Source organism: Setaria viridis, chromosome 1 (genome assembly GCF_005286985.2).
Source record: "Setaria viridis chromosome 1, Setaria_viridis_v4.0, whole genome shotgun sequence".
Taxonomy (NCBI): Eukaryota; Viridiplantae; Streptophyta; class Magnoliopsida; order Poales; family Poaceae; genus Setaria; species Setaria viridis.
Window position 1 is genome coordinate 22,130,039 of NC_048263.2, and position 70,974 is coordinate 22,201,012.

The 70,974-nt window shown below is 45.1% G+C and overlaps 4 protein-coding genes across 6 annotated transcripts; 1 reads left to right on the forward strand and 3 right to left on the reverse strand.

Annotated features, from left to right (window-relative positions):
* Positions 1-8,271: 8,271 nt before the first annotated feature.
* LOC117851274 (cysteine-rich receptor-like protein kinase 44) lies at positions 8,272-20,024 on the forward strand. 2 transcript variants are annotated; one of them, XM_034733074.2, is made up of 8 exons: positions 8,272-8,342; positions 8,415-8,944; positions 15,345-15,539; positions 17,605-17,735; positions 17,903-18,113; positions 18,791-19,028; positions 19,142-19,295; positions 19,369-20,024. In XM_034733074.2, the coding sequence occupies exons 2-8, from the start codon at positions 8,428-8,430 to the stop codon at positions 19,729-19,731; spliced, it is 1,809 nt and encodes a 602-aa protein (XP_034588965.1). In that variant the 5' UTR covers positions 8,272-8,342; positions 8,415-8,427; the 3' UTR covers positions 19,732-20,024. The 2 variants fall into 2 exon arrangements, with proteins under 2 accessions (XP_034588965.1, XP_034588956.1); XM_034733065.1 differs by lacking the exon at positions 8,272-8,342 and having other exon boundaries at positions 8,350-8,944.
* Positions 20,025-21,161: 1,137 nt separating this feature from the next.
* Positions 21,162-26,551, reverse strand: LOC117851260 (riboflavin biosynthesis protein PYRR, chloroplastic). 2 transcript variants are annotated; one of them, XM_034733053.2, is made up of 10 exons: positions 25,770-26,551; positions 25,198-25,332; positions 24,562-24,661; positions 24,326-24,451; positions 23,926-24,239; positions 23,178-23,297; positions 22,596-22,841; positions 22,270-22,395; positions 21,864-21,927; positions 21,533-21,700 (listed from the first exon to the last, which is right to left on the reverse strand). In XM_034733053.2, exons 1-10 carry the CDS (start codon positions 26,217-26,219, stop codon positions 21,678-21,680), a joined length of 1,704 nt encoding a protein of 567 aa, XP_034588944.1. In that variant the 5' UTR covers positions 26,220-26,551; the 3' UTR covers positions 21,533-21,677. The 2 variants fall into 2 exon arrangements, with proteins under 2 accessions (XP_034588938.1, XP_034588944.1); XM_034733047.2 differs by lacking the exon at positions 21,864-21,927 and having other exon boundaries at positions 21,162-21,700; positions 25,770-26,550.
* Positions 26,552-30,566: 4,015 nt separating this feature from the next.
* On the reverse strand, positions 30,567-35,413 carry LOC117833011 (aspartic proteinase 36). Its single transcript, XM_034724229.2, has 10 exons — positions 34,967-35,413; positions 34,697-34,826; positions 34,354-34,595; positions 34,023-34,247; positions 32,587-32,749; positions 32,436-32,506; positions 32,161-32,251; positions 31,354-31,429; positions 31,206-31,277; positions 30,567-31,006 (listed from the first exon to the last, which is right to left on the reverse strand). Exons 1-10 carry the CDS (start codon positions 35,227-35,229, stop codon positions 30,858-30,860), a joined length of 1,482 nt encoding a protein of 493 aa, XP_034580120.1. The 5' UTR covers positions 35,230-35,413; the 3' UTR covers positions 30,567-30,857.
* Positions 35,414-41,323: 5,910 nt separating this feature from the next.
* Positions 41,324-42,538, reverse strand: LOC117854926 (putative cyclin-dependent kinase F-2). Its single transcript, XM_034737189.1, has 2 exons — positions 41,999-42,538; positions 41,324-41,860 (listed from the first exon to the last, which is right to left on the reverse strand). The coding sequence occupies exons 1-2, from the start codon at positions 42,536-42,538 to the stop codon at positions 41,324-41,326; spliced, it is 1,077 nt and encodes a 358-aa protein (XP_034593080.1).
* Positions 42,539-70,974: the final 28,436 nt, after the last annotated feature.

Below are 70,974 nucleotides of genomic sequence, written 5' to 3' on the forward strand. Positions count from 1 at the left end.
ATGGTCGGGTGATGGATCAAAAGGTGCGGTGGATTTTGCGGCAACGTGGCCGACTGAGCGGTTGACAGTTGGTGGCATAGCGAATCTGCCATCTCATCGTACAGCATCATCGGCGCTGCACTTCTGAGTGTTTCTGCAGCATCTGCCCCCCTGCCAATTTCTGACGTGGCCGGTTGATACTGTGGGACCGTCGGCCGGATAGCCTATTGGAACGGTGCTTGGATCGGAGAGTTTCCGTAACCGGTTGATTGGTCCAAACCAGCTGTCGTTGCTGGTGCCCCCCAAGGCACTGAGTTTGAGGGCAGCGACTACACGGAGGGAAGCTGAGCAGGCTGAGACAGCGCTTGCGTTTGAAAGCATGGCGCGCCGTTGTATCCTGGAGGCATTGAGGTGTTGTATCCTCCATGTTGTGTTGGTATCGGCTGAGGAGCTGAGTGAGATGTGCCTGGTAAGCTTCTGACTAGAGTTACAATAGGCGGGGCGTACACTGGCCCCTGATATCCTTGAGCTACTCCGCTGAGCAGGGAACTGATGACGGTATTGTATACCGTGTTGGTCATCACTGAGGATTGGTCGATGAAGGCCTGGTAAACGAACTGTTGAATCATATCGGACATCTTGCCCGAGTCGTCAGCGACGGTGATGTGGCGGGGAGTTGGAAGAGAAGCTTTCTTGACGGTCTCCCCGCTTCTGATACGACTGAAAGATTGCAAGCATGTCTTCCTATATTCTTCCATGTGCCTTGCCAAATCTTCTTTCTAGTCGTCCTTGAGATCTGCTTCCGTAACCTCGATGACGTTGTCTTCGGAGATTTCGGTGGCTTTTGACATGTTGGGCGTTGAAGTGGTCCCACTGGGTGTGCCAAAAGTGTGTTGGTGCTAAAAGTCAGCCGATGACCCTCAACGTCGGACACACAACCCGGGAGAATCTGCTTAGCTCCTGTTCGGGTGATCGCCCTGGTGCGGTTCGCGCGACGTGCCAGTCAATCTGACCTGTTGATTGACAAGGAAAGAAACGTATTAAATCTCAGGGGTTTCAATCGGCTAAAGTTCCGATCTATCTCGAAAAGCGTATCAGCGAATCGGCCGATTTGCTATGAAGATAACCGGCTATGGAACAGCCAACAATCACACAGCGATTGTAAAGAATCTTCTAGAGCAGACTAGACAACGCTACGAAACAACACTTGAAATAGATCTAATCGGCTGTATAATGATAAATAAAAATAACAATGATAAAGCCGACAGTTCAAATCTCAAGCTGGATAACTGGTGATAAAACTAAAACCATAGATAAAACATATCGTTCTAGTTAATATCGATAACTTGTGAATAAATCTAAACGAAACGACAGCGATGCGCCCGAAGTTAAAGCTTAGATATTACTCGATAAACGGAACTTACAGAATCGGCCAGAGATTGTGTCGATGCAGCCCTGCCAACCCGTACGAACTCGTGAAAGAAAAAGATGTATTGGCGAAGTCGCCGACTTGAAAGTAAAGTACGATGAAAAAGTAGATTGTTTGTATTGATTGATGTGTTGTTTACAAATCTCTAAAGATAGCTATTTATAGCTTGTTACAACTGATTTCCTAACCAACTAGGATCTATCTCTAATTTTAAACGAAAACGAATATTTACAAACACAACTCGTATCGGAGTTGGTTATCATACTCCTACGGGCCAATCTTTCTCTATCTTCTTTTTCTGGCCCACCTTAAGCCCATATCGGCCCAATCGCTCCAGCCTTCCAATCGGCCAACCTCCACCAACTCTGTCTGCCAATCGCTTGAAACACTATAGCACCAATCAGCCAATTCCCAACTGTAGCACCAATCGGCTGATTCCCAATCGTAACCTTTAAATCCGCCGCATCGGCCAATCCTTCCCTCTCTTGACGCCGATCAAAACGTGTCAAAATCTGGCATCAACAAAATCATTATATTAACTTTGTCATAGCTTCCATGAAACAGAACTATTTGAATCTTTATGTTAACTTTGTCATAGCTTTGTACATGTTGGCTGATCAAAATTCTTATGTTTGCATAGGATTCTGATTCTGATGATGAGTACCTGATGAGAATTCAAAAGAGGAGACAAATTGCTGATGTTGGTGCCATGCTCGGTATGTACTATTATGACACATACTTAAACAAAGCAGATTATAGGGTTCCTTCAGAATCTGGTTATGAATGGATGATTAAAACACTAAGAAATAGGACATCTTGTTACAACATGTGTAGGATGAATAGGGATGTGTTTAATAGGCTTCATAATGTCCATGTTGAGTCTTATGGATTGAAGTCAATGAGGAGAATGTCATCAGTAGAGTCTTTAGCAATATTTTTATGAATTTGTGGTGCCCCTCAAAGCATGAGACAAGCTGAAGATCAATTTGTTAGGTCAACCGAGACATGCAGTAGGAAGTTTGACAAAGTACTGCGCAGTGTTAGCAAGCTTGCAGCTGATAATCATTAGACCTGTAGACCCTACATTTAGTACTGTGCATTAGAGGTTACAGTCTCCTCAGTTTTCTCCGTACTTTGATAATTGCATTGGAGCAATAGATCGGACATATGTGCCTGTTGTAGTGCCAACTGACAAGGTTGTCCAATATACAGGACGACATGAATACACCAGTCAGAATGTGTTAGCCATATGTGACTTCAATATAAGATTTACTTTTCTTGTTGCGGGATGGCCTGGGTCGGTCCATGACATGAGAGTCTTCAAAGATGCATTGAACAAGTATGGCGACAAGTTTCCACATCCACCTCAAGGTACTTCCCTATTCTATGCTCCACTCCTTCACATAGTTGCAATCCTTTGCATATAAGTAACACGAGTAATATGGATGTGTAGAAAAGTTTTATCTTGTGGACTCTGAGTACCCAAACCGATCGGGTTATCTTTCACCATACAAGGGTACAAAATATCATCTCCCGAAGTTTCGACAAGGACCAGTTCAAAGAGGTAAAAAGGAGCTCTTCAATTATGCACATTCGTCACTAAGAAATATCATCGAGCGGTCTTTTGGAGTTTTGAAGGGGAAATGGCGGATTTTGCGTGATTTATCGGCTTATCCAATGGCAAAGCAAAGCCAAATAATTATCGCTTACATGGCAATTCATAATTTTATTAGAGAGAGTGCTATTTGGGATGTGAACTTCAAGATGGCGGATGATGATGAGAACTATGTTGCACCGTCGGAAGAATCATTGTCTCAAGGAAATGCAGCTACTACCCAACACGAGGACGAAGATCAAAATATGAATCAGTTTCGGGATTAGATAGCTGATGGATTGTTAAATAGGTCATAGCTCCTTTGTTTTGTAACAATGACATTTGTGTTTCCCTGAACATTATTCGGTTTGGATGAAAAAAAATAGCAACACCGGCCAACACTATGGCAGGCAAGGGGCGCGCGCCAGGAAGTTCTTCGTGCTAGGAAGAAATGGCGGGAAGGAAGCAGCCTGGGAGGAGGGAAAAAAAGGAGGGGTAGCAATGATTAGAGGTAATGTGATCATTGTTCAAGTCATTAATTGTTGTTTAGTTTCTACATCTAAATAGGAGAGGACTAAACTTTAGTCCCTAACTAAAGGGAAGTTTAATCCTTAAAAATAAAAATAAGTAAGTGGAAACTAAACACAACCTTACGCAGGAGCCCCTCCATTCCTACTGCCTCGCCCGCGGACACCGGTCCGTAGGATCAGTCCGCTGCCCAGATCGTGTAAAAGTTGACATGGATTTAAACATTTTCCATGCTGACGAAGTTAAATACCGCTTGGCCCACTCAAACATGTGGGTTCTTTTTTTTTGCCAAGAACCCACTCAGATATGTCTTGGGCAAAAGCATTGACGCAAAAGAATGTGCCATTCTTCCATGGAAATGTCTATAATAATGGTGAAGCGATGGCTAGTGCCCAGATTGGAGTATCCTTAAATCTTTTTTTTTCAAATCACAACAGTACAAACGCAGAGTATCCTCAAGCCTCAAAATCCCTTCACAGTAACGAGGCTATTGCTCTTCTAGTTGTCTTTCCAGGGGAGGATCAGAAATGCTATTGTAGTGCTGCAGATGCACCATATCCCTATCTCTGATCCTGTTCAACATTCATTACCTACTCCAATGTTGTATCTTCAGCAAGGACGAGGATCCTCTCATTACCTACAGCGCAAAGAGATGTCTGTGGGCCCTTGTTACTGCTGATTCCTAGGGGTGTGTTTGGTTTAGGGGTCGAACTAGGTTGGAACGGGTTCGACCCCGTCAACCCGCATTTGGTTGAAAATGCATCTAGGTTGGGTCGGACCCAGGAAGGAATATTCCTCCTAGATGCAGGTCGAATGCATCCACCCAAAACGAATGGATGCACTCGACCCACATCAACGTCGTCCCTCTCTGTTCGTGCGTGCAGGCGAGTTGGCGCAGTGGAGGGAGGGAGGGGGCGACGGCCGACGCAGGAAGGGAGAGAGGGGGCGGTGGCCGGCGCGGGGAGAGGGAAGAGTGGCGGCCGGTGCGGCGAAGAGGTAGGGGCGGCGAGCGGACGGTGCCAGCGGCGCTGACGGCATGGAGGAGTGAGCCGGCGCGGGAAGAGGGAAGAGCAGCGGCCGACGCGGGGAGGGAGGAAGAGGGCAGCCGACGGCTGTAACATCCGTAAAATTTACTAACTCAAATCATTCGCTAAAATTCATTTTCAAAATCTTTTGACCGTTGAGCTCCCAGAAAACCTTTTATTCCCGGCGACTTCGCCATCCCGGCACCCAACATTGGCAACCATCCTTTTCTTCCTCTGCAAATTTCACCGCGTGCTCGTCAAAAATCTGTCACGCGTGCCCGACCATTTTCCGCATTTTTCGCCAACTCTCCCTTTCTTCTCTCTCTTTCTTTTTCCCTTTTTCTTTTTTTCTTTTCCTTCTCTCTCTTCCTTCTTCTTCCTTCCTCCTTCTTCTTCCTTCCTCTTTCTCCTTTCTTCCTGGCCGAGCGCATGCCAGCCCCTCCCCTAGCACCTGCTTCTCCCCTGGCCGGCCCCAGCGCCACTCCCCCCACGCTGGCCCCTCTCTCCCTGGCCACCCGACACCCGGCCCCACATGCCTCGCCCTCCGCGCTGCAGCTCCCCTCCTGCACGCTACGCCGACCCCCGACCGCACACCGGCTACCGCTCGCCGCCCCTTCCCACACCGGCCACCGCCCTGTGCACCCTGTGCTCCTCGCCGCCCGAGCCCGGCCCCACCACGCCCTCCACGCGGAGCTCCACTTCGCCACGCCACCGGCCGAGAATCCCGGCCGCCATTAAAACACCTCACCGGCCACCGGCCCCTATCACCCTATGCGCCGCTCGCCCCGCTCCCTCACGCTGCCTATAAAAGGGGGCCAAGGCTCGGCCTCCTCCCACACCACTAACACCGCCTCCCTGTGCGCCCCAAGCACCATCCTTCCCTGCGCGCCGCCCGCCCACGCCAAAGCTCCGACCGCCCCTGCCCACGCTGGCCCCCTCGCTTCCCGTCACCGATTCGCCAAGGTGAGAGCCAAAATTGAGTCCCCACGACCTCCTCTACCTTCCCCTGCCGCCAATCCTCGCCGCCGGCGAGCCTAGGCTAGCTGCCCGCCACTAGGGCGCCCTCCCCAACCTCCCTATGTCTCTACCGAACCAAGGAAGAAGAAAGCCCCCAATTTCGATCTAACCCCCTCCTTTTCCATATTCACAAACCATCCCTCCCATCTCTCACAAAGTTCTCTCGCGAATATACCCTTCCATCTTCCAAAAATATTCGTGAATAGGTCTCTTGGTTCTCGCAGTTTAGTCCTAAAACTTGTTTTAAGCCCCTAATACACGGTTATCTCGTCATTTTATGCGCCAAACTTCCTCCAATTAATCCCAAATTCAACCACGGCATCCTCCAATATACTTCTGCCAAGTCATCTTCAAATTTCATGAAAATACTCATTCCTTCTATTTTCCGTTCTCGTTCTCTGTTCGAGCTCAACGGGTAAAGCTTTAATTTTCTTTTTTTTATTGTGTGCCCGATTGTGTGTGCCGTAGATCGCGGAGTACCCGAGGAGGAGCATGAGAAGGAGTTTGACCGCGAGCCCGAGCCCGAGGACCAGCACCGCGAGCAAGAACTCCCGGAAGGCTTTGAGGACGGCAAGTCCAATCTCACCCTTTTATGCATATTTATCCTAATTTTTCAAACACAACCTATTGGCTTGTTTATAAATTGCATATTGTTTTACTGCTGAAACATGATTGGATAGCCACCCCTTGATTGTTATGATTATTCCTTGGTTGTCCTATATTTATCTGTAAATATGACTTGCTCTGTTTGGATGATAATTACTGCTAGAATGCTTAGGACCTTGTTACTCAATTCAATCATGTCTACAATGTGTTTTGTTAAAGAATAAATGTGTGAGTGTTTTTAAAAGGGGAAATGGGTTTTTGAAAATAAGGGAAAGAAATGCTTAGATGAGATGGATGGATGTTTCTTATGTGAAATGCCAATAAGTTGGGCTCGTACCTTTGTGATTGCGCAAGGTTGGGAGATATCCATCTTGTCACAAATTAAGGAGCGAGTTGATGTGTCATCTTGCCTAACCCAACTATCGTGCAACCACTCGACCGTTGTATGTGGCAACGGCTTAGCATAAATCCCACTAGCTAGTCTATTAGCCATCAGGAGAGCTGGTGAGCAACGGGAGACCATGGAAAAGGAATAAGAACTATGTGAACTTAGGTCCCGGTTAAGACCTCGTTGGTAAGTCGTTAACCCATTGGTTGCTTCCGTGTTGGCTAGTCAGGTTTAGCTAAGGTGAGTAATGGCTTTGTTAGGATCTGCACCGACACTAAGGTGATCGTGCTGCGGTACCCTACTTGTGGGAAAAGTGTACAACCTCTGCAGAGTTAAAACCTATCCGGGTAGCCGTGTCCACGGCAATGGACGAGTTACGGCTTGGTCACATAACTAGTGCTTGGAGATGGATGGTTTTCTTAGCGTGTGTTGGATTTTGGAAGTGTCCGGCAGTTCTGCCGCGAGCTACTGCGGACGGGGAGTTCGGTAGCATTAAAAACTTGGATCCTTTGTGTAGGATCAACCCCCACTTATTGATTCGGTTACTAAACAAATGCTTTGTGAAAACCTTTTGAAAATAAACCCTTGCATGTGTTGAAAATCTAGCTTTATTGCAAATAAACCTCAGCCTTATCCTTGATTTATCCCGTGCATATTCTTGATTGTATCCCCCTCCGTGGATGGGGTTAGACTTGTTGAGAACTTTTGTACTCACCCTTATTTTGTTGCTTCAGAAGAAGATCTGGACTTCGTCACCGAGGATTTCGAGTAGGAGGTCGCTTCCGCACCTAACGCTGCTTGTGGTGTTGCCCTTTGCAGAATGCTTCCGATGTCGCTTAGTTCCGATTGCAGCCCAGAGTCTGAGTAGACGGCAATTTGGATCTGTATCGTTGTTGGTTTGTTTCTCCTTTGGGTGTGGCTTGCCCGCCTGCTCCTTCGGGAGTTGTACGATTTTTGAACCGTCTGTTGAATAAATGTGTTATCAGCCTCCTGAGACTGATATTTGTATCACATTTAATCTCTACTTATGTGGGGATGCTTCAGCGGCGTGGGGAGAGGGAGGGAGAGGGTGGCCGGCGGCGCAGGGGAGGCTGACGCTGGGGAAGAGGAAGGGAGGCCGGCGTGGGGAAGAGGCAGGACCAGCCGATGTGGAGCAAAGGGAGAAGGAGAGGAGAGGAGGGAGAAGGGTGGTGGGGCCCATAGGGGCACAATCATCTTTTCACCGGGTATTTAACGGTTCACAGATGGAAAATCCAACAGAGTGTCATATAACGAATGAACGTTGAACTCGGTGTCAAATAGGGAACGAAAATTTTCTAAGGATCAAGAAAGGAACAAGTAGTTTTTTCTAGTGTCAAATAGGGAATTCTCTCTCCTCACGTGATTTGTTTCACACGTGATTTGTGCCCCACAGCTGCCAAACGAAGCCTCAAAGTGAGAGCTGAGCATCATCTGGCCACATTGGTTTAACGTAGCCACTGTAGCCATCGTGTGTTTTCCTCAAAGTTGACTTCAAAGTCTCCCCCAAGGCCCAAGCATGTAGCGATTGGTCCACCAGGGCATTTCCAATGACTTGAATATCCGAGAACTCAATCTTGTTTTAACAGAAGCCACATGGTTTTTCCACTCAAGCGTGTGGAAATTTCCATCACTACTAGCCTGCCCCCACGGCCACGAAATACCGTAAAGAATCAGGGGCCAGACAGACCTGGCCCCCACGGCCACGGCGACTCCGTGGCCTCATGCGAGGACAGCTAGCCTGCCATAGATAGCAGTGTATTTTTCTCACACACCTACCTCCGTTTTGCCAGAGCTTTAGCTGACTGCCGCGTTGATTTGTCTTAGCAGTGGTCGGCACACCATGCTGCCGTTCGCGGCCATCGTGCTCGCCGGAGCGGCCATCATGACGACAACCTCCGTCGTCGACGCCCAGAACTCCGCAAAGGACTTCGTGGACCTCCATAACGCGGCCCGAGCTGACGTCGGCGTCGCCCCTATCGCGTGGAACAACACGGTGGCGGCCTACGCCCAAACGGTCGCGGCGGAACGGAGTGACAACTGCGCGCTCCTGCATTCCAACGGCCCCTATGGCGAGAACATCTTCTGGGGCAGCGCGGGCGCGAACTGGACGGCCGCCGACGCCGTGGGCGCCTGGGTCGCGGAGAAGCAGTACTACAACTGCAACGACAACTCGTGCAGCGCCGGACAGTCTTGCGGGCACTACACCCAGGTGGTGTGGGCGAACAGCATCAAGCTCGGGTGTGCCATGGTGGTCTGCGACAGCCAACGTGGTATGTTCATCGTCTGCGAGTACGAGCCCAGAGGGAACGTGCTGGGTGTCCCACCATACGCAACCTGCGGACAGTTCAACCGGTCAGGTACGTACTATCAATTCTAACTTGTCCTTCATTCAGCAAAGCTCCATTGTATACTGTTCCAGGTCTTCCATCTACCACAGCAAAGTGAAATTTCGTTGCGCAAAACAAAAGGTAAGTGAAAATTGAAAGAATTTGGTGGAAACGTGGTTGCTAATCTCAACACACCACGAGTACGTGTTATATATATGGGGGAGTCGTAACAGCTTCAGATTATACAGCAGCAGATGTATCTGGGATACGGTTTGGTTGTGTAGGATACAACTTGTTGTACACGAACTCTATCTATAACCAAACCGTATCTTCAACTAAACTGAATCTTGTTTACATGTTACACGTGATAACCACATATTCTAACAAAAATTGGCATCCGCTGAATTTCGTGGCAAAGTGATTCTCCTTATACACCTTGACTTGATTGAGGATATCAACAAGTCTTTTTGTAGATTAAATTTGCTGAACAACACTAGGATTATTTTGTATTAAGCATTCATTCATTAAATATATTCGAAGGATTGAAGCTGTTTGGAGTGCAAGGATTTTCCATGAGTTTCGTAATAAATAAACAATTAAATGCATATAAGTTACATATATGCATGAGTCCCGTAAGTAAAATTATTTATAAGAATGTGGTAGGATGCACGCGTTTTTGGTGGTGCTTGTACACTTGCGTCAGCATCCTTGTAATTGAAAAGATAAATATACCGGTTCAGGTTCATATTGTTCAATTCCAATTAGGTGCCTTTTGGATCCTTGGAATTGAATTCCAATATAATAATTATAATTTAGACACAAATTAATTAAGCTAATATAGTTGAATGTGGAATATATTTGTATATTATTGATGGCTATGGGAGAGATACTTATGTACTGCACTTCTGCTACAGGGAAGCGAGTAGAAGAGTGTGCTATAAGTTGCATATTAGAAACATAGCATGAGGATCGATAGAATCAATTTTCATCTCCCACCTCATGAACTTAAAGACAAATACTTTGGAAAGTTGTAGACACATTCCAAGACAAATACTTCCTCCATTCCAAATTATAAGTCATTCCAATTTCCTTGGAGAGTCAAAGCATTTCAAGTTTGATCAAATTTATACAATGGAGTACTAACATTCATGATACCAAATAAATACCATTAGTTTTTTCATTAAATATATTTTCAGTGTGTGTGTATATATATATATATTCGGTGCCATAGACCTTTGTGATCCCCTCTATAATTTTGGTCAAACATAAAATGGTTTGACTCTTCAAAAAAGTTGGAATAACTTATAATTTGGAACGGAGGAAGTAGCATACAACGGAGGAAGTAGCATACAGATTCCAATTTCTTCGTAATGGAGGGATCCAAACGGGTCCAGAGATTTGTTTGCCTGATCTTTTTAGGCGGAAAGATATTGACACGATTGCATGTCTTTTCGGTCTCATTGATGAGATGTTGTTCTAGTGTCATCGGCATTGCAGCTCAGAATTCACCGCAGGATTTCCTCTACCTCCAAAATGGTTACCGCACTGCAATGGGTTTAGGCATACTCTCATGGAACAGGACCTCTTGGCAGCCTATGCCGAGACTTACGCGGAGAAGAGGAAGAGAGATTGCAAGAAAATTCCATCCGGCGGCCCGTATGGTGAAAACATCTTCCAGGGGGCAGGAGGCACTGGTGCCTCGGATACGCTCTTCTCCTGGTTCGGAGAGAAGCGGTACCACAACTGCACCACTAACAAATGCCAGAGTGGAAAAACGATTGGTAGAGGCGCCCTATTTTTTTTATAGGGACGGGCGAAATTGTCACCCACACCTACAAAACAGGATTGTTACTGTAGCATACCGCCCGCCCCTGGAGAACTATTTGCAGGGGCGGGCCACGGGATGCCCCTGGAAATGGGGGCAATTTCCAGTGGTGGGCGATGGGGTGACCCGCCTTTGAAAATCACAATTTGCAGGGGTGGGTAATCCCATCACCCGTCCCTGGACATAGCTCCCAGTGGGGGACAGCATCACCCGCTCCCGAAAATTATTTCCAGGGGCGGGTGATGACGTGGCATGCCCCTAGAAATGGGTACAATACTTGATGCATAAATGCACCATGGACATCCTCAGCAGATCACTTGGCATAGTGCCTCACTTCCTTCCTAGATGTGACTATGGTAGAAAACAAGCTCACAAAAATATAAACCGTAGCTCACAAAAATAAGTGTCATATATAAACCAATAGATAAGTCATGTCACAATTCAACATAACCACAACCAAATGATAGATCGCACACAACAGATAAGACATGTCACATTACATATGAAGTTCATAGATCACAACTCAACATAACCAAATAACAAATTCCACACAACAGAAACATAACCAAGATTCATTGACAAATAGCACTACTACACTATCCATTTCTTCACTTAGCATTAGCTACTCCTGAGGCAAAGATCCCAAGCATGCCACCTACAATCAAGGTCACAACAGCAGTAATGGCAGCCATGTTGCATCCACCCCCAGCAGCCTTGTTTTTCTTGGCCACACTAGCCTTGTTTTTCTTCCCAGAAGATGATTCAACTCTCCCACTTCCAACTTCAGTTCATTAACATGTTCTTTCATTTCTCCACACTGGATCTTCAATTCACACATCTCCATCTTCATATCACAATTTGCCATCTTTATCTAACTTATCTCATTCAACAAACTAGTGCTTGCCGATGGCTGAGGAGGCTGAAATCCAGCACTTGGCTGAGCTACTGTTGTTCCTAGAGTAGTACCCGCCAATTCATAGTTTGGAGGCACCAAATGGAGAAATTTTTCCTTCAAATAGTTCAAGTACTTAGGTTCAAACTAGTATTGGTCACATGTTCTAGGATCTCCCTACATCAATAACACAAATGCAAGTCAACCCTATGGTTCCAACACTGTTGATTCCATGATGTTAGGGTTGCAATCTTACCTTAATGTTGTTGGGGCACATGTAGAAGATGTAGCCCTCTTTGCTCCTGAGCCAAATCACCCTGAAATTCCACACTTATGGCGGTCAACGAGGGGGAGTGGCACGAACTGGTTGCAGCTTGGTACCGATGATGGGAAGCTGCTCAACATGCCTTCACTTGCTTGTTCTCGATGGATGTCGAGGAGCTAGAGGATGATGAGAAGGTCGACAGCTTGCCCTGCCTCCCTTTTCCTCCTCTGCGGCGGCAGAAGCTGTGGTGGCACGGCTGCGGCGGTGGCGGCATCATGCCCGCACGGAAGGAGCCACCGCGAATGGAAGGCGCCGCAAGAGGAGGGGAAACCAACCGGTAAAAAATTACTACATGTTGGGGAAACCAACCGGTACTAAATTGGCCGCGGCCACGCGCAGCGGCCAATTTAGTACCGGTTGGTCTCCCTAACCAGTACTTAAGGATCCCTTTAGTACCGGTTATTTCAACCGGTACTAAAGCCCCCCCTTAGTACCGAACTAGCAATATCGGTTGCGCAACTGGTACTAAAGGGGGTTCACAACCGGTACTAAAAGGGGTTCCCAACATTTCCACCATACATCGTATCCTTGGAATGTTGATACTGAGATAGATGGACCCCTAGCCAACCATGCTAGTTGTTCTTCAATTGTGTCATCACCAATCAGTCGTCGCCACAACCAAGAGGTGAAAGTGTCAATGTGATGATGTGTAATCCAAGCCTCAGTCTTCCTTTGGTTTGAGGACCGTACAATAGCCTTATTCTCCTCCATATATAGAGCTCAGGACCGTGAAGTGTGCTTTACAAAATGTATCCTCATCGATGTCCATCTGAGCTTTCCTCCCTAGTGTGCTCTTTCCCTTCAGTCTCCCCTCATGGCGTGATATAGGAACTCCAATCAAACTCAGGTCGTCAATAAAGTCAATAAAAAACTCAATAACCTCATTTGTTCCATATCCCTTTGTGATGCTTCCTTCTGGATGAGCAAGATTACGAACATACTTCTTCAGAACTGCTATAAACCTCTCGAAAGGGAAAATATTGTGTAGAAATATAGGACCGAGAAAAAAATCTCTTCAACAAGGTGGACTAGAAGGTGGGTCATGATATTAAAGAAGGAAGGTGGAAAGACCATCTCAAAGCTGACAAGGCATTGCACCACATCATTCTGTAGCTTTAGTAGATTGTTTGGATGGATTGCCTTCTAAGAAATCATGTTGAGGAATACACATAGCTTCACGATTGCTATTTTTACATTCTCTAGTAGAATACTCCTTGGTGCAACAGGCAGCAATTGAGTCATCAGGACGTGGCAGTCATGAGCCTTTAGATTTATGAATTTCTTCTCTTTAAAATGTATTATTGCCTATATATTCAGGAAGTAGCCTGATGGGACCTTGATACTATTCAATCACTCAAACATGCTTTCCTTCTCTTCCTTGCTGAGAGTGTAACTGGCAGAATACAAGTAATGTCCATCATTTCTCTTTTCTGGATATAGATCATCTCATTGTTTCATATGTTTTAGGTCCTGACATGCTTCAATTGTATCATTTGCTTTTCCATATGTACCTAGGAAGCCATGCACGTTCACGTAAAGATTTTTCATCAGGTGCATCATATCGATTGCATTACGGACCTCAAGGACTTCCTAATAAGGTAGCTCCTAAAATATAGACGACTTCTTCCACATAGGTGCATGTCCATCCTCGTCATCCGTAACAAGATGGCTATCGGAGCCCTTGCAAAAGAATACCGTCACATCCTTTATCATAGAAAATACACGTTTACCGTTACTGTGAATAGGCTTAGTACGTTTTTTCCTCCCCTTGAAAATGCTTCCCTTTCTTTCTTAATGGGTGCTTAGCAGGAAGAAATCGACGATGGCCCGTATACACGACCTTCCTACAGTGTTTCAAATACATGCTGCAAGTATCATCTAAACAATGCGTGGAGGCTCAATAACCCTTGTTTGACTGTCCGGACAGGTTACCAAGCGCTGGCCAATCATTGATGGTTATGAACAACAATGCTCGTAGATTAAACGTCTCCTTTTTGTCCTCATCCCACAAACATACACCTTCTTCCTGCCATAATAGTAAAAGCTCATCAACCAACAGTCTTAGGTAAACATCAATGTCATTGCTAGGTAAACATAATTTATTTATCTCATATTTGCAAATGACTAAACTATGAACAAACTCTATATTTTCCCCACAATTTACTTAGCTCAAACATAACATATAAATGAAAAATTTATCCATTGTAGCTTATTCTAAAAATGACTAATTACATGCCTCTATTTCATCTTATTATATCTATTTATCACAATTTATCTTGCTCACATTTGCCATAATTTATTTAGCTCATATTTGAAAAGTACTAAACTATGAAATTATTCCTCTAACTTCATATCAATTTCTTTGACTAATACGAATATAACATCAAAAAAATATAGCTTATTCTAAAAATTACAAATATGAGCTCTAAATAACACATGCATATAAATAAAAATTTTCTCCATTGTACTTTATTCTAAAAATCACAAATTACTCTATCTTTAAAGCATAAAACTTACTATACTAACCATGCATCAAAGGAGGATGCAGTTTCTAACCTTTAGAACACTTGAATGAGTGAAATCCCCACGAAATGGTCTTCAATCCGGCAGCACCTCCCCTATGGCGCCATGGATAGGATGAAGCACGAGCTGTGGTGAATGACTCGGGCAGGAGGAAGAAGAAGGCAGATTTATAGGAGGGAATTTAGTACCGGTTGGGGGCACCAACCGGTACTAATGTGCACCCAATCGGTACTAAAGGGGGTCACGGGGCGGTCCTGGGGGACTAGTCGTTAGACCCGGTATTAATGCTCATATTAGTACCGGGTCCAATTCCAACCGGCACTAATGCAGTGGACAAAAGGTCCATTCTCCAGTAGTGACTCCACCGATTCCTGGTACAATCCTGTCCGACTCCTGAACTGCTCATGATATATCTCACAACCTGATTTGGATTTTGATCATACTTAAGCTAGCTAAGCATGTGAAATGTTACAAGTCTTCTATTGTGAGAGGTAGGACTTAATATGTAGCATCGAATATTTCGTAATCCAATCTTATAAGTTTTTAAAATCATTTTAAATAGTTTGGAAGGAAAGTTATTGTAACTTCAAATAGTTAGTGTGCTTTAAAAGCATACTCCATTGAATTAAATAATACATCCAAACTAATATCTAAGGAATATATGCCAAAGGGATTATTTCGTATGTCAATCCTACATTGTGTTCTACATCTTCAACAAGTGTCATGTTGCAAATTTGTTTAATGTAAATGGATTACTTGCTTCTACGTGCATTACATGCTTCTCTTAGAAGAGTTCCTTCGTGATGCTTACCATAATGCAATTAACTTGCTTTGTTTTTCTTTTATTTGATTGTTCAATACACAGATAACGGGAATGGCAATAGCCCCAAGGTAAATGGCAATAGCACAAGTAGAAACAGCAGCAGCAACCCAAGCAAAAATAAGAGTAATACTCCGATCCTGCAAATTATCCTTCCTGTGGTTACAGTTCTTGGCTTAATATCAGCTATTTTGATGAATATACGGAGAAGATCAAGGCAAAAGAAGAGAAAACTCTCATGTAAGTATCCAATATCACATCCTTAGTTAACTGGCACCTTCAAACCTTTAGATGAAATTTTTGGACAGACCAATATCAAGATTCTTGTTTCTTTCCTTAACTAGCCGTAATACCAATCTCAATGGGAATTTCATATTTGGTGTTCCCAAGTGCCACATATGCAAAAAAAAAAAGCATTACTTGATGATTTAAATAGTCCTTCCAATGTATTGTTTCATAGGAAACATGATAAAGAGAGTAGGAGTATTTATGTTGGAAATGGTGCCCTTGGGTAGTGTCATCTAGACAAAACCCCTATCTCCTCATCATTGTTCCTTTGCCGCATATCAAAATGTTGACATGGCAGCTATTTACTCCTACTAAGATTGCCATGTCAATTAAAGGGACTAAAAAAATCAATAAGTAGAAGAAGCTTCTACTAAATTGTTATTTATTTTCAATCTTTTATGATGGTTCAATGAATCAATTCATTAAAGAAACAAGGGAAAATTAGGTATGTGCCACCACGTTAATTACTATATCGATATTTGACATTCCTTTTTGTAATATTTAGAATCATACCATCACTATGTACACTTGACTTGTCCACTTATACCACTCCCATGCCACTTCGAGTGGCATGAAACTCTATAAAGCTCGATGGAGTAACAAGTTCACAATATGAGGGGCCCTAAACAGCTGTGCTGCGAGATCAACGTCCTCCACAGCCGTATGCCATATCTGGCCCCTCCAGTGGAGAGTGGACGATCTAGCTAGGTTTTGGAGAGCATAGAGTGTGGAAGGGAGAAGTGCTGGTACAGAATGCAAATTGAGATCGATTGAAGAGGTCCACTAGTTACACACAAGGGGCATGGGGCAGGACGGGTTCTGAGATTTCTGGGGCCTGGGGCGAAACTTTAGATGGGCCACTGATGATGCTGTTTCCAACAAACACTCAGAAGGTGCATAAAAAAAATTCTCAAACACGTAAGAGAGCAGCGTATCATTGCATTAATAGTAGAAGAAGTTGTCGTGCATAAAAAATCATCATCCATATAAAGCAACTTATATATGGATATTACCTTAACAACGGTCCGCTTGTCAAAAATCACTATAGAAAATATTGGTTTATCTAGTAACGTGTACCACTTGGTTGATATGCCTCCAATCCCAAAACCCATCCCGTCACAATGAACTCGTGCAGTTTGATTTCTAAATAGCGGGCTTAGGGGTTTAACGGCTAGACTATAAAAACAACTAATAGTGGGCTAAATGAAGCTATAACGGACATAGCGGTTAAATTGTACATGAGTACAAATAGCATATACTGCCTCAAATAGCTAAGTTAGAATTGAAAAGCTTACAAGAAAACCAAAACACCCTATCAATATGTTTGACCATTTTCTATGGCGTACCTTGCCATTGCTCAATTGTCTAGAGTAGATATATACGCATGGGTTTCCCAGATTTTATAATGGCTCCTCCGTGTGATTCTATAACTCATCTTTTTAATTGTTTTCTCTTCTTCCTTTTTTTCACTACTGGATGTATAGTTTCAAGATGACATGACGGTGTTGAAATTAAAAAAAAAACTAGTTGTGGGTATTACTGCGTTAGGGAAAAATGACTACCTATAGAGATACACCTCAGTACTGCAAAATTGATATTAACAAAAAAACTGATATTCCTAACGACAAAATAATCAGGATTCCTGACAGAGTTAATGGGAGTGACACATAATGGACTAATGGAGTTAAACCCGATGACAAATAATATCCATAATCTTTTATGGGAAATATAAGGCACCAACTTATTTTTTAATAGCAAATAAGGAAATTTCTACTTATCTTTTAATAGCAAATAAGGAAATTTCTTTTCCACTAATGTGCATCGTGTTCTCAGCTTGTGGGTCCCCATGTGCCAGCACACCAAGAATTTCACCGGGTGATATGATCCCCCAGATGAATTGCATATACATTTGCATGTATAGCAAGCTGCCTAATCAGCATATGTGTCTCTCCTATCTCAGTTACAGTCATAACAAATCCTTGGGGTTTAAAAGAAAATATATGCCTTTCATCCACAGGTGCACCTAGTTCAGAGGATATTGAGGAACTTAAGTCAGTGCTGCTGGATGTATCCATCATCAGAGCAGCAACACAAAATTTTGCCGAAGAAAATAAACTGGGTGAAGGAGGCTTTGGGCAAGTCTACAAGGTAATAAAAGTTAAACTTTGCATCTATATCTCACAAAAATATTTTACCATGGTTCCTTGTCAACTCATTGCCATATAGTGCAAACACAAGTCCATCGGTGCATAGTGACTATTACATTCACTTTAAGATTATGTGATCGTTGAATACTTCAAGTTGATGCTTTACAGGGTTTGATGCCAGATGGACAAGAAATAGCTGTAAAGAGACTTGCTAGGGGTTCTAAGCAGGGCTTGCGTGAGCTAAAAAATGAGCTGTTATTAGTTGCCAAGCTCCAACACCGGAATCTCGTGAAACTAATTGGTGCCTGCCTGGATGGAGACGAGAAGTTGCTTGTTTATGAATACGTTCCAAATAAAAGCCTGGACACATTAATTTACGGTATTGAAATTCTATTTCATTTCTGTTTCGGATAAACTTGAGTTCCACTAGTACATGTGCTTATTTCACCACTTTATAAACAAAATAGTGTAGGAGACAGAATTTAAAAAGATTAGTAGGTCTTTCATGAGTGAAAAACATGTGTAATCTTTTTTATAACAAAAATGATGTAAAGTTCGTAATGAAGCTGAAACATAACATCCTAACTTTTCTTTGGATATAACATGGTAGAGTTAAATATTACTGGTTGAAACGCTCTTCGTGGATGAGTCTTCGAGCCAGAGTAAACGGCCCAATTATGGGTCTATTTGATTTTTTCTTTGATTTCCTTCAGTTGTTAAATATATTAGATCAGCTTCAAACAACATATAAATATATAATATCAAATCAACTAGAGTTCTCAAAAGACCAAATAAAGGCCCAGAACAAAAATGCAGCTCCCACTTCTACTGAGGCCTGACTCTTATTGGAGTATGAAAAGCTGCCGCTTCTATTTCCATTGTCCCAGGTATGGACTGTGGGAAATCATGCTTTCTATGCATTAGCAAGAATTCCTAGGAAGATTACGTAATTCCTTTAAAGAACATTTCACGGTTAATTCATTTACTTTAGTTTCCATGTTCTTTGATATCGATTGGTTTTTATTACTTTATAACAACACATCCCCCTCCATGCAGATGATGAAAAGCGTGACAATATGGCTAGGGACACAAGGTACAGGATAATTTGTGGCATCGCTCGAGGCTTGGTATATCTACACGATGAGTCCCGTGTGAAAGTAATACACAGAGATTTGAAGCCAAGCAATATTTTATTAGAAATGGATATGAATCCAAAGATATCTGACTTCGGGTTGGCAAGTGTGTTCGAGAACGATCACTCAAAGCATATCACAAGAAGAGTCGCTGGAACCTAGTTAGTTTATGTAGATTCAGTTACACTACAAATTATGTTTGGACTTGTTGAGCACCTAAACTATTCATCATCATATTAGATTCTCTCACCGAAACTACTTTTCAAATATGCAGTGGATATATGGCACCTGAATATGCGGTTCTTGGACATGTTTCTACCAAATCAGATGTCTTTAGCTTCGGAGTGATTATCCTGGAAATTGTGACTGGAAGAAAAAACAGTGTCTCCTCGTCGGAAGCAACGATGGCTCGGCATCTATTAAGCTATGTAAGTCTTTGGTTTGTAATTTTCTCAATACTGAGAGTTGGTTAAATAGCTTTGTGATTTGCTATGTGTGCAGGTATGGGAAAATTGGACCAAGGGAACAATTACAGAGATAGTTGATCCATCATTGCGACGTAGTTGTGCTGAAAATATGGTTCTCAAGTGCACACACATTGGGCTATTATGTGTCCAAGAAAATCCAAGTGATAGACCCAACATGTCACGTGTGATCCTAATGCTCGTTGGAAGGTCTACTACCTTGCCGCCTCCTTCTAGGCCTGCATTTCTCTTTAGGTTGGACGACGCAGATCAATCCAATCATAGGTTGGACGGCGTGGATCAGTCCCATTATGAAGGTGCTCTTGACCTACAAGGACGCTCAAACAAATCAAATTTATCACTCAATAAGGTGACGATCACAGAACTTGAACCAAGATAGTCCCAATTTTATATTAGCTACTAGAGTAGAAAAAGTTTGGAAGAAAAAAATCATTCGAGCAAGCAAAGTGTATGCATATATAGTATAAACATCTGCAAATTGGATAAATTATAGTACCGATCGTTTAGTCTCGGACGCAAATATAGCTAGTGCAGGCAAGGCATGAGACCGTCTCTGGACATCCGGAGTGAGGAAGTTAAAAGGGAATGCTGTTATATCTGTCAAAGATTCTGCACGGCAGACTGCGGCGCGGTTAGCAATCTCAAAACTTAAAAAAAAGATTTTGCACGCAATTTTCGTGTCCTCTCCCTTGTATCATGTTTCATTTTTCCCCCAAACCGTTAACTGTATTGTGTGAGTTTACAAGCCCTGCTGGGAGGGCTCCTCTCAAACCGGCTCCTTGCTAAGCTGGACCCGTGAAGCTAAAAAGTTAGCTTTATCGACTCCTAGTTTATTTTTTTCTTGATTCCCGAACCAGCTATTTGCTATGGCGTTGCTACAGTATCAAAATAGGTGAAGCCGATGCCTGGAGGAGCTATGTGAAATGGGCGCTAAAGATAAATGGCAAGAGCGACAAAGTGCAGGAGACTTTGAATGACTTTACTTGCGTGAATTTTTTGTTGGCCCGGCCAAGGTACGGAATGGATGGGTGCGGCTTTAGCTGAGAACCAGGAGTTGGCGCGTGCGCGCGGGCCCTGGTGGTGACCGCGTATGGAATGGCGGGGTTTCAAGGATTTGATGCTATATATGCAACCTGATAGGTTTCCAAATGATAGCGCATTTTTACGGCAACCAATGCAAAATCTGGCACTTGAGTGAACACAACTCAACTCCCTTCCATGGATAATCCCTGGTTTCCTTCCACATCTGGTGTGTTTTTTTTATATGTAAAACCACCACCCGTCGTTTCCTTCCAACTCGCCCGGTATGATCAAGGGAAGCGCCGCGTGGAGAGACTGATGGACGAGGTGAGCGAGCTTGCCACGGCGAGGCGCGAAGGCCCATTACAGCCGGAGCCCGGAGGTGTGGCCGTCGGTGCAGGAAGCTACGCGCGTCCTCTCGCCCGCTTCAATGTTCATCGCAAGCTGGAGACCGTCAGGGCCTCCGACGGATGGTGGAGACGCGCCTCCAGAGCATCAGGGACGGAATAATCGAGCGCCAAAATCCTTCTACCATGTAACAAAGCGGGTCCATCCACTGAGATCTTATATTGTACTATTTGTGATTTGTAGTTGTGGAAGTTCGTCGGACTTTTCTTAGTTGCAAGCCCCAAAAACTGTCAACTCTGGTGATTGTTTTCGGGTTGTACAAAAATTGATACCACGAAAGTCTGAAAGGGATAGCATCTCCCTGAATTTCACCCCTGGCACGAACGTTAATTTGCAGGTGAGCATAATCTTGTTCATCAACCTATATGGTTTCTAATCCAATGGCCAAAAAAAAAATACTCCATCTTATTCACACTTTAATTGAATAGTGCAGCACCAACCTTTTTTTTCACAGTTTTCTTCAGGGCAAGGAAGCATCACCTGAGCTTTGGATAGCAAAAAAAAAAAGAGAAGGAAAACCAAGCATAGATAATTGAACAAAATCTCAATAGCGGTTGCTTTCACTGCCAGATGTACTGTACTAATCGAGAACCAACCCGCCCAAAATGCCTGATCTTGCAATCAGCTCTCTTGCTAAGCAAGATTGCCTCACCTGCAAATCAAGCTGCATCTTCCGCCTTGACACTTGCTGGAAACGTCCCCAGAATCTCTGATCTCAGCTGCATCAGCAATCTACCCAAGTAATTCAAACCTTCACCCTCGCGCCCACCGCCCCAAAATAAATCATGGGGCGATGCCTCGACAAGAACTGAGCCCGCCGTTGAAAGCAACATATTAGTCAGACTAGGGTAGGTTGCAAACTTGCATTTGATAGCTCTGTACATCACATCGATTTTTTTAGTCTCCCAATCTGTTCGTACCTGAAAAGCAAAGGCAATTTAAAATAATAATCACACAGTTTACTAACCAAGAAAGTGTGTGAAAATAAACGAGCTATACTGGAGTAAATGTAGCAGCCATTGTAACAATGTACATGTACTACAATGTACCAATAACTAGTAACTGACAGACCATACCACTTACCTTTCAGGTACCTGAAAAGCAAAGGTAATTGCAGCCATAGAGTTATATGCCCTACAGCTAATCCCTATAAAAAGACAGCATGGAGTCATGGAGATGTTTTGCAACAGGCAATACATAGTGCAGTGAACTTTGACCAGAGGGAAGTATGTATAAGGGAAGTCCCAGCCTAATGCCATGATTTTGCACTCATCTGTTTTCAATAAGCAAACTTTGATGGCATTATAATGGACTTGCTTTTCAAGCATGTATTTATTTGTTACTAGATTCACGAATGGTATATTACAATTAGCAAATGATAAGTGGTGGATATTAGATGCATAAGCTCCTCGTTAGGAACTGATCAAGATTTCCCTTCATCCCTTCCCACCATAGTCAGGTTAAAGGAAAGCACAATATTCAGACATACCAGTTCTGGGAACTCTTTTTGCCGGGTCCTTCCTATTCTAGCAGCCTCTTCAGGACTCTTTGCTAGCTTTATTTCTTGGATAATGGTTCTTGCTTGAGGATTGTCAACTCCAACAAATTTATGAGCCTGAAAAAACATTGGGGGCTTATAGACAGTCCAAACAATGATATTGCACCTATAAAAAAACATTTTTATTGAAAAAAAACAATGATGTTGCTAGGTTCTATAAAGTAAATAGAAGGCTTGCTGGCACATTATGATCAAGAATTCCTTCCCGTAGCAAAACAGAAAGGCACACATGTAGCAACAAACAACAGAAGACAAACCTGGTAATAGTGTTCCACTGTTGGCCATGTGAAATAATCTCCATTATCATCAGGCATGTGAATTGGATGGGAAGAAAAGTTTGAGAAAGCCCCAAAAGTATCCCAAGTCTTGTAAAAGGAAATAATATCTGTTTCATATGGAGATACTTCTGGATCAATGGAAGGTATTTTATCCACTGATGGTATAACTGGCGAAAGGTCAGGAATGGGTTGGATGAATCCACTTATGAGCATGTCCCTGTCAATCTGCAGATTTATAAGAAAAAAATTATAGAATATGTAACAGTTGTGAACTAATGCCACATGGCATAGATATGCCTGCAGCAGTGCATATTTACTCAGATGGGCAGTGTAAATAATATAATATGAAGAGAACAGTGGTAGAAGAGATTACTGAACCAAGACAAAAATGTGGGAATTGCTAAATTCTATTAAGAAAATATGGGCCACTGCTACAGAAGAGAAATACAAAGAAACAGTTGCAAAATGAAATGCATGTTAATAAAAGTGCAATGAATCAACTCTGTCAGTTTCACTGATATGCATAGAATGAAATGTATCTGAACTAGAACAAGAGTTGACCTGCTCATACGTTACATCAATAAAACTAATGGCCTGGGTCATTTGACTCATCCCTAATTCACCAACTGGTGTTGGTGCATTTACTCCCCCAACTATTTTTGGGGCCACGAATGCACAGACCTGCAAAATGGTACAAATTCATGATTGTAAGTTACGATCTCAAATAGAGTACCTGCTACATAACAAGAATATGATGACATGAAGTGAGAAATTCTGAAAAATATAAGCCAACCAATAAAAAATAAAGTGAATCAGATTATGTTCATCTTGCCAAAACAATGATGAATCTTCATATATTCATACTCACTCCAGTCATAATTAGATGACATTTTGGACAGCAAAAAGCAATTAATTATAAATCAAATTCGCAGTCCAAAACGTAATATATTATGACCAAAGGTAGTATGTGATTTATAAATGACAAGAGATGTAATTGAAAAAAAACCTATATATATACACATATTATCCATCCAATCCTATACACTTTCTCTGGTTCCATGTTTATTAGTTGCTTTGACCGCAATAATTTTTATTTAATTGCTCACTAGGATTCGAACTCGAGACCTCTAGCGACGATACCATATTGAACTGCATGCATTAACCAATTCAACCAGAAATATGAAGCTGGTGAGAGATAGGTGGGCAATTCACTTATACTTCAAGACCTATGAACTACAACTAAACTCAAACCCACGATATACAAATGAACACATAAGACATTATAGAAGACCTAGCAAAAAAGGTTCACCTTATGAATAACACTTGCGGATATAGCAGAAGCTGCTAAGGTCCCACCACATTCCCATAATACAGAAAGATAACCACGATCATAGCAATATGACATAACATCTCTTGGATTCAGCATGTCGAACTCTACTACTTCAACACCTTTCATAGCAAGCTTCTTTTGGAAATCTCTCCGAGCCCCTCTTTGAGTTGCGACAATTGTATAGGCTTCGTTAACATTCCATAAATTTGCTTCCTCAGGAAGGTTGAGAGACTGTGACATCACTATGCGCACTGGAACATGCCCCTTAACATGCCTTGCAGTTAACCGAGGATCTACAATACAACCAAAAAACTTTAACTTTGTGTGAATGAACACTATGAACTATAGTTAATAGAATGTTGTATTAAGTGATCGGTACCGTCAAAGCGCACTGTATTTCCGCCAACAATAACAGCATCGCTTCTACCGCGTAACTCAAATACACGCCCTCGGGATGCTTTACCACTTACCCAAGAAGCATGTCCACTACTTGCCGCTATTTTTCCTGCCCATTGATGAAAATGAAAAGAGGTATAAGTTGAATGTTATAAATCAATTGTGTATTTTAATAATTAACCCAACTAATATTAATAAGCCGAATAACATATGTCTCACCATCTGCTGTCATAGCATACTTCAGAACAGAGAAAGGGACATTAAATGCAGCTCTGTAAAGTAATGGAGCATTTACAGTGAGGCATGACTTCAGAGCTCCCTACAGTTAACAACATAAAAGTTAACAAATTGGTGAAGGCAAGAACATGATAACTATATTTATCTGACCCACTTATTAGAAGAACACATAAAACACACACAAAAACATGTGTGTTTCTTTTAAAAAAAATCTCTACTGTAATTGCCCGAAGTCACTCTTAATTGTAGACATGTAAATCGGTTATCCTTCTCTTTTCCATCTTTTAATGATTTGTCCCATCCAAATTATTAAACACCTAGAGAAAATAAATCTAGTGATAGTATCTCCATTGAACTTGAACATCTAAAATAAACATTGACAAATCAATAGACTTATTCACAATTTTGTGTTCAAGCCATAATAAACCTATAGTCTTTACATTTTCCATATCATAATACTAGTGTCAAATTCACAAGATCAAAAATCAGAGTTCAGAAAGCCAGATATGATTGAAGAAATGCATAATTAATGCATGGTTGCACAGATGGAAAACAACAATGGACACTAAAGCTTTTAAGAAATCAAACACTAAGAAAAAAATGTAAGAAAAGAATCACCTCGAACGGCTTAGTCTGCAGATCCTCCCCCACAACATCAACTTGAATGCCTTCACTTCGTAATGCTTGAATTGCCTTCCCTCTCAAGTGCTTCAAGGGATGTCTCAGACCCACCACAACTCTTGCAATTCCTGCCTACTAAATCATTAGTATACTGCTTACACACTGAGGAAGATCAATCAAGTTAATGCCAGTGGGTTAGACCGATTCCTTTACTTATGCGACAACAAGTTTTATGTGGACAAATGTACAAGTGCCCAAAAAAACTTATGACTGAAAGCTACTCCAGTGTTATCATCTTTGCTAAAACACACTAATCTGCAAGGTACATTGATTCAAGATACTTAAATCTATTCATCCCCTCATGATTTAAATTTATGGTTTAAACCCGCAAAATTGACACTACCTATGATCATTTAGGACCGCGAACCAGATATTATAACAACAAGAATTTAATCTTAGATTCTTAACCCAACTGATTCCATCACCATGAGAAAACTGAGGGAATTTCAAGTGCAATAAATGGCAAATTTGGACAAACAGATGAGAAGGGAGGCAATTTCGTCGAGCACCTGGACGAGGGATCCAATGGCGGTGCTATCCCCGTAGCAATCCCCGGGCTCGAGGTTGAGGTACGCTGTGGCGCCGCGCGCGTGCTCGCCGGCCTCCTGTGCAGCGAGGAGCTCGGCGCAGGGCGTCCCCTGCGCGTAGAGGAACCCTTCGCCGACCACGAAGGACTCGGCGCTGTCATTCTCACGCTGGGGCCGCGCGATGACGCACCCGAAGTTGGGGTGCGGGGATGTGAGCCCCGCGGAGCGGTCGGCCACGTCGGCGGCCCGGCTGAGGAGGTCGGCATCGTGCTCGTGGGGGGAGTGAGAGGCGGGCACGGGGGAGGCGGCGGCTGCACGTGGGGCGGGGACGCGGAGGCGCGTGTGGACGGGGAGGCGGAGGAAGGAGGGAGCGGCGGCTACCGGAGCTGGCGCGACGCCGCGGAGGTGCGGCGGCGGAGGAGGCGGCGGCATGTTTTGCGGGTGTGGTGGGGGCGTGGGGGCCTGGAACTGGTGGAGTGTGTTCGGCGTTTCGCTAGGCGGGAGTGGGCCCGTTTGCTTTGGAGTAATTCGGCGGCATCATTTTATAGTTCGGGGGAGGGAGGAAGAAGAAGGATGTTGTGGGCGACGGTGCGAGGGAGTGTCGGGGAATGACTGGAGCCCGGAAGTGGGAGCGGCTCGCGGGCGGCGGCGGAGCCCGTCAGAGTCGGAAGGGAGGCAGGTCAGGGTGGGGGAGCTTAGGGGAGAGGATGAAGGAGGCAGTATTGTCATGTCGAGGAGAGGAGGAAGAAGGCGGCTGGGAAGAAGATAATGAAGAGAATGTGGAGCATCAGGTCTGAGTTATTGAGGACCTGTTTGATAGGGCTTACTGGACGGCTTCTCGAGCGGTTTCTGGAGAGTCGTACCAAACGTCCTTCCAAAAAACGGCTTCTCTCGCGAAGCACTCATGAAACCATTTTTCAATTTGTACTGGGGAGGAGAAGCCGGAAAAACCAGCTCCCCGCGGTTCCCTTCCATCCGCACCACCCATGTTACCAAACTACCCTGAACTTCACCGAAATAACAGCCAAATTGCCACCGCTCCTTCCCGAACCGCTACTCTCCTCTCTCGTTCAGTCTCAAGATCTCACGCTCTGGTGGTGGCGGCGGCGGCGGAATGGATGAGGGGGATGCGGCTCCGGTGGCTAGAAAATGGGCTCCGACGGCTGAAAGGGGCAGATCCGGTGGTGGGCTCCAGGATGCGGCCAGCGGAGGGGTCAGCGGCGCGCCGTTCGTGTCTGGCGGAGGGGCTGGTGGCACCCCGTTCCTGTGGCTGGGAGGCCCGCCGACGGGTCCCCTAGGCGCCCTCCTGAGGAGAGGTTTGATTGGCTGAAGAGGAAGTATGAATGGATGACTAGAAATGATGTACCTAAGTAGTTTGTGCAGCATGCTTGTATCATTTGGATTCTATTTCTATGCTACTCTGAAATAATATGTATGCTTATGTATGCTACTTTGAATCTATATTCTATATATGCCTAAGTAGTTTGAGTGTTGTTACTTTGAATCTTATGTATGCTACTTTGAATCTATATTCTACTTTGAAATTCATGAGTGTTGTTTATATCATGAACAGATCTGAATCTTCTGATGATGAGATGTCTGATCATGATGAATGGGTTAAAAACACTTTAGGATTGTTGCAGTCTGCTCAGAATTGTCAATTTGCCACTGCTCTTATTTCTTGCAAGTACTTCATGACTTACCATGATAAGAATGATGTTAGAACTCCGGCATAAAGTGGATTCGGTTGGACAATGGAGAAGCTGAACACTCCAGGTGAAAGTCATAAGCAATTTCGAATGAATGCATCTCTATTTTACAAGTTGCATGATCTGTTAGTGGGTAACTATGGACTAAAATCATCTCTTCATATGAGTTCTATGAAATCATTGGCCATTTTCCTACTTGTGTGTGGGCAAGGTACTTCCAACAGTGGTGTACATGGTATATTCAAGCACTCTGCAGAAACAATTAGTAGAAAATTTGAGGAGGTATTGATATGTATGGTGGCTATGAGTGCACTACATAAAGCCAATTGACCCTAATTTCTCTACTACACGTCCTAGGATTAGTAATGATCGTAGGATGATGCCACACTTTAAAGATTGCATTGGAGCTTTGGATGGCACTCACATTTCAGCGACACCACATCCTGAGGACCAGATTAGGTACATTGGTCGGAGTGGCAAAGCGACACATTCTTGGTATTGTTGATTTCGACATGAGGTTCACTTATGCATCTATTGGCCAGCCTGGGTCTATGCATGATACTAATGTTCTCTTCCATGCACTTCGACATGATCACGCCACCTTTCCACACCCCCCTCTAGGTATGTCAGATCACCTACCTTATCTTTTCTCATATCTGTACATGAATGCATGTGACTCACAACCTTCATTTTTTTACATGTGTATTTAGGAAAGTATTATATGGTTGATGCCAGGTACCCAAATAGACCTGGATACTTGGCACCATACAAGGGTGAAAGGTATCATGTGCCAGATTGGAGAAGATATCCTGCTCCAAATGGTGAGCAAGAACATTTTAACCATTTGCATTCAAATATTCGCAATGTGGTAGAGCCCTCTTTTGGTGTGTGGAAAATGAAGTGGAGAATCCTTCTTAAGATGCCGAGTTACCCAATGGAGAAGCAAATGATGATAGTTGCTGCAACCATGTGTCTCCATAACTTCATTCGTGAAAACCACGCACAAAATAAGAATTTCCGCAAATGCGATCGGAATCCTGATTATATGCCCACTATACTTTCAAGATATAGGAAGCACTATGTCTCTCAAGATGTTGGAGATACATCGAATATGGAAACAGATGATCGGACCATGGATAAATTCTGAGATGATCTTGCTAGAGCAATCTTCCTTTCTAGATCATCTTGAGCATGTTAGTTAGCTTATATGGTTGCATGCTATGTAATGATCATGGCTACTTTTATTTTTATAATTATTAGCTTGTATGGTTGCATGTCATGTAAGGATTATGCCTCCTTTTGTAATTATAGGCACACGAATCCCTTTAGTTTATATTCATAATTTGTAATGAACTCAGATTAGCAAATGGATGAGGATGGATTGCGGTTGCATGGAGAAACAGAAAAAGAAAGAGAAAAAAAAGAAATGGAAGGACGTCGACCGGATTAAGGAAAAGAAAAATTAAAGAGGAAAAATAATCTTAAAGAATAATTCTTTTATTTTTTTAAATTTCTAATGAACTCAAATTTATAAACAAATGTTAAGCATTCTATTCATCTATTAGAACAATCCTTATAATCAAGGGTATCTATGACATTTGATTTATCACAGCCATTCCTAAAAACGCAGGAGAAGCCGTTTTGCCAAACGCTTTCCAGAACGGCTTCAGCTTCACCAGAGAAGCTGTTTCACCAGAGTAGCCACAGCCGCAGCCCTGCCAAACAGACCCTGATTTGCAATCGAACAGCCACAACAAAAGTGATTAAGAGATAGCTAAAACTCAAACGATTGAGTATAGACAGATCCATAAGGATTTGATGGAGTGTTCTTTGTATATTTATTATATTTTGTTATTTGATGGGTTGGTCCTGTGGCCTGTGGGTTATGGAGTACTTTCTACGGATATTGAACATTGTTATTATGCATCGTGCATGACTAGTTGTTTATTTTGGTGTAGAAGTACATATCACAATTGGACGCTTTAAGGATTAGTGAAGCCTGTTCATATAAAAAGGGTTTTTTTGTGTTTATATTCCTATTTTGAAGATCAACCGGGATTTTACCTTCATGTTCTTCAAAACTGAGCACTGTTCAGTTAAGAGCTCCTAACGACGTCAATTCAATTATAAAAGATCAAGTTTATCATGTAGATTTTCCTCTATTTTTATTAGTATCATATGATTTTACATCAGTTTTGATATCAAATATTTATGCTAAATTTTGACAAATTTTGATAGCATTATGACATGTCCAAATCATGTTTTTTTACTTAATTTATTCTGGCTCCATCTATGGGGAGTTAAAAAGCAGGGAAAATGATACCTTCGGTTTCAAAAGGGAAGGCAAAACCACAAAGTTGCAAAAAGAAAGATAAAATTACAATTAAATTTCATAGTAAGGGCAAGGACACTAATATCCCTATACAAAATGCCGCTATATACTCCCTTTGTCTCTATTTACAAGGCGTGATAGACATAATACGGTCTTCCAAACTATAATTTGACCATTAATTTATTTTATATTATATTATTATGGATATAAACCTATAATTATTGGAGAATACATTTGATTACAACTTCAACCATTTCAAGTTTACATAAAAAATAAAAAATTATTGTCTAAATTATTTGTCAGAAATTGTAAAATTTAAATGTTGATATGCATGTGCATCTTATAAAAGGGAAGAGAGGGAGTAATTTTGAAGATCAAATTTTTATTTCTTCTCATCCGTAGGTGCAAGACGTATTCTAGTAGAGAAAAAGTCTTCTAAAATACATTTTGACTTTTAATTTCTTTTAAAATATATTGTCAATTGCTACTATTGATTTGACTATAAATGTATAAAAAATCTATAAATGCAACTTTTACGCATCAAATATGCATATAATTTGACTAGTATTGAACAAAATCTGCAAAGTTTGACTTTTTCTAGTCAAAATATGTCTATGGACGGAGTTCTCTATTAGAAAGACTCTGAGCTGATGAAACATCAAATCAGCAATGCTCATTCCAATGGAATCAGGGTATTGCATTTATGCGATAGAAGTCCTTCCCAAAATGGAAACAAAATTGCACAATAACGCCCCAAGCTTTTTTCTTTGATTGTATCATATCGGTTGCTAATTGCATTACACAAACACAAGAGAACCAAACTTTAACCTGACAACACTCATATCGAGTTTCCCAATTGTTTTACTATACTTTACATTTTTGTGAACTTCTGTAACTAAATCAAATCATTCCCCTAACGAAGTACAAGTCTAAACCTCTCTTCCCTTTTCTTTCTAAGGAACAAAACTCAAACAATGTTTGTTACAGAATACAGCTTCCATGTTCTACATCCGAGAGTTTAAGGTCATGTCAGAACATTAAATAGGACCAGATTGTTGTTACTAACAACAGAACCAAGGAATTGTGCCATTGGAATCTCCATCCAGAAGAGAGATTATGTGCGTCAACAGTGTACGTAAAGCCAGTCATGTCATCCTTAATTTTTATGCTCGAGGAACCTGAAATTAAAAGATGCAAGTACAGCATTAACATATTTCGATGTAAGATACAATGTCAGATGTACAACACAAATTTCAGAATTTACATATTCCATTGCAAAAAGATTGCAATACAAAGACAAGGATAGACTATGCTACAACGTTTGAATTCTGTGGGGGGAAGGACAACTATATATTTGTTGCTGCATGTGTCACTTACAGTTGTAGTCTGTCCATCCAATAACTTGATTTTCCAAGTCATAAACCACTAGTTTATTTGAGAGGACCAGGTCTGCAACAAAGTTCATGAACCTTAGAAGCAAATAAGGAACAAATAGGTCAAACATTACATAACATCTTGATCGTACCTCCCAAGAGAACCATATCTTTCCCATCCTTGGTTTGTAATCCACCGTTCAGGAACCCTACACAGTAGAAATCATTCTGCACAACAAAAAGTGACATATATTAAGTTGAAGCATGAACTTCCATAATAAGGTAAGTCATCTTACATGATGACAGAGCAAATGCTTGTCGATACTGCAGATAATTAAAAGAAACATTTTTTCCTACTTCATTTATAGGAGGTAGATGGGCAGGGCGATAACAAATAGTCAAACCTACTATAGATTAGATAACAGATAATATTAGATATACTCCAAAAGTGGGCTTTTGGGGTCGAAAACCTAGGGGCAATACGGTACTAGTTTTTTTTTTTTTTTTGCGAATGAGTACGCTACTAGTTAACAACTAGTATTTCAAGTCATCCCACTGTCTGTTGAAACACAGACCAGTTTGAGTAGCAACGCGATGTTTAGAATGAACTTCTTCCTTTTAGTATACAAGGAAATTTTATTAGATAATAATATTTCTTCATGTTGGGTCTTAATAGGATAAATTTCATTAAGCTTTAGATCACTATGTGGTAATTTCAACTATAGATGGTAAATTCAGTTACCAGTGCCTGCCAAACTTTAAGCAAGATGCTTGCATAATATTTCAATGGTATGACATGACACACCATGCAAATATATAACAACCAACATAACTAGCTAGCACAACAACAACGAGCCAGTGGACCTGAATTGTATATAGCAAATGTAATGGCTTGACAGAATATTGCTACTTAAATCACTCACAGCAAAAAAAAAGTGGGAAAGGAGATGTTATCTTACCCCATTTTGGAAAAGGTAATCATGTGGGTAAACATTCAATGTAAGGTCTTCCTCAAAACTAAAGGTGATTATGGGAAATCCATCATCCACACTACAAAAAGGAATTTGGTTTAGGAGTTAGAAATATACATAAATAAGGATTTTACCAAAATCAAAAGAGTAATGCGGTAAGATAATCCCTTTATTAGTATAATAAATGTACAAATGCATATATCAATATAATACATTCATTATGGAGAATATGAGAGTATATAGGAAACTATTGTCAAATTTACCTTCCAGAAAACTTAAAACAGAGGAAGTCTTGATAAGTACGGATGGTCATATCTTGGTACTTGTCAAAAACCTGAAATGATCAAGAAAACATCATGGTGGGCACAAATTGTACTTCACGACAAAGATTATTTCAGATAGATGCTTCCGCACCGCAGACATCAGTGTCTTATAAACTGCCTCCGGGAGGTACGCCAATGTTGTCCCGCTGTCAATGATAGTGCCTTTATTTCTACCTGAATCGAAAGTATTTGTTGGAAGCTGAAGTGTAGCACCACCAACAGCAATTCCTTTCAGGTTGACATTGTAGTGTGGCCTGTGGTAAATTTTCATAAGGTGTCACAAATTAAATAGTGAATGCCACCCATCACACAAGCATGCTTCACATGGGTATTATACCAGCCAATGTCTGTTGTCTGTGATCACAACAAACTTGCTTGTCCACGAATTTATACCCTCCTACTACCATACAGTGCCTATAGCTGAGCTCTGATTTGTCCTAGAAGGAAATGATTATGCATACAAGTCTCAAACAGGAACATGCATATAAGTGCATATGTCCTGGCATCAACGAAATCGCTTAACTTCCTGTTCTCCAAAACAAACATATACAGAGTTTTCATCTGTGGGGTCTCACCATTGAATTGAGAACCAAGAAGAATGTCGGTCATGTGGCAAACAATCAAGGTAAAGTTGACGAAAAGGTAAGTGGCCAAGATCAAAGAAGGCTAGTGTTTCACCACAGTAAGGCAAGATCAAACATGTTAGTCAATCACGGATGGGCGGTTGGCACAGCAGTAGAAGGGAACCGGTATGGCAGGGTAACAATAGTGGAATGAGACAAGGTTACTTCCTTTTTACTCTGAGAAGCATGGTATTTCTATTTTCTATCCAGAATCTCAGTTCAGATAATTGAACAGCTAAAGGAGCATTTTAATTGATTTATATCATGTTGGTAACACGGCAGTACTCATGGACAAGTAAATGAAGAGTAATAGATTTGCTATTTACATAATAACATCCGTATATATAAATAAATGTGAGTGCGGCACATGAAAAGAAAACCAAGTATTTGACAGAACAAGCTAGAAAGATGGGGACTTGAGACACTCAACGGTATTAGTATATTACATAAACACAGACAAAAATAATAAACATAATCCAAACTTTCAAAATTTCAGTGCATGTTATGGTTTGGCTGTTTGAGTATACTTGTTTGACTTTCATATATTTTGGGTGAAGAAAGATCATGCTTCAAGATCGAATTTAATGCACGCATGCTAAAGTCAAAGTCAAAGTTTCGATGTCTTCAAAACACTAGTCAAAGCTTTGGATGCTAAGAGCCTAAGACATAGATTAACAAAGTATAGCCTATATTTGAGTCCTGAACAGACTCTGTAGGAAATCAATGCACAGAAATTCAAGGAATCAGCTATCTCATGGAAAGAGAAGTACAGTATGAACAAGAGACTGCAGAGTTGTGCGTGGCAGGCCATGGCAGGGAATGATGCAATATGGTAGGCTGCATGAATTAATAAAAAAAATAGACTAGTCACAAAGTCTCTACAGGGAGTCGGAAGTTGACATACATGCCCGGCACCAACGGCGTCGTCTTCACTTTGGGCTGTACCACATTCCCAATTGCGAAGATCCCACCGCCATGCACAGTGTCCAAGCAATGGGCAAAGATCTTCTGCACTTTTCCAGCAGCAGCCAGCTGCGATAGCATCGACGAATTCGACTGGCCAAACCCGAGAATCCCATCAAGGGCCTGGCTCGAGGACCCCAAATCACCACCCAGCTGAGCACCGCACCTGCAGAACAGAAACAGAGCAAGAGCGATCACCTCCCCACACCTCTGCCAACAAACCTGTACAAATCGCTGGTTCCCCAAGATGTCATTACGAACAGAGAACTTACCCAAATGTGATGCTGGCATTGGACGGTGTGGTCTGGCCGTCGCCGGACACCTTGTCGTACTGCAGGAGGTCGTTGACGAAAAACCCGGTGGTGGAGCTCCCGTCCCCGTAGGTGATCCTGAACTGGCACGGCGACTCCGACGAGCACGTGGGCCGCACGCCGTCGTTGTTGGCGACGCAGAACTCCTGGTTGCACCCCACCGTGCTCCCGCTCCCCGCCGGGTCGTATTGCGTCAGCTCTATCTACAACCAAACCAGCATCATCGTTATGCCAGGGATTATTCGAGATTATTCGAGAAGCATCAGGAATTCAGGATTAGAAATCGCAGGCGGGGGAGGAGTACCCCGAGGCCGCTCCTGGTGGGGCAGCCGTCGCAGCGGATGCAGTTGACCCAGAGGATGTCGCTGCCGGTGTCCACCTGCACGTAGTAGCCTTTGGGCGGCGCTCCGATCTCAATCCGCGTGAAGTACAGGCTGCGCTGCGCAGAGCCCCAGTCAGACGCGCCAAGGAGGCGAAAAAGAAAGGCACGGGCGTCCGGCGTTAGCTGTGCCATGCCATCACCGCGCCAGCAGGAGGGGCACGCGCACGGCGGCGAGGTCGATCGATCACCTACCCGGTCTCGGTGGGGAGGCCGACGCCGCCGAGGGGCAGGTCGACGGCGCCGAGGAGCCGGCCGTGGCGGCGGCCGTCGTGGCGCCGCAGCGCCGCGAGGTGCTCCTCCGCCGCCTCCCCTGCGCCGCCTGCGTGGCGCGGGAACTTGCGGCGCACCCGGAAGACGCCGGTGGCGGCCGCGGGGACCGGCGCGAGCGCCACCGACAGCAAGAAGAGGAGGAGCACGCCGGAGAAGAAGCTGGAGGCGCGGGGCGACGGCGCCATTGATTTGGCCGGGCGCGGGGTTTGCTTAGCTTGCTTGGTCGCTTTGGCTCCTCGTGCTCCGGCCGCGGCCCCGCCGGCCGGCAGAGGCAGAACGGAAGAAGAAACCAAGCGAGCACGGTAGGCGTGCGTGTCCGCGTCCCGGGAAGGCGCGGCCGGAAAATGGGGGCGGAGGAAAAGAGGAGCAATTTAATGGGCGGTGCTTTAAACGGTCGGTATTTAAATGGACCGGGAGATATGATATTCTCGGCAACCCCCTCATGTTCTTTGCGTTTCCCGTTTCTGGTTGGGGAAAATTTACATCTAGCTTCCCTCTCGTTCTGAATATTTAAGGGGGTGTTTGGGTCCCCGGGTTAAACTTTAGTCCTGTCACATCGAATATTTGAACACTGATTAGGAGTATTAAACATGGACTAATTACAAAACCAATTTCACAACCCCTAGGCTAAATCGCGGGACGAATCTATTAAGCCTAATTAGTCCATGATTTGACAATATGGTGCTATAGTAAACATTCGCTAATGATGGATTAATTAGGCTTAATAGATTCATCTCGTGATTGAGCCCAAGGGTTCTGCAATTAGTTTTGTAATTAGCTCATATTTAGTCCTCCTAATTAGCATCCGAATATCCGATGTGACACGGACTAAACTTTAGCTTAGGATCCAAACACCCCCTAAGAAAATGTCCTACCAAAACTCATACCAACCCACTGTGAAAAAGAAATTATTTGATGGTACCTTAAACTCGGTAGGTTAAAACAGGCTATCGATTTAGAATAGACTTGAGCAAATCTCGGATCCCTAGGCTCGGGCTGGGTCAGCAAAAGCCCGTTTCTTTTGGGCTCAAAATCTCCGCCCAAGCCCGCCCATCAACTCCACTGGGACAACAAAAATGGGGCCCAATTCGAGCCGAGCTCAGGCTCGGGCTAGCTCACCCGTCATTTTCTAGTGTAAATTTAATTTATTTTATTATTTGGGCCCAGCTCGTGCCCGCCCATTTTTTCAGACCGTGGACCCTAAATGAGTGTTGAGTCAGGCTTAGCCTATCGGGCTCGGGCCGGGCCGTCGGGCCAGGCCGGATCTATTTTACTCAGGACCTATTTTACTCAGGTCTAATTTAGAGCTAGCTTATTAATTCTACTGGATTTGTTGGGAAGGAACCTCTTCAAATTTGTTAATATCCATTGCATCAATGAATAGACGCAGGAATTGCTGTATATAAAGTATAAACTGATGCTAAAATCAACTGTCTGAGCCACAATGCAACCAAAAAGGAAAAAGGTGGCGTTCCACACGTGACAGCATCGGTGTGAAAACCAACAAAAGCAGCGTTCCACACAAGGTCAGAGCTACCATCATTTTACTTGTTGCATCAACTGAGCTCTATTGCTGATTAGGAGCTTGTCAAGGTTGGTTGGATATATAGCTCGCGCTAGGTCATGTGTGTGCCGATCGTGATTGCGGTGAAACGAAGGATCGTTGGTATCAGATCATTTATGCAGTGTGTAAAAAAAGGGGCCAGCTTCACTTTCAATCACAACCATATTATTTAGGTCCAGAAGCTAAGAAAAACCTGCTTTCCTCATATCTATAGGGGGACGCCTAGTGATGATTAACTCAATTTTTTTCTGATCTGCTTATGTTCATGCTTTTTTTTAAGGTGTAAAAGGAGTCCTTAAGAAAATTGAATAATATAGGTCGTGATTTTTTCTAGCAAAATAATTAATATAAAATGAAATATAGATTAGTAAAGTACTTTGCCAACCGAAGGAAAAGGGGGATTGAGAATACATGACTTAGACATACAAAACAAATGCCTTATAAGAAAATGGCCTTATAAGTTGTGTATTGACAAGGGGTTGTCTAAAATTTGTTTTCAGGTGCTATTCAAGAGAACACATTGACTTCGGTTCTAGATATTGCAACGCACTGACACTGACAATCAAAACGGAGCGGCTCGTCAAGGCTTGCTAGTTTTTAGAGTCTAGAGATGCATTTTTTTTCATCCCATGGATGGCCTTTCACTCTGCGCATCGGTCGCATCGGTCAATGATGTTAAGTGTTTTAGGTGTGTCTGTAATAATCGCGATCAGATACCACTCTCGTGATGATTCTGAAGGTGGAAGTCTACATGGGAGGAGCAAATAGCAAATACATAGGAGATGACACTTCGGTGGGTGGAAAGAGGTCGATGAAACTATGCAAAGGGGCTCAATGCAATTATCCTCATTCGTCCATGTCTTTCCTTCATTTTCCCCGTCCCTATGCCATGTTTCGAAAATTGCTCCCTGTTCCATTCCTTTTTTTCTCTTTCTTCTCCTTTGTTGCCTGGACTGTTCCATTATTAACCTTTATTTATTCAATCATCAAGACATCATAGCCAAGAGATGTCGCTTGCCCATGGGCGTGCCACCCTCGTATACGTCCGCTGCAGCTGTCCGTTTTTTCCCTTTTTTTTCCAGGCACGTCCAGCCAGTGGATACACGCAGCTGTGGACGAATGGGCAGCCATCATCGTGCCGGGTAACCATGCTCGCTCGTTGGGAGTAAAGCAAAACGGGCAAAAAGCACTGGTAGCTGATAAACAACCGTGTGCAAAGCGGCACCAGGTAGCATAGCACGCAACTGTACGTGGTGGACACGTGCCGGATAGTTTCCATGTCAGTGTCAGGACCTAATGACCATTCTTTAATTTATGGGTGATAGGTACTTGAAATGTAGTGATCCTAAATATAATCCTATCCCCCATGCGTCGCTCTCGCTCTAGCGATTTTTTTTGCGCCTCCGGATAACCTGATCGGTTTGCTCACTTGCTCTACAGTCTACACGTATGCGCGCAGCTCTACAGTGCTGCTAGAGCGTCTGAGTTTGAACGCGAGAAAAAGTTAAGCCTGTCGCTTGGCAAGTTGGTTCCGTATGGTCTGAACTCCACGAGAGAGAAGAGAAACAAAAGGGTCGTCGGTCGCGGGGCTGGGGCGCGGTGGCAAACGCGTCTGCCGTTTCCGACCCGCCGCCGACCTTGGGAGTCAAGTAGTACTCCAGGCCGAATTGAAACCGTGGGGAATCTCATCATGGATCGCCGTGCGTGTGCAACTTGCGCCGTCGGCCCAGGCCGGCCGGTATCTGGCGGTCGCCGTGACGTACGTCGTCGATCCCGACTTGCGAGCGACCCAGATCCGGACTTGGCATTTGGTTCTTTTCCTCGCCGGTCACAACAGGATCGGATGAGCCACGTTGTGTTCGTTACAGTTACAGTGTTAGGCTGCCTCCCACACCACCCAAAGTGTGAAGCGATCCGTCGTCGTTCTGGACTGGGCCGAACAATCGATCGGTCGTCCCGCTAGCGTGCAGGTCCACCCTAGAGGTTGGCAAGAGCTGACTAGCTATCTACCTGCGTCGATTCGGTACCGTACGCGGAGACTTTTTGTTTTGTTTGGGATGAAAATTGGTATCTTTGTTGTTTGAATCTAGACAAATCAGTCTACAAACCGGTTACATCGGTTTTATAAATATTATCAAATCTCTGATTGGACATCACCATTGCGTAGATCTGGTCAAGGCGATCGAAATGCATATGTAGAACGTCCAATTTGGAGTCCGGATGAGAGAGTTATGGCTCTAGTAAGATACAGCCCTGTACAGACCAGTCAGACCGGATTGACCAGCCTAATTTGAGTTAGGAGTTGTATTTTGATTCAGGATTTGTATAACCTTCGACTGCTACTGGGGCAAGACATCTCCACCTTATAAATATAAAGGGCCACGGCTGATTGAGGGCAACCCAATAAATCGAATAACTATGCATTTATTTTTTATCTCCTAAACCCTAAATCTCTTCCAACCTTCATGCTATTCATCTACTGCTTTCCATGACTAGAGATGGCGTCCTAGGCTTGCTGGTCGACCTAGGACACGCCGGCGACATCCACACCCTGACGGGGTCCCTCCTGGACGAGAGCTTCGACGGCCTTTGCTAGTTTGCTCATAAACTAGTCATTCTTCACCACGTAAGTACGTTGGTTATCCCTTTGCTGGTTTGCTTGTAAACCTAACCATCCTCCATCACGTAAAGCGTGGTAGTTATCCCTCGAGCGATTGATCCAGGCAAAATCCTAAGAAACCGGTAGCTAGATCGGTCTAACTGGGCTACGCAGCGTTACTGCCGTTCGGTCCGTTCGATCGGGTGTTCCATTTGCTATCAAAAACATCAAAAAGCAATGCATGGTGTAGTGGTGTGGAGTGCGCTAGTTAAGTCCATCCGTGGCCAGCCTTTGAACCCAACTAGAAGTATTTCTTTTTTAAATTTACCTGTGCAGCGCATAGCATTTTCCACACCCAGGCGCGCCAGCCCCGCAGACCGAGCCGTTCAGCACCAAAACCGGTTGTTTTTTCCGCGACTTTCACCGACACGGATTAGGAGACGATGACGGACAAAAAAAAGAACACGACGGTTGAGATACAGAGGATTGAGGGTAATTACGAAAAAGATGAGGGACTTTTTTCAAAATAACCACGACGGTTTTAATATTTGATATAGGAATAGATACGCGCATTTCAAGTCAAATGTAGTATATACTTATTCTCCATCCATATCTATATGTCATGTATGTGGACGTATCTTTTTAGTAGGAAAAAAATGTAGACGTATAATATTTTGGTAGCATAAAGTCTTCCAGTACATATTTTGACTTTAATTTCTTTAGTAAAGTTATAGTATATCACCAATTGATACAAAATCAGTAGCCTTAGTGCGCATTTAGTTGGTTCATCACCCTACGGTGCACTGAGGCTGATCCTTGGCTTGTGGCGATCGACGGAATAAGCTGATTGTAAAAATTCGATGGATTCGAGTTGACCGCAGCTCCCAAGGAACCAGCACATGGCGCCCATGCATTAAATTCAGCCGCACCGTTACGCTCGCTGCAGGTTGCCGTTTGACTAACCAGGCTCCCGTCCTGCCGCGTCGTTCTATCGTAATCGGAGCTTACGTGGCATGCGTTTGTTGCGGCGTCCACCACTCCACCCGCTTCCGGATCGTGGTGGTGCTAGTGCTAGGCTGCTAGCTGACTGCTGACGAGGGGATGGTGCGCCACGCCGGCCGGCGGCCGCGGAAACCTTAGCATCCAAGGCTTCGGAAGACCAACTCGTCGTCGACTTCGCCATCTGGTCCCATGACGAGCGGGCGACGAATTCACGTCACGATAGCTGGGGCACGTCGATCGTCTGGTTCTCTGCCCACCGGCGACGATTCGAGTGTGTATATGGAGCCCAGCCAGAACAGTTTCGATCGATACTTGAGGCCCATAAGTCTCATGTTGGCCCCTTCAACGCCCAACGTTTTCAGAATATAAGATGAATAATTGACTCTTCCACGTATCAGGAAAAAAAATCATATACGACATTGAAGCAGACGATGAGACTACTAACATGTAGTGAACAAAAAATAATTGTCGTTTCCAATTTTTCGAAAAAATATACTGGAAAAAAGGAACACCAGCAGTGTAGCTTTCTGGCTTATCGGGCGCTGTTCTTGTTTCTTTGTACAGCTGCAGCAAAACCTAGTTCGGGCGAGACTGGGAGAAGTGTTCATTGTCCGGCAACAGAAGTTTAAGGAGTCCCTGTACCGTAGATCACAGACAACCATGGAGTCCTGGATAGAGATATATATGCCCGTGCGGAAGTAGCACGTGATTTCGTCTTCAATCAAGTGTCTTTTCCGCTCTAAGCAATGCCCGTGTGCAAACACAAGCGTGCTGGATGGTCCTGACTCCTGATTAGCTAATAAGAGCCAAGATCATGTACTGTAGCCTGTAGGTCAGTAATAGCATCAACAGTTAATAACAAGGACCTGAATAGTTCCACGTAAACAGCCACAATGCCAGCATATCATGCATATATTCCTAAATCTTGTTTCGCCTTGATACAAGGTCCAGTGATTAGAATGTTTTAATAAACAGATTATTCAATTCAATAATAATAACGAACAAACTAATTTTAAGAAAAGCAAGCACTAAGTAGTAATAAATTAATAAACAATGGACGATGCTGCTGAGAAATAAAAAAACCTCCTGCTGACAAAGTACTAGACGTGTAGACCTAATCGTCGGTTGCGCACGACATGAAGCAAACACCCAACAAACCACGACGGCGAGGGCTCTCGCGAGGGCCTTCGTCGTCCGTGCGTTGGTCGTTGAACCAGGGTTTCTGCAGGGCTTCCGCCGCCGTGAGCCGAATCTTAGGGCTGCTCTCCAGCAGCCCGCTCAGGACCTCGAACCCGGCCTGGGACAGAACCTTCTCCGGGAACACCTTCCGAAGACGGCCTGTCTCCGGGCATCTCCGCGCCCGCTCCTCGGCGGCCGAGCGGCGGCCACTCCCCGGCTGGCGCGGCCCCAGCCAGTCCTTGATGCCCCGCGCGCCGACAACTCCCAGCATGTTGGCGAAGACGTCCTCTGCGGTCTTGCCCTCGAAGAAGGCGGCGCCGGTGCCAGCGAGGAGCTCCGCCATGATGCAGCCGATCCCCCACGTGTCGACGCGCCCGTCGTAGTCCGCAGAGCGCAGGAAGAGCTCCGGCGCGCGGTAGGCGTCCGACGTCGCCAGTGGCGAGCACTCGCGTCCGCCTCCCGCCGCCATCGGCTCCGACGCGCCGAAGTCGCAGATCTTGCATGTGATCTCCTCTGGCGGCGGCGGCGGCGGCGGCATTCGCCGCTGCTTCCTCTTCTTGTGGTCGTCCTCGTCGTCGTCGGGCGGAGGAGGGTTCCGGATCCTATCCGCCGTGGCGTCGTCGACCACCACGTTCTCGGGCTTGATGTCCCGGTGCAGGATGCCCGCGTGGTGCGACGCCTCGACGGCGGCGAGGAGCTGCCGCATGATCCCCCGCACCTCCGCCTCGCTGAACGGCATGCCGTGGATGCCCCGGGACACCATGTACACGCGAAGGTTCATCCGTCCGGCGTACTCCATGACGATGAAGCTGTCGCCGTCGTCGTCGCTGCCGTCGCCGACGGCGGCGCGCTTCTCGGCATGGACGTTCCGGAACCTGACGATCGAAGGGTGGCTGCGGCACCTGTGGAGGCTCGTCACCTCCCTCGCGAGCTCGAGGAAGCCCGTCTGGACGAAGGTGCCGTCGCTACGGCCGCTGAGCTGCTTGACAGCGACGATCCGGTTGTTCGCGCGGTCACGGGCCTTGTAGACACGGCCGAAGATGCCCTCGCCGAGCTTCTGCAGGCGCTCGTACCTCTCCTCAATCTCGGGAGGCCAGGGGGCGTCCACAGCCGCCGCCGTGCCGAGACTCCAGCGGGCCGAAGAAGCCATCGATCTCCACTTTCCCACGTATGCCCTGCGCTGCCGCCTTGGATTTAGGGCTCAGGCTCCGCCGTTCCGAATTACTTGTGGAGAAGTTCGGTGGCCAAACAAGGGCTCAGATCAGGTGTATATTGGAGATAGAAGGGACTTAGTAGATTAAATTGCGCTGAAGGGAGATAGATAGAGTCCTTTTAGGTTTAGAGAGATTTAGAAGGCATGCACGTGAACAGGTCAATTTTGGTAATCATCGCGTAGGAGACAAGTCTAGGCAGGAGTCAATGCATGCGCATGCGTGTAAGGTGCGGTAACTAACTTTGCATGCATTGAGATAAAAAAGGAGTTCGGTTGCTAGCTTGAGAGATCGTGAGTCGTGATAAGGTACGGGTGGGTCCTGCATAGACATGGACAATGGCCAAGCTGAATCATCTAACAAGAGGATCATTAAATTAATTAAGTGGAAGATGAAGAGCAGCCAAGGTGCTGGCACACTACGTTGAACGAATCCTTATGGGCATATCGGATGGCTTGTCACGGAGTCACAAAAGTGTCCCCTTATCATGTGTTTTATGGGCATGAAGCAGTTCTACCTTGGGCGTTAAAGACTGGGTCTAGGCGTGTGTCGTTGCAAGACCAGTTAACAGTCAAAGAATACTCTACTTTGATGAAAGGGAAGTTGGAAGACCTAGCGGGTCATCGGCTAAGGGCTTTGATCAGCATCGAAGAAAATAAGAAGAGGGTGGCTGGTACGACAAAAAGGTCAAGGTCAAGGTCAAAGAGTTTTTCCAAGAAGATTTAGTCTGGAAGCTGGTATTGCCGATTGGGTCTAAAGATCCCAAGTTTGAAAAATGATCGCCTACGTGGAAGGGACCGTATCGGATAAACCGGTGTGCTCCTAGCAACGCGTATATTTTGGAGACACTTAAAGGAGAGGAGTTCACAAGGGCTCTAAATGGAAAATACTTAAAGAAATACTACCCTAGTATATGGGTAGATGCATAGCCGACGGTGTGATGCCTCGGATTGACATAGTCGATACTGATGGTATCGCCTTTAGTCCAAAAAGAAAGAAGGAAAAAGGCAGAAATACGGATAGCGGATGAAATCGGATGTAATATGGCCGACACAATGCAAGTCGCCCTTAGAACAAATAATACTTGCAACATTTGGAATATAGAAGGTGATTACATCGAAGTCATTATCGTATCATGGCCAAGACATTTTATCACAGGAAAATCTGGATGGCTCTATATTGGTATCGGCAAATACTTACTCCCTTTGGCGAGATGTGCTTGGGAGGCGTCCCAGTTGGGCCTCAGTAGAGTCGATTTCCCTGTTGACTCGGTCCAATTCTAGTAGAAGTTGAATCTTCCTAGCCTCCAAACTGGCCAACTTGTCTTCGAGCAATACATGGGGGAGGGGGGGGGGGGTTGATGGCTTCGAAGGATTGGCTGCTGCACCTGCTGGTTTGAGTCTGCGGCTTCGATTGAGGACAAGATCGATTTGACGTCCGTGGGCAGATGGTCTCTGATTCGATCACGGTGAGCTTGGATCAAAGCTTTGTCTGTTTGGGTGAGAGCTCGTTGGAATGGAGGATCTGGATGACTCATTCAAGCTGTTCGTCCACTTGATAGAAAAGAGAACAAAGAGTCAAGGTTTAGTTCACGATAACCAATTCAGAATAGAGAAAGCATAGCAATACCTGGTTGACCGAAGAAGAGGAAGCCATCTTGGTTGCGTGAATTCGATCTGGCTCGAGAACTTGCAGTGTGTGCGGTCTTGAAGGTGACCTCAAGGGAGGCGTAGAGGTCCGTATTTATAAGATGAGTAAACATGTGAAATGTGAACAACGGTTGGTCAAAAAGGGCTTTAAATGGACTAGCCATTGGCAAGTCAAAAAAAGCTGCGAAGAAATAGCCAAGTTACATTGAAGATGAATGTTGAATATTGACATCACGGGAGGAATGTACCAGGTGCCAGAATACATAGGAGCCAATAACGTTCGTTACAACTATTCTAGAAGAGTCTGGATAGCGTTTATTGCACGCAGGCGAATCTAATCGGCAGCCTCTATTTCCCTACGGTCGTCATCGACTTAATCGGGTATGTCTGTTATGCTCCGGTGTAGTCGAATAGCCTGATGGGCATGTGTTTGCTTTTCCTGCTCAAACTGCTTGAGGATTTCTGGAAGCTGAGCAAGCTTGGTTTCTTTGACGGTGATGGCATCACCGATGCTTTTCAGTTCCTTCATCAGTTCTGCTCTCCTCTTTTTAAGCCGATCAATTTCACCAATGATGTTGGGGCAAGAATCTCTAAGAAAGCCGATCTTACGATGGATTTCATTGGCTTGAAGCTTATGGAATTCCTTATCCTTATCCAATTGTTCCCTTTTGACGCGATCGGCTGTACGGCGTAGAGCCCTTAACACCGGGACTTGGTGGCTCTCTATATAGGCTGTGGGGAGGATGGCTTCCTCTTTGTCTTCTGGGATCTGGCCTTGGAGGTTGCGGAGGATGTCACACATCGGCTGTGCATCTTTAACTAGTTGGCCAATGTCTTGCTGAAGGAAGTCAAGTATGTCTTGAAGTTTGGCCTTTACGTCATCAGGAATAGATCCTAGGACTGGCGGGTGTGACAAAACTTCCTCTTCCTCATGGATTTCCCCAACCTGGAAGGAAAAGAGACTGTTGTCCGGAGTGTCCTGAGCCTGCAAAGATTGGTAAACTATAAGATGATGAAGCTAGTTGATGGGAAATCGGCTAATATGCAAAAAAGTCTTTACCACCTTCAGTTGGGTCTCTCCAGCTTGTGTTGGTGACTCTACTGGAGGCTCTTGTTGAACTAGTTCAACGGAGGGTGGCATGTTCTCAGAAGACGTATCGTCTACCGGTGTTTCAAGGGGAGCGGCCAACACATCTAGGATAGTCTGTGTAGAAAACCGGCTGGATTCTTAACAACAAGGGTTGAAAGGGTTGGAATAGAGTATGCGTTTCACCTCAAGTATTGGGGTGATGGACGGTGCAGTCTCCAGAGTATCTTTAGCCTGCGGATCAGCCGACGAAGGAGGCGGAGGCATAGCCGATACTAGGACGGGCTCTTCTGGTGCCGATTGTGCGGAAGGTTGAAAGAAACAAGAGTCAGCGCTAGTAAAATATCTAGAGAGATTCAAATAAGTGAGATTACCTAGATAGCCTCTATCAAAAGTGATGCAACTACCAATGATACTTCCGCCAAAACAGCCGTTTGGGGTGTCGCCGCTGCCGTTGGATCAGTCTCCTGGGTTGACGCTACTGTCGGCGGATCGGTCGCTTGTGCCGATGTTGAGCCCTTTTGAAGGCGCTTCTTATGGGTAGTCTTCTCAAGAGTAGAAACTTTGCACTTTCGGCCTGCAGCTATGTCCATTAAGGATGGCGCACCGTAGCCGATGAGGGGATTAGCCGATGGAGGGGCGTAGGCAATCGACTTGTTGCTTTGGCTAACTCTTGGTGGTGTAAAGTCAATACCCTGCAAAGGGGAGAAGTGTTAGTGGGAAGAAAATATCTGTGATGAAAGAAGATTCGGTGAAATCGATAGTGATTACCCCTCCGTCGGGATCATTGAAGTCCAGGTCAAACTTCCTACAGTAAATCCCTATCGCCATGCAGAAGAGATGATTCTTCCATTCTTTCCACCACAACTTGAATTGTTTAATGGTGAAGGTTGCAGCTGTGCATGGTTCCAAGTTGATGGTGCTGGTATCCGTGGCCAAGTTGCTGAGTCTGTTATATTCGAGGCCGCTGGAAAGTTTCTCACAGGGCTTCACAAGATTGGCGAAATAAGGTCTTATCGGCAATTGTCCAAAGCCAAGTTGACAAGCTGCCGCCGACGGGTGATAAAATTCGTATGTCGAATATTGACCTTTACCGGCGAAAAAGTTAGCTGGAAGAATTCCAGGCTTGATGATCGTCTCTCGGATTTCTCCGTTGAAGGTGCACATGACAAAATCGAAGCAATATGGCAGCTCAAAAATAGGGACTACACTGTGGTAAGCGTACCAGACAGTAGCCCCTTTGGTGAGTCCATTGTAACAGCACTTGCAGGCCTCGACTGCTGTAGAAGGGGTGAGTTTACTGCTAGGGACGGCTGATACCGCTTCACCATAAGACATGCATCGGCGGGTTGGAGCTGGTTCTTCCTCTGGCTGATCATTGGGGAAAGACATATTCTTGAGGTCGTACTTGTAGGCACGCTGGAAGTAAAGATTGAGCCACAGGTTGATGAACCACTAGGGGCTGCCCAGATTGCCGATGGGTTCTCCAGCCAACAGTTTGCTGGATACTTGATGCAATAAGTGATAAGCCGATCCAAGAAGATGCTTTCCCAGGGAAATTGAAGACCCCATTGCCAATGCTTCGGCCAAAGGTTGCAGATTACTGGTCGGGCCGGCTGATCTTCGACAGAATACAAATTTGTCCAGCCACATATTCTGAAAGGCCACATGCTCCTTTTCATCAATGGTTCCGGTTCCGATGTGACGATCAATATAACCTTTCCATCCGCCAATGGATTTTGTCTCCAGCCAGTGAGAACCTTTAGCCGGGAAGTGAAATGGCAAATAGATGGAAGATATATCCAAGCCCGTCAGCATCAGGACGTCGGCTAAGGTTGGAGTCATCGGTCCATGATTGAACAAGAGGGCGTTTAGGGCGTCCGACCAGAAATATGATGCGGCTATGAGCATGGGTTTGTTTCTAGCCATATCTGATAAAGAAAGAGTAATGCATTGACTTATGCAGCATTCTTCCATCCGGGTGTGCGGTTGGTCCAAGATCTAAAGGCGTTATCCCAATCGGCCAGATCCATCGATGCAGATTTAAAAGGGATTCTATTAGTCTCCAAGTTAATTAGATTTGTCGGATCAGGGTCTCCTATGGGGCCTAAGGCGATGAATCTAGAGGTATGAGCTATGGGGATGGTGATTCTGTCTCTAAGATCCTGAGAAATGCGAAAATGGCTAAGTGAGGAAAGGAAAATAGAGGCACGGGGAAAACGATGAAGGCAGAGAGGTGTACCTCAGGGACGGCGGTAAGAGTAACCATGGAATTGGTTTGGAATCTAAAGTGATTAGCAAGTGAATCTCCAATGGTTGCTGGAGATCTTTGATGGTCGTCGGGAATCGTCGAGGGTCGCCTTTCGCTCGAAAGAAAGAGGAAGTAAGGTGTGGCGGTGCGAGAAGATGAACCGGTGGGGAAGAAGAAGATGATGCCTATAAATTTATAATCTCACCCGAGAGGGTAAATGCGGTATCTCATCCGCCGCCTGCACGAAACCCGAAGAGCTGTTACCCCCAGACACTTTTTTAGGCAATCATGACTGAGGAGATTTCGGAACAGAAAATATTTTGTTACTTGGTGATTGGTAAATATCGACGTTTTCCCAGGGAAAGTGAAAATCATGGTTGAGATAATTTCGGAGCAAAAGATATGTTTCACTCTGAAACTGGGGGGCATGTGTTGACACCATTTTTTTGACATACGTCAAAGTTGGCGTCAAAAGGGGGCAGAGATGCCGATGCATGGTGGAAAGACAACGGCTAGTAGATCGGCCGATGGGGTTGTAGAGGGCGTAAAGTTATAAGAGATCGGCCAATGATGATGAAAGCTTTGCCGATAGAGAAAGACAGAGGCCTAGCTGATGGGATCACAAGGGTGCAGCCGATGGAGGATGATAGGGGTATAGCCGATGGAGTCAGCCGATGCGAACAGAAGGATTCCAGCCGATTGGAAATGTCAAAGGTTCAGCCGATGAAGAGCAGGTTTTGGCTAATAGAGGCCAAGTTCGTTTCTGACTCCTGTACGAGTCGTTTTTTTTATTTTGTTTCTTTAGAGATAGATCTTATGTTTTGTCGTAATCGACTAGGACTAGAAGTCTTGATGTTTAGGGTATAAATAGGGGTCCTGCGAGGTCTGGAAGGATATACACATCATAATCAATACAAATCTACTATTTTCACAATTTACTTTCAAGTCAGCGACTTCACCATTGTTTTCTTTTCTTCATGAGTTCTTCCAAGCTAGTTGGGCTGCATTGCTTCAATCTCCGGCTAGACTGTTTATTCCGCGTTTACCGAACACTTTCTAGGATTTAACTTCGGGCGCATCGCTGTCGTTTAGTCTAGATTTATTCACAAGTTATCGATATTTGCTAGATCTGCAAGCTTTATTCATTAAATCTTATTGTTTTAGCTTTTATCACAGTTATCCAGCTTGGAACACGTTTCGATCGGCTTTTACTTTATTTTCTCGTATCAATCTACTGTCATGGTTAGATCTGTTTTGAGTGTTGTTCACATAGTACCATTTAGCTTGTGTTTTACGCTTCCTTTACATCTACTACCACCACATCGGCTGACTTAGCCGATTGTCTTTTGTTCGTGTCGGCAGTCCTGCTGATACGCCCTCTTGAGCGATTCGGAATACCAGCCGATTTGCTTTTGTATTTGATATTTTACGTGTCCTTGTCAATCAATAGGTCAGATTGATTGGCACGTCACGGATCGATAGGGATACAACCCGAATGGGAGTGAAGCAGATTCTACCGGGTTTCATGTGTTAGTGCGCGAGGGTCGTCTCTTGAATTTTGCGTCAACAGCTGGTGATGTAGCACGTTGTCATGGTCACCCAGAATGATCCACGAACCTTCTAGAGCTAGAACTAGAACCAAAAGAACGGTGTCATTGTCCCCGTTCCAACGCATGAAAGAACGCCTTGTTTTGATGTCGTATGAGGGAGATATGGCCGAAACCGTGTAGGGGTGTCGGCTGAATCCAAACTGAACGCGATGACCGAGTTGGTGACGACTTGTAACTTAGGGAAGACCATGACTCGTGTGTGTCCAGCATGGTGATGTCCTCATTAGGCCCCAGATATTGCAACTACAAGATTTAACACACTTATCCCGACCTGAGTTGTTCATCCACACTGGTGGAAAACGTGGCTTTAGTCCCGGTTGGATAGGGCCATAGATCCCAAAAATCCAACTGGGACTAAGTTTTCAACACAAAGGCGGGGGGTCCTTTAGTTCCAGATCATTCACCTAAGAACTAAAGACACCCTTTAGTCCTGGTTGGTAAAACCAGCTGGGACTAAAGGGGTGGCTATCGACCATACATCCCCTAGGCCCACCAGAAGATCTGTACGGACCCACTCAAGGGGACGTACTCGAGGCATATTAGGATATGAAGACCACGCTACAGGGCAATGTAGACTACATGGAACTCCTAAAGAACTGGTCGGAATACAAGAAAACTACTCTGCCGAGTTAGAGTAGGACTCTATAGTCTTGTCCGATTAGTACTCTTGTACCAAAGACTACCATGTAACCCTGCTCCCCCGATATATAAGGGCGGGCAAGGACCCTCTCAAAAACAAATTCAATCAAATACAAGCATACAACACACAGGACGTAGGGTATTACGCGATCTAGCGGCCTGAACCTGTCTAAATCATCTTCCTGCGTCACCATCGACTCCTTGATTTCAGCAACACCCACCAACCAAAACACTATCTCGGGTACTCCCTTGATAGGTTGCCGGGTTAAAACACCGACAGCTGGCGCGCTAGGTAGGGGAGGTCGCTGAAATTCTCCACGTGATATCGATGGCTCCAGTCATCATTAAGCTAGCGTTCGTGTTCATAGTGGGTGCAACGTTCGTTTTCGGTTCCTGGCTCTACATTGCTGACGGCATTGGAGGTTTCCAATGCCGCATCATCGAAGAACCGGAGAAGATGCATCTCAGCGGAAACTCTCGTTGACATGACATGGAAGATTTGGTCGAGAATTTTGAATTTTTCGATCTGAACAACACCGGATTTGACCACAACTCGAACCCAACCACAACTCGGACTTGTCCGCGCGAGGAGGCAATTCAGCCATCGTGTGGACCGGATACAACTCCAAGCCGATTTTTGCTCGGACTCTGAAAGCGGTCATGGTTCATCAAAAAGCTCTATCCAAAGTCCAATCTGGATTAGAGCCAATTGAGGACCATGACTGTGACTCGGACTCTTTTAAAGAACTCCCCTTATCCGGTCCACAACATGGTAATCACATCAACACCGCAAGGCAGATTCGTCTACTGGTCAGGCATGAAGCCATCCTTCCTTGCCCAAGACAAGGAGTCACGCCTCCTCGCACACTTGGATATCCTCCCATACCAAGATGGTACTCCACTCTCACTGATCCGTGAAGAAGATGGCTCCACTGAAGTCATCACATCCAGCTCTGGAAGCTACTCTCCGGATAGATAAATCTTTGTTGTTGTTTCTCCAGCCGATGGAATTGGGACCAACAATCAACACCAAAGAACTCCTCATTGGGAACGCCAAATCGAAGAAGTTTCCCAAGATGAATTTTCAGCTGACGCCCCGGAGGGTGAAACTAGCTACCAAAGAACTCAAAGAAGAGCAAAAAACACTTGGAGAGCAGAATGTCATCGACTTCTAGCCGCAAGTCTTCCCATTGTGAACCTTGACAGAGCATTCAAAGCAATACAAACACGAGAACACAACATGCCATTTGCCACTATTGCCTCTATCAACCTTATTGATGTAGCACTAGCCCGATCTTCTAAAAGGTAGTGATAAATTTGATTGGTGGAGACTCGACGTTGATGATCCGGGCTTCTAATCAGATACGATTCGAATCCCTGCAACCGCTACACCACTGCTCCATTGGTTATCAACCAAGCACACCTTGATTGACCTCACCGAGAAGGCTTTCCCTGCAAGCGAATCGAAGGACACAAGCAAGAAAGTATAAAAACACAATCTGATATTGCAAATATGAATGTAGTAAAGAAGGGTTAAGCTCTCAATTCGAAAGGACTAATCAACACAGTCAAGGAGATCAAGAATAGGGGCCCAAGATCACTGTAAAAGGACTTGTCGCCACAGTTACAACGAATCAATCTTAGTTTCTCAAAGGAAAACTAGAACTAAACAAAACCTGAGTTTCTAAGGCGATGGCTACTGAGTTTATATCAAAAGGGCCGAACTAGGGTTGGGGGTGACCCGGAAGGGGGTGCCCACAACTTGGGCTTAAGGCACGACACGATACAAGGCCAAGTTGGCCCAAAATTAGTGATGCAGCACCTTGTCGTGGTCACACAGAATGATCCATGAATCTTCTGGAGCTAGGACTAGAACCAAAAGAACAACGGTGTCATCCCCGTTCCAACACATCAAAGAACACCTCGTTTCAATGTCGTATGAGGGAGATATAGCTGAAACCGTGCAGGGGTGTCGGCTGAATCCGAACTGAACGCAATGACCGAGTTGGTGACAACTTGTAACTTGGGAAAGACCATGACTCATGTGTGTCCAGCATGGCGATGTCCTCATCATCCTTCCCTTCTTGAATTGGAGTCGTCCTCGACTCCATCCCATCATCAATCTCCTGCAAAAGGTTAGGCACAACAGGATGCAAAGTACGAAACATAGGATTATCAGTAAGACAAACATCTCGATAAAGAATAGTATAGCAAGGTGCATCTTGATTATCACATAAGACAGCAGTAGCAGCAAGGTGGCAAGATAAACACCCTCTTTTAACTTAATCCCATTATGTGTAGCATGAGATGGAACTAATGCATGATCATTCTTAACAATTTCAGCAAGCTCGATATGATGTTTCCTAATATCCGCAGGAGGTAAAGGAAGGAAAGTAATATTCTTGTTGTGATGCATAGAAGTATATTTATTAGTTCTGCCATGGTGTAAAGCATCAACATCAAATTCCCATGGACGGCCTAACCAAAGAGAGCATGCTTGCATAGGTACAACATCAAAATCAGCATAGTCATTATATGAGTCAATAGAAAAATGCACGCGCGCTGATCTAGTTACCTTTGTCTTACCACTATTGTTGAACCATTGTAGGTGGTACGGATGCGGGTGCGCACATGTGGTCAAGCCAAGTTTCTCGACCAGATCTGAACTCACCAAGTTGTTGCAACTCCCACTATCAATTATGGTGAGAACACGATGATCCTTAACGATGAGAAATATGTGGAACAAATTGTGGTGTTGTAGCTTCTCTTCCTTATGTCCCAATTGGAAAGTCAACACCCGCTGCACAAGAAGGCTCTCATAACCCACCGAGGCAGCCAGAGAATCAATGGCAACCGCCTCCTCTTTATTCACTTTATCTGCAACAATGTTAGCAGCAAGAGCCAATTCATCTTCAACATGACTAGCACTTACATATCCTGTTCCATCAGCGGTGGCTATGTAAGCACGACGAGTTGGGCAATCCTTCATGACATGTCCAATGCCCTTGTAGCAGTGGCACACAATTTTGTTGGAGCTATTCGATGACGCACCAGGGGCCATAGCTTTCTTCTGTGGTTGGGACTGCACAGGAGATAAATTGCTAACCTCGAAAGCATGTCTAGTAGCAGACGATGTCGCTAGTGGCTGGGCAACAGAAGCCTTGGGCTTGTCGACATCAGAACGCTGCTGCGGAAAAGATCTTCCAGGGTTGGACCTGAAAGTGTGTTGTTGACGACGTCCCTTTACTTCTCTTTCAGCTTTAAAGCAAGATGATATAATTGGTTGAACCTGTTCTAATCTTTGTAATCAAGAATATCCTATATATCACGATTCAAACCACCAAAGAATCTAGCACAAGTATCTTCACCATCCTCATGTATATCACAACGTGCTAGACCAATGAGCAATTCCTGATAATATTCTTCGACTCCTTTTTCACCTTGTTTTAAAGTTTGCAGTTTCATATGCAAATCACGTTGGTAATAAGGAGGAACAAAACGAGATTTCATACGTTGTTTTAAAATAGTCCAAGTCTGAGGTACTGCAATGGCATTATTATTATTGCAAAGATCATTCCACCAAAAGAGAGCAAAACCAGTAAACTCACTAGTAGCAAGCCTAACTCTATGCTCAGCAGGAACTAAATGAGAATTACATTTTTGTTCAACAGCAAGTTCCCAATCTAAATTAGCCTCAGGATCAGCATTACCAGCAAAAGGAATCATGGTAAATTTAGTTTTAGCAAAAGGATCATTATTACCACGGAGATGATTATTACCTTCCATACCACGACGATTACGCCGAAGACGGTCCATGTCACGTGCATCATCATTAAGATCAGTGTCATCATCATCCTCCAGACCATCATCATGAGGGGTGGGTCAGCGTGGCGGTACTGGAGGAGGTCGTTGCTCAACTTGTTCAATTTGGGTAACCAGAATGTTAATGTTGCGCATCAAGTCATCAAACTTCCCGTCGATGTAGGTGCGCTGGTTAGCAAGAAGCTTCATAAGCTCGTCCTTGGACACACACACTCATTGAAGTCTGAAGGGAACTCCACTCCTTTCCCTTTCCCTAACATGATTAGAAGACAGCAAAAGACAACACAAAAGTATTATCCCTATCAACTAGCAACTACAGGGTGGTGGTGAAAGTGGAAAGCAATATCTCAAACGGCTTACTACCATTTTGCAAGTGTTCTTACCAAAGCCAACAGGGCGGTACAATCTATTGTCAAGCTTGGGTGTAACAGTTGCAAAGAGAACCTGTACTAATAGAAGTATATGCGGAGCTTTGGGAAGGCACAATATGGTAGCAAGGAAAAACAATAGCGGAAGCAGATTAGCAAAGTTCAATAAGTATCCAAAGTACAAGTCACAATTGCTGGCTAAGACGTGTCCTTAGACGTAGCACAACAAGTTGGAATGAAATACGGTGGATAGAACTCAAAAAACAAGTAACCAACAACTCATGCAATTATTTTAATTCTTTTCCCTGATTTTCCCTCCAAGACTAGTAGGAAACCACCTTTTTATTTTTCTCAACTATTTTTTTATATTTTTATCTGAAAAGGGATCACACAAGATGGAACTACAAAAATTTGCACCATAAACAGAGGTGTGATGTGGTCTACAGAAAAATAAGCACGTTTGCTAAAAAACGTGCAACAACTTAGAGGCTTGAAAACTTCCACTTCCTGATTTTTTTCGGGAAAGTTGAGAATCGCAAAATTCACCTCAATCGGAGTTCCGGGCGAAAAGTTATGCCTGTTTTAAGAAAGGTCGCCCGAATCAGGGTTTCAGAAATGCACAACGCGGCAGGTAAGGCGGCAGCGGCTAGGGCAAAGCTTCCGTATCCTTCCAACGCCAATCACGGCTGAGCAAATCTTCTCAGCAAGCAATATAGGGGCACAAACATTCCTGGTATGCAGCAAAGGTGACACAATGCGGCCTGCAACCTATCTAGGGATTGTATGGCAAGAGTTCACACAAGGCGGCTAGTAGGGCAAGTCGAGTAATGTGGGGGCTTGACTTGTTGTTTGGGTAAAGGTGGATGAGATTGTGGCGGAAACAATCAAACACCGATGGGCGGTTGAAACTACGACCACGAACACACTAAACCAACAACAAGACTCGACGACGGATACAAACTCAACAAGGCAAATCTAAAACGAAAATTGCAAGGCTAAAAAGGCGATAGGACAGCGGAAGGTGTAAATATTTTTTGGCTTTTTGTGGACTATAGGTGATGGACACGAGTTGAATCTAAAGGGGAAACACGATAGTATACCTCACGGGTAACCTAAAATCCTGATACCACTTGATGTAGCACTGGCCCGATCTTCCGAAAGGTAGTGATAAATTCGATTGGTGGAGACTCGATGTTGACGATCCGTGCTTCTAATCAGACATGATTCGAATCCCTGCAACCGCTACACCGCTGCTCCGTTGGTTATCAACTAAGCACAACTTCATTGACCTCACTGAGAGGGCTTTCCCTGCAAGCGAATCGAAGGACTCAAGCAAGAAAGTATAAACACGCAATCTGATATTGCAAATATGAATGAAGTAAAGAAGGGTTCAAGCTCTCAATTCGAAAGGACTAACTGACATAGTCGAGGAGACTAAGAACAGGGGCCCTGGATCACTGTAAAAGGACTTGTTGCCACAGTTACAACGAATCAATCTCAGTTTCTCAAAAGAAAACTAGATCTAAACAAAACCCGAGTTTCTAAGGTGGCAGCTACTGAGTTTATATCAAAAGGGGCAAATTAGGGTTGGGGGTGACCAAGGAGGGGGCACCCACAACTTGGGCTTAAGGCCCGACACGATACAAGGCCAAGTTGGCCCAAAACTGGTGATACAGCACCTTGTCATGGTCACATAGAATGATCCACAAACCTTCTAGAGCTAGGACCAGAACCAAAAGAACAGCAGCGGTGTCCTCGTTCCAACGCATCAAAGAACGCCTCTTTTTGATGTCGTATGAGGGAGATATGGCTGAAACCGTGCAAGGGTGTTGGCTGAATCTGAACTGAACGCGGCGACCGAGTTGGTGACGATTTGTAACTTGGGGAAGACCATGACTTGTGTGTGTGTCCAGCATGGCGATTTCCTCATCACTTATCGCCCAGTCAATGCCTCCAAACAAATACAGCGATCTCCTGTCATACTTGGCAGAACACACATACAAACTCCTCGACAAGGAAACACCAATCCCATCCGTGCCTCGCAACCCAAGTCACCATGATGATAGTAGAGACCATGCAAGACTCAAAAAAAACCACATGAAGAACCAAGACAACATAGGGGCACACTCGGAGCTCAAGGACGAAATAGAGATGCAGCCGAGGGTAGTCGTACAGCCTCCGTGGAAGGCCCACGTTACCGCAGAGCTAATCCTGAACCCTCGCACATCAGTGATCTTCGAGAAACGTTAAATCAAAACCATGATGCTCGAGATATAATTAACAATCACCATCATGAACATCAGGCTAAGGGTGATGATAATGACCATTTCCCCGCTTTCACAAGACGAATCATGAAGACTACTCTTCTAGAGAAATTCAAACCAATGGGCATCAGTAAGTATGATGGCAACCAAGACCAAGTTCAGTGGCTCTGCTTCTACTCACTAGCAGCCCAAGCTGTAGGCGGAAGCGATGATACAAAGGTCATCCACATTCTCGATTGCATGGAACCTGTGCCACTAACTTGGCTCGAATATTTGAAGCCTAACTCCATCGACTCATGGTCTGATCTAAAGAAAGCTTTTACAAGCAACTACGTGGGAACTATGCAACGCCCTGGCAACAGAATTGACTTGGCTTAGATTAAGCAGCAAAAGGATGAATCCTTACGCAAGAAGATAACTACCTACACCATTTTTTCGACAAAAAGGCTACAATTGTCGACATCTCAGAAGCAGACGTGATAGAATATTTTCAAAATGGCCTCTGGGACTGATGCATGTTCCAAGACTTTGGCAGACGCCATCCAACAGATGTCAAAGAACTCAAAATTATAGCTCAGTCATAGGCAGACGAAGAAGATAAGGAATGGGAGAGGTTCGATTACATCGCAATCGTGGACGTGACAACAATAACCAAGGTAACAACCAAGAACAAGATAGAACGCAATGGCGATCACCGAAACAACTACTTGGGCAATCAGAACTGCAAGCGTAAACCAGACAATACCGTTGCAGCAATATCAAACTCAATCAAGAAAGGACCAAACAAACAAAATGATGGCCCTTCATTCAATGAACTACTCAAAAAACAATGTCCATGGCACCAACATAGCAAACACGCTGCAATAAATTGTTACAACCTTCGCAGAGTAATGCAAGAGTTGATAGAACCTCCCGCCAACAACAATAACAATAACAACAATAAGGATAAAGGTTCAAGGGTAAGATGGATGAAACTGAAGACGGCGAAGACAAGTTCTAGACAGTGTCTAAAACTGTCATCGTCATTTTTGGGGGAATTCCAGGCACTACCTCCAAGCGATCCAACAAATTAGTACTCAGAGAAACCATGGCTATCAAACCAGTCACTCCCACACCTCTCAAATAGTTTGAGGTACCCATTACTTTTAGCAGAATGGATCAATGGACCAACTTCTCAGAACCAGGGCGTTTTCCTCTGGTATTAGACCCAGTTGTTGCAGGCTCAAGACTAACCAAAGTACTCATCGATGGCAGCAGTGGACTCAACATCATTTTTGCCAAGACTCTAACAAGATGGGCCTTGACATCACTAAAATGCTTACCCCAACAGATTCTCCTTTTTATGGAATCATTCCCGGCAATGCAGCTATCCCACTAGGACATGTTGTCCTACCTGTCACTTTCGACACCAAAGAGCATTACCGCATAGAGTACATCAAGTTCGAGGTGGCTGACTTTGAGACTTCTTATCACACGATCCTCAGAAGACCAGCCCTGGCCAAGTTCATGGCCATCCCACACTTCGTGTACTTGCTACTAAAAATGCCTGGACTGCAAGGAGAATTATCTCTTCGTGGAGACCTATGATGATCATATGAATGCGACACGCAAGTTGTTCAAGTAGCCGCGACTACTCAAGTTCCCAGCTCCATGCAACAAGTTTTCACTGCATCAAAAAATCTCACCCCGGCAGAACTCAAAATTCCAAAGAACAAGTCGCGAGCCACTAAAGTTAAGCCAGCAAATGACAAGGACTTCAAAGCCATTGACCTCGAGACTGGTGACTCATCCAAAACAGCCCTTATCGGAACAGGGCTTGATCCTAAATAGGAAAGCGCACTCGTCAGTTTTCTTCGGGCAAACCAAGACATCTTCACATGGAAACCGGCCGACATGCTAGGTGTGCCCAAGGAACTGATCGAGCACGCACTCAATGTCGATCCTAAAGCTACTCCAAAAAGACAGCGACTACGAAGATTCGCTCAAGATAGAAGAGACGCAATTAAGAAAGAGCTAGCCAAATTACTTGCGGCAGGCTTCATAATGGAAGTTTTTCACCCTGATTGGCTAGCCAACCCAGTTTTAGTTTGAAAGAAGAACAACAACGAGTGGAGAATGTGTGTTGACTACACAGACCTCAATAAACATTGCCTCAAACATCCCTTTGGGCTTCCCAAAATCGACCAAGTAGTCGACTCCACAACTGGATGCGCACTACTCTGTTTCCTTGATTGTTACTCAGGATATCACCAGATAGCACTCAAGGAAGAAGATCAACCCAAGACTGCGTTCATCACCCCTTTTGGAGCATTCGGCTACAAGACGATGTCTTTTGGGTTGAAGAACGCAGGTGCGACTTCTCAACGAGCCGATCGGGCAAGAATCAATGAGTGATGCTAACGTAGCAGAACAAGTTGAGATACCCATTGCAAGAGAAGCACCGCCACAACCACGAACGTTGGCAAGGCTCCGCGAAATGCGGGAAATATTATTGTTGGACAATGATGAGCCTGTGACATATGCAAAAGCAATGATGGACCTAGACTCCTGAAAATGGCAGGGTGCCATGCAATCCAAAATAGAGTCCATGGGCGACAATCAAGTTTGGAATTTGGTTGACCCGCCTGATGGTGTTAAAGCCATAGAGTGCAAGTGGATCTATAAGAAGAAAAACGACATGGATGGAAATGTCTATAAAGCACGACTTGTGTAACACCTGGTATCTCAATAACAAAAGGTGACTAAGAAAAGTTAAAGATGCATTGGGTGAAAAGAGAAGAAATTGACTAAAAGTCAAATTCAAGTCAAATTTGACCAAAATTTGAATTTTGAATTCTAAATTCAGAAAAATTAGGCAAAAATATGAAATGGAAGCTTGAGAGTGTTTAGAACTTTGGGGATCAAGATTGGAGACTAAACCTAGTCCTAAACATCTCAAGAAATGCAATTGAAAAATAAAACTCAGAAGGATACTATTCACTGTCCGAAAATAGAGTTTCAGAAAAAAAGTGCAAGTATCCATTTTGGAAATTGATTTCTGCCAAATTTTCCAAATAAGTAGACCAAAGCAACTATACAGTGATGAAGTATGAACTTTGGACAAGTATAATAGGGTGGTGATGGTCAAGAACAGTAAGGGGATCAAATTCAAATTGGGGCCCAAAGTCAGCACTTTGCCACGTTTGACCTAGCTGTTGAACTGAATCTTTTTCTAAGTCTGAAAACAGCAATCAATAGCTATGTTTGGAGCGAAATTCAGAAGGATGGAGTGCAAAAGGTATAAGTGTTTATGAGCAAAATGGAATCCCTGATGGTTGTAGAGCATGGATGGTTAGTAGTTGGACTAAGAAGAATGGATTTGGGCCACTGAAAATGGATCAGAGGATGGGTAAATGACCATGTTCGGGTGACTGTCGAACCGAATCAGTAATTCAAAAACTTTTCAGTTAGCCCGAGCAAGAAGCTCAAAAATGTCGGTATTGGGATGATTATCTCCAGGTTTGCTTAAGGGACTTTGGGACCGTCGGATTCAAAATCGGCCGTGGGGAGGTTCTGAATCTTCGCGTGACAGAAAAGCAAAGGAAGGGGGGGCGACAGAAGCAGAGCAGGACGTGTCGCCGCCGGCGCCTTCGATCGTCCGCCAGCTCAATGCCTAAAGCCACCTCTCCACCACGCAAGCCTAGCACTAGGCCACGATGTCACCCATGCACGCGGTAAGACCTTTGAATAACTACCGCTCCCGCCGTCGCTTCTTACCGCCCCGCTTTTTACCGCCGCCCGTGAGTTCTCTGCCCAGCCACCGCCGCCGATCAAATTCCACCGCCACAATGCCTTCCCCGTCGATTCCTTCCGTCCACACCTCCGCTCACACCCTACCAACAACCCTGTCAACCTGTCGTCCAGCTTCTTCGCCGGCGAACCCTTAACCGCCGCCGTTTTTGTCCGCCACCGCCGAACCTCCTGCTCACGGTGAGCTTTACCTTGCCGTTGTTTTCTTTCCTTGTGGTCAGCCGTAGGAAGCGTCTGGGATACTAGGAAGCTGTAGGAGTAGTTGGAGAGGTGAGATACGCCGTCGCCGTGCTTGGCCACGGCCGACCGTCAGTTCCGCCGCCCGCCGCCGTGGAGAAGGTAGCTCCGGCAATCTCCCGGGGAGCTGCCGCCGCGCACGGGTGCGCTATGGCATGGAGATGCTTTCCCAGCCTGGCCCCATTGCCGGTAGGGCGCCGGCCGGCGAGCTGCGCCGCCCCCTGTCATGCTCGGTTTTGGCACGAGGAGGAAGACGGTGTTGGCGCCGGGGGCCCGCCCGTTAGAAGGAGAAGGGAGGGGGGCAAAGAAAGGCCGGCCGGGGTGCCGTGGGAGTGTGATGGGCCGGGGTCCAGCAGGCCGACGGGCCGGTTTGGCAGGTCGGATGCCGCGAGAAAGAAAGGAAAAGAAGATGGGCCGTTGGACCGAAACAAGAAAAGGAAAGGAGGAGAGGGAAAGAAATCGGCCCAGTAGGCCCGACAGAAGAGAAATGGCCGGCGGGTAGAGGGAATAGGAGAAGAAGGTGGACCCGAGTCGCGGGCCCAGCGCGAGTGAGTGAGGGTAGAGAGGGGGTGAGTGAGCAAAGTAAGGCCGGGGGTTTTGGGGAAAAAATTAGATTTTCTTTTGTTAGATTAATAGCTTAAATTCGTTTATCACCTTTTAAATCACAAAAATTTCTAGGAGTGTCAAAAATTAGTGAAACCAATTTTGTTAGGATTGTTTTATTTTCCTTTATGCATTAAAATTCTTATACCCTAGGAAAATTAATAAAAACTTAGGTATTTGTTTAATGCCTTTTCATTAAGGTATTTAAATAAATACTTAATCTTTATTAAATGTATAAAATATGGAATAATGTTTCCATATTCACAAACTATTATTAACCCATAGGAAATTAGGTTTGAGACTAGAAAATAATTCTAATAATTTCCAAAAATAAAAGAAAAAGCCTAAGGTAGGATTAGTAAAGAAAATAAAAATGGTGGGTTAATCTTTTCGGGTTTTTGTGTGTTGGCTTGCAACTTTATCATGATAAATTGTGAAGTCACTTGTTGGCTTGCAACTTTATCATGAAGGAAAGTTGTATAGTCTTGTATTCAAAAAGTTGCATCACTAACCCATGCATGCTATGTCGTAGACACCGAAGCACCGGAAGAGGAATTCTTGGAATTATCAGAAGGATCTTCGGAGTTTGAGGAGATCGTTGAGTTGATCCCCTGCAAAGCCATTCCGTCGGACAGTGCTAACATTTTTATAGAACAAGGCAAGCCCCGATGCATTTATACCTGTCTACTTGGAATTATTATTTCATGTGTCCAATTATTGGTTAATTTCTATATGAATGCATTAAGTTTAGGAGTTGATTGAAACCCATTCTTGTGCATAATCATACCTTGTTTTAAGGACATCTTTGCCACTTGTTCAAACAATTAGTAAGTAACCCAAGTTTAGAAATGCTTAGATGCTTAAAGTAACTTGGTTACCGAACCTTAAGGTGAAATGTCAGGTCATACATGCTAAGTATGGAAAGGTAGCTTGGAAGTTTGAAAGGCAGGCAGAAGCTAGAGATGTTAGTTCTGTCTGCTAGTTTAATCTGGTTAAGGCCCGATCGTTGTCTTAACCTTTGATCAAGTGAATGACACCTGGTTACTTACTGGGTATGGGACCAGTAAAGCCCGATAGGTTAGTAAACTCTCTGATCGGGAATATTTCGTACCCGTGCATGACTTGCTGGAGATTGGCAGGGGCGTAGCCTGAAACTCACATGGAGATCAGGCCAGACGTGGGGTCCCATGTGGGGGTGCGTCCCTGGGTTCGGGTAGTCTTAGTCCCAATCCTTGGTTTGCTAATCGAAAGGTCGTTACGTACGACCCGGACAGTCATACATAGCTGGTGATCAGGGTGCTCTCCTGCAGGATGTAAATTGATCCGGATCGCCGCAATTCTCAGTTATGAATGCACTTGATCACTGTTGAGCATCGTAGTATAATTTCTTGAATACAATATCTTTCCAATAATAATTTGATGTATGACTTAATTTCTTACTGCTTGCAAAAGTATCTTTGTTATCATTTAGCTTGGTTAGGTAATAACTTAATTGAGTTAAAAGATAAAGCTAAGGTCTCACTTTTTAGTAAGCTCTTTTGGCAAAAAGTGTGTCAGCCAGTACACTAAACAACTATCATGTAATCCCCGAAAAACTATTATATTGGTTAGTCAGGTAAGCCTTGCTGAGTACCCCGTACTCAGGGTTATCCCTTGTGGCTATTTCAGAAGCACTGCAAGAGTCCGCAGAGGAGGAAGCCCCGAAAAACTAGGGTATTGTTACGAGTCTCGCAATACCCTCAGAAGAAAACTTAAATGCTCATCTCCCACCTGGACCAGTTTATGTTTTAAACTCCTAGAATCTCTTTGACCTGCACTGTTAAGTTTATTTCAAACTATGTTCTGTAATAATTCGTACCCCTGTATGTATGTAAAAATGTAATATATGTTGATTCTTTCCCATCGTGGAAACGATCCTGATGTATGGCTATGAGACGTGACGTGGATCTTTCGAGGAGTCCAAGGGACACTCGACGGACTACCGGACTTATACTGTTTTAAGTGCGTTTCGGATAATTGTTGTTCCGATAGCGATTAGGCGCATTTAAACCAGTTTAAGTTGGGCGGTTCCACCACAGACCGCAGGGCGCTTCTGCGCGCGATTGGGAAGGAGGCGCGCTGATCCATCTTGTCGCAGTCGGTGACTGGGCGAGGCGGCGCTCGTCGGTGAGGTTAAGCCACATGGCAGAGAGGCTCTGAAACAGGGCGCACACGCACACTAGCGCGCTTGGCCCGATAGATCCGTGGGATCCTTTTTCTGGGTCCATCTTCTAGTCTCTGGCTCTCCCAAAATCCGAACTGCACCACTTCTGTTGCCTTAACAAAAGTTGTAGAACTCAGGCCAAGGCCCAACTCTTGTAATTGGACCGAGTCCAAAAACGTAGTGGATTTGAGGATCCAAAGCTCCAAAGCTTGGAGGAACACCGGTTTTGGGACTTACAGGAAAAACTGCGGTTTGCCGGGTTTCAGGGGTCGGGGCTGATTTGAACTGCAGATTTGGGAACCTTCGGAGATGAAGTGGATTAAGGTCCAACTAACAAAGTTGTAGCAGGGACTTCGTTCTCCAACTTCCATAAAGGAATTACTTGGCGTCCTGCTCAACTTTCCAAAGATAAACCCTCCCTAAGGCGCTAGGTTGGGCTGAAAACCAGACTTTAGCCGATATAGCTCAAGAAGTTTGAGTTGACCAGATTAGGGGCTTGTTTAAGATTAAGCTCGGCTGATCTAAATCCAGGTCGTTACACCAGTATCCTAGTCGGTGGGGACCCGTGGGATCCCCATATCCCTCAAATATTTTCTAGGAATTTTCTAGGGGTTTTGTAGTTATTTGGGAATTTTGGCGTGGTTTCTATTATAAAGGAGATATAAGTTCCATAGGTTTATTTAGGTGGCTCTTTGGTTCTAAGGGTTTATAATTTTTATTTTGGGGGGTGAACGAATCTAAATGTTTAGAGTATATTTTAGTATTTTTGAGAATTTATTGGATATTTTTAGAGGTAGGAATTGTAAAAGGAGAACATTGGGGTACACTACTGGGAATTTCCTATTAGCTAAAAATAGTTTTAATAAGTTTTAGACCTTAATGATGTGCAAAAAGGGTTTGCATGACTCTTAACAAGTTTATGAGTTTGACTACTATTTTTGGGAATTTTGGTGGAATTTTTGGATAAAAGGAAATGGATGAAATAACATTTGGGGTACACTCAGCCGTGTGTACCTAGCAATTTCATGCAGTTTGTGAGGCCGACCAGTGGGGCCAGTTCAACAGATCAGCGGAGCCGTGGTGGAGGGTGACTGTGCTGTGGACTGGTGTGGTGGATTCGTGGACCAAGTGTTGGATGTGAGGGTGGTCTAGTGGACCGGGAGCAGTGCTGGGTGCTGACAAGGCGGTAGCGTGGCGTGTGTGTGTTGCTGATGCGTGGGGCTGGTGCTGGCGTGGCTGCCACGTGGGAGCGCTGCCCATGATCGGGCGCCGGGTGTGGCGGCGGAGTAGGGGGGTCGCCGGAGTTCTCACCATCGACTGCTACACAGCCGCGTTTGAGGCGAGGACTAGCTCTAGGGGCTTACGACGGCACGGCAGAGAGGATAGGCTAGTTCTCGTGGTGAGCTTAGGGGCTAGGACGGCCAGAATGGCTCGCCGCCGGAGTTGCGACAGCAGCGCGGTTAGGGAAAGGACGCGAGTTGGAGAAAGTTTGGGCCATGGTAAGAACACGAGCGTGTTCGGGGTGGCAAGCTGCATGTGCAGGTGTACTTGGGCTGCCCAGTGGGTGACCGGAGCAGCGCCAGCGACATGCCAGAGCTGAGCAGCATGCTGGGACTGCGGGAAGAGGTGGCTGGAGAAGACTAGAAGCTCTAGAGAAGGTGCGGGCAACATAATGAGGCTACCTGGGATGGTTAGACAAGTAGCACGTCGGCTGGGGAAGGCCAGCAACGAGCAGTGGCAGTGGGGTTGAGCGGCGGCGGCGGGCTTACACAGAGCAGCCCACGGCATGCTGCTGCTGCTCTAGGAGAGAGTGGCTAGGGGCCGTGCTAGACCTCGGCTTCGATTGAGCTCGGCTCTAGGGTATAGAGCGCGACAGTGGGTGGAGGCAGCATTGCACCATTTCTAAAATTCGGCGACGGAAGGGAAGTGGTAGTGTGGAGTGAGCAGGTGAGGGAGAGGGGCTATTTATGGCCTGGGGTGGTGTGGGCGGTCGAGCTCAAGCCCGTGGATGAGCTCAGGGTGAGCAGATAAGCTTTGCGGGCCGTCAATGGCAGCTGCCACGTATCATGCTGGCACGACGCTCTGGCGTGCGTGCATAAGGGCAACCCCATGGTGAAGTACTGGGTCGGATAAAACCTTTCTCCAACAACTCATGTAGTTGGGTTTTCAACTCTGCCAACTCTACCGGTGGCATTCTATAGGGTCTCTTGGAAATAGAGGCTGTGCCGGGGATCAACTCTATGGAAAACTCCACATCTCTGTCGGGCGGCATGCCAGTAAGTCATCGGGAAACACGTCGGGGTACTCACAGACTACAGGGACATCTTCCAGTCGGGTCTCAACTGCGGAATACGCATAAGAATTCACATTTTCATGGCGAGACAGTTGGACAACAGAGCGGCCTTGGTGGGGTGAGTTGACATGGATAGCTCGTGCTGGGATATCTAGCACAACTTGGTGCCTAGTCATCCAATCCATACCCAGGATGATATCAATCCCGTCTAGATCGAGGATAACGAGATTCTCCTTAAAGAGGGTTCGGCCTCACCGGATAGGCACATTGACACTCATCCTATCTGACATGATTACCCCACATGGGGTGGATATCCTAAAAGACCCTTTTGTTTGGCATTATTTTAACCCATACTTGTCACTAGTATTTCTTCCAATAAAACTATGTGATGCTCCTGAGTCAAACAAAATCAAAGCCGAACGACTGTGGATAAGAAAGGTACCCGTCATTATTGGTGCACCTTCGGGAAGCTCTGTTGCGTTGGTGAAGTTCAGCAGACCTTGGAGAACTTGCATCTTGGGCTTCTTCCCCTTATTAAGCATCGCATTGCTCTGCCCTGGGCGCTGATTCTGATTTCTGGGGCAGTCCTTAGCGAAATGCCCCACATTGCCACAGGTGAAGCAGCAGTTACCATTTCCAGGGCGCGGCGGCGGCGGTAGGGTCGGCTGCGGAGCCTGAGGTTGAAATCCCGGAAAACGAAGTGATGCCGATGGTGGGGGTCGGGCAACCCATCTTCCCGACTGTTGTGGTTGGCTGGGCGCCTGTGGGGGAGCCATCCTGTATCTCTGTGCAGGTGGGCTGGGCATCGGCATTGGAGCCTTCCTCTTCCTCTCGGCTGCCAGAGCCTTCATGCAGTCCTCTTGTGAGATGGCCAAGTTGACAACCTCATTGTACGTATTCACCCTTATCGGGTTCAACCTCTCTCTGAGCTAAAGCTCAATCCTCTGCGGAACCTATCCTGCTCTTCTCATTTGTGTCCGCATGGTATCCGGCATAACGAAACAGATCGTTGAAAGCCTGCGCATAGTGCAGGACATCATGGCTTCCCTAGGTAAGAGCTAGGAACTCATTGAGCTTGCGTTCCAGGAGACCTTCAGGGATATGATGGCCCCTGAACGCCATCTTGAACTCTTCCCAGCTAACGACATGGTTGGCCGGCTGCATGGCGTGGTAGTGATCCCACCATAGGAGGGCAGAACCACGCAGTTGCTGCACGGCGAACTAAGCCTTGTTCTCCTCCGGGCAATAGGCGGTGAGGAGGGAGAACTTGGACTCGATGGCACGAATCCAGGCGTCGGCGTCGAGCGGGTCTTGTGTCTTTTGGAACAGAGGGGGCTGCGTTCCCAAGAAGTCTTCATAGCGAGCAACATGAGGTTGCTGATGAGCCCTCCCTCCATGGGGCTGCTATTGTTGCCCTTGGGCAATGTGTCTCAGCAGCTCAGTTTGAGCAGCCAAGATCGCCTCTAGTGAAGGCGGAGGCGGAGGCGGGGAAAGATCTTGCCTCTGATCACTCCCACTAGGAACAGAGCCGGAACGGGTGCGGTGTGCCATCTGCAAGAGTCAGCGTTCCATTCGTTACATAATCCCAGAAGTTTTTCCAATCATAAGGGAACTTATGTGCTGAATCCTTAAATGCTACTCTTGCCGATAGTGCAACACAACAATCACATCTTTTATTAAGGAGGTGCACATATCTCTTTGCCATCTTAGTTAGAACCTCGCTCGCTTCTGCACCCAGCTACTGTCGTTTTACCCTTGCTAACCGAACGGAAAGGTATTTTGATCCACGCTCGATAGGGCCCACAATATTCGTGTTCTCATTGGCTGGTCCGCACACATCCTTGGGCGAGTCGAAACTTTATCCCATGGGTCCCGCTAAGTTCGACCCTTAGTGCCCGGGTCGGGCGAGGTGGAGCCTTGCAACAAGGGGTCAGGCGAGGCAGAGACCTGCCGCGAGGGGTCGGGCGCATCCGACCTCGTGACCCTGGGTCGGCCAAGTTTTGGACAGACCCAAAAGAGCGGAAACTTTGCATGCGGTCATAGCACAAATTCTCACACATCTTTGACATTCAAGGCGTGTCCCAAAGGGTCAGAAGTGAATTCAAGAGCGAGGGGGAAAATAGGAACTGATTTCACCAAGATCATTTCATTACTAGTCTCTTAACACAGGAGGAGTACTCAACTCAAGGCTAACCTATTACATCACTATCCAAAATTATAGGTTGCCGAGGAGTACAACAAAGACCAACTTACTACATCCTCAACCTAAAAGTCATCCAGGTTGCCTATGGAGGAAACACTGTGCGTCGGAGAAGGGGCATCACCCTCTTCAATGTCCATACTTGAGACTCCCTCTACTTCCTCGGGGTCTTCCTCCTCCTACTCCTGAGCCATTTGCTCATCCAGCTGCATTTCCAAGGCATGGATAGCATCGAGCTCAGCGTGGTGCTCGGCTAAGTGTGCATTTGCAACCGCGAGCTCCATCTCAACCCCTAGCTTTTCTTCTGTGAGCAGCACCATATCATGCTCCATGTCCGTCACTTCTTCCTCTAGCTCGGTAATCCTGGTCTGCATATCAGAGACCTAAATGCCCCTCTGGATAAGCTGAAATGACTGTTCCACCAAATCTCTCTTGGCGGTGTTGAAATGCTCCTGGGTGTCTACAGCTATCCGTGCCAAGATAGCCATAGCCCTTCCCTGAAGCTCAACCAGTCGGTACAAGGCGGACATGCACCTTGTCGTGGTAGAAACGGTGAACAGCGAGTGTGAGGCTACCAATACCTCCATGTTATTTACTCGGTCAAGCCAAGCCGGGTCCATCCGATCCCTGACGGGGAACAAGCCAATTGGGTCCAAAAGGACCTCAAACGGGTGTAGCTGGCAAAACTGAGTGAGAGCCTGCAAGGCAGCGAACTCCCAAGTGTCCTCAAGGGTGTGACCATAGGTTGAAACCTCGAGCTGGGGCCACTCGGGCTGTGCAGGGGGTGGAGGTACAACCACTTGCACGTTGCGCCGCTGCACTCCGTGCTCTTGGTACTCACGTCCCGCATAAAGAGGCGGCGACTGGTACCCAAACCACCTCAAGGTGTCCCACAAAATAGCAGGAAAACCCTCGAAGTGTAGGCATATGCAGTGGGAGGTGCCATCGGCGCCACGAAACACATGTCCGGGAGCAGCCATCTGGAACCAAAAACCGAAAGAAGCATGAGATTGCAACCCAAAAGAGAACGGATCAAGCAGGGTGAAACACTCGGATTTCTGACCAGAGCGCAAGCTGAGAAGGTAGCTATAAATCCTTAAAGCGAGGAAGAGCTTAAAACCAGGGCAAGGTTGTTTTAGGGATGTGGATTTACAGATTTTAGTTCATGACGCATGCACGACCTACATCATCCTCTCAACCAAAAATAACTGCAAAAAGCCTTGGTCTGACGTAGTTAATGCCAGTGGAAAGGCAACAATTACATCACTCCCTATAGTATCTAGTCGGGTTTCTAATATCGTTTCTCTTATGTGAACACGGTTAGTGTACCTGCAGAAAACACAACCACATGAACCTTTCGTGCTAGCACTCACAAAAGCGTCCCCCAACCATTACCGTTCACTATAAAAATGGCACCCATGCGTTTAATGCTGCATGGATAGCACAACAGCCGTGGAAATAGGCCCCCTTTGAATAAGGCCACATAACCCTTCGCATACTCGTGATGCGGAATCATGCGCATGTATCATAAATGTGGGCGATCAACCCTGATGATAGGCCTGTTGGAATCGAACCATACCAACCTTCGCATGATTTAACATACAGAACCTGCGCACGTATGATAAACGTGGGTGAAAACAACCGCGATGATAGGGTCCTTTGATTAGAAATTCCTATCAACCCTCGCATACTCATGATGCGGAAATCGGCACACGTATGATACACATGGCGAAGTGCTGGAGGTTAGAAAAATAACCAAGAAGATAATAGCCACCTGAAAAACCCCAAAATTCCCCTAGGGCCTCTCGTACTAAGGTCATCCTTAACGATCGTACGAGATTTTTCAAATACGTTTCTTGCAAGTTTTACTTTTAGAAAAGGTATTTAGGACCGATTGTCTTCTCTGTCCTGCTAAACCTGCTCTGGTACCAGCTGTGGCGGAATCGCTCGGATTAACTTAGCTAAAGCATAATTAAGAAGCCTAACACGCGATCATATGCTTTAATCAAGTTAACTCGGCAGTCCATCAGATTTCATCTGATAAAACCACTATACAGGACCGAGTTAGCATAGCTCACACGAAGGTGAGTGGTTCCAGAGAATACAACCGATCATCCACTTAAACAAGTACATTAAGTTCTTTCAACACTGGTTCGGAAATCAAAGTTTTATAGAGTTCATGAACAGCGGAAAAGATAAAACAGCGAAAGCTAGCGCCGAGGTTGGATGTCCCTGATGAGGCCGATCAGGACATCAATGATCCCTCTCCTTGCCATCCGAGGAGGGATCCCACTCAACCGTCCACCCAGGAGGAAGCTGGGGAGGCCAAGTGCCAACAGCAGCAAACTCAGGAGCTTCAACATCACCTGAAAGATATGCCACAAGCAAGACTGAGCTACTAAGCTCAACAAGACTTAACCGACCGGTGGGAAACTACTCCACCAACTTCTAGACATGCAAGGCTCTTTGGCTGAGGGGTTGGTTTTGCCAAAAAGCGGCTACAGTAGGTCCTTAATTTCAACATTTTAGCTCAGATTCTAAGTTCATTAACCAGTTTAGATTGGCAACATATGCTCAGCAAACATAGTTTCCAAACAATGTATAGAACAAGCATCAAGGTTCATATCATCATCATGTTCCATCTTTACTCAGTGTAGCATAGCGATCAAGCAGTCTCAAACTGTGAGAGGCAGACGAATCGATTCGAATTTCTTAACCATGCATGGCGAACCTAATCTCACGACATCCGCGCACCACAGAGGGTCGCTTCCTGTGTCGGCCATCCCCATCAATTCCCAGGCACGTGTCAGGTCCAAACTTCCCTTGGCATGCAATGCTCCACAGTCCCGACCTCTTGTCGTACTGTGGCCGCACTTGCACCCACATGATGCATCATGGGAACCCTATCCAGGGACAGCAAGGGTATAAGCCACGCCCTAGTTCAATCAGGTACTAGGCTTCCCCATCCCATACTAGGTATGAGATTAGTACTTTCAAACACTTGATCATGAACACCAACACTTTTCGACCTTAATCAATTTCATATAGACAGATGGGGCAATCCACCGACCACAAAAATAGTTCACAAAGCCCTGCCCCGTCCACCGTCCTTATAGTTGTAACCCGAAGGAGAGCAAGAAACTCCTATAACTCGCGAGTGATAGGGAATCACTCGACTTTTGCCGAGTCCTGTTAAGCACTGCAACTACTCGGACTGTCATGCTAGTGTTCAGATCAAGGGAACTGAGTCATGCATCTATGGTTTCAAACAACTCCTATAACGTAAATGCACATACATACAAGTGAAGGCATGCGCAAGTTTAGAAAGATGGGTTTATGCTCCGGGGCTTGCCTTCGAGC

Bases quoted from the DNA above. Each gene is read 5' to 3' on its own strand.
- LOC117851274 (XM_034733074.2), top strand. From the start codon at position 8,428: ATGCTGCCGTTCGCGGCCATCGTGCTCGCCGGAGCGGCCATCATGACG. The intron at 17,736-17,902 runs GTAATAAAAGTT...GATGCTTTACAG, and splicing joins GCTTTGGGCAAGTCTACAAG to GGTTTGATGCCAGATGGACA. The intron at 19,029-19,141 runs GTTAGTTTATGT...TCAAATATGCAG, and splicing joins AGAAGAGTCGCTGGAACCTA to TGGATATATGGCACCTGAAT.
- LOC117833011 (XM_034724229.2), bottom strand. From the start codon at position 35,229: ATGGCGCCGTCGCCCCGCGCCTCCAGCTTCTTCTCCGGCGTGCTCCTC. The intron at 34,827-34,966 runs GTAGGTGATCGA...TGCGCAGCGCAG, and splicing joins GGCCTCCCCACCGAGACCGG to CCTGTACTTCACGCGGATTG. The intron at 32,750-34,022 runs GTATGTCAACTT...AATTTACCACAG, and splicing joins ACGCCGTTGGTGCCGGGCAT to GCCACACTACAATGTCAACC.
- LOC117851260 (XM_034733047.2), bottom strand. From the start codon at position 26,219: ATGCCGCCGCCTCCTCCGCCGCCGCACCTCCGCGGCGTCGCGCCAGCT. The intron at 25,333-25,769 runs GTGCTCGACGAA...ATGATTTAGTAG, and splicing joins CCATTGGATCCCTCGTCCAG to GCAGGAATTGCAAGAGTTGT. The intron at 24,662-25,197 runs GTGATTCTTTTC...TGTTAACTGTAG, and splicing joins TGCAGACTAAGCCGTTCGAG to GGAGCTCTGAAGTCATGCCT.
- LOC117854926 (XM_034737189.1), bottom strand. From the start codon at position 42,538: ATGGCTTCTTCGGCCCGCTGGAGTCTCGGCACGGCGGCGGCTGTGGAC. The intron at 41,861-41,998 runs GCGGATAGGATC...GGCGCGTCGGAG, and splicing joins TGGTGGTCGACGACGCCACG to CCGATGGCGGCGGGAGGCGG.